The 66,316-nt window shown below is 51.2% G+C and overlaps 6 protein-coding genes, 1 long non-coding RNA gene and 2 other non-coding genes across 25 annotated transcripts; 5 read left to right on the top strand and 4 right to left on the bottom strand.

Moving 5' to 3' along the window:
- Positions 1-13,245: 13,245 nt before the first annotated feature.
- On the bottom strand, positions 13,246-30,869 carry LOC107969129 (uncharacterized). 5 transcript variants are annotated; one of them, XR_010153198.1, is made up of 6 exons: positions 30,736-30,869; positions 28,334-28,427; positions 21,115-21,251; positions 17,857-18,220; positions 13,552-15,723; positions 13,246-13,366 (listed from the first exon to the last, which is right to left on the bottom strand). It is a non-coding gene; the product is annotated as an uncharacterized LOC107969129 (long non-coding RNA). The 5 variants fall into 5 exon arrangements; XR_010153197.1 differs by having other exon boundaries at positions 13,246-15,723; positions 17,857-18,215; XR_001710736.4 differs by having other exon boundaries at positions 13,246-15,723; positions 16,399-18,215.
- Positions 14,760-29,276, top strand: ALOX12 (arachidonate 12-lipoxygenase, 12S type). The gene is made up of 14 exons (XM_016931391.3): positions 14,760-14,894; positions 15,468-15,669; positions 17,144-17,225; positions 17,344-17,466; positions 17,582-17,685; positions 17,935-18,095; positions 18,965-19,108; positions 20,234-20,443; positions 23,790-23,876; positions 24,381-24,550; positions 25,005-25,126; positions 28,285-28,385; positions 28,494-28,664; positions 28,782-29,276. Exons 1-14 carry the CDS (start codon positions 14,760-14,762, stop codon positions 28,959-28,961), a joined length of 1,992 nt encoding a protein of 663 aa, XP_016786880.2. The 3' UTR covers positions 28,962-29,276.
- Positions 30,870-31,106: 237 nt separating the features above from the next.
- RNASEK (ribonuclease K) lies at positions 31,107-33,072 on the top strand. Of its 2 annotated transcripts, none has more exons than XM_003315339.5 (3): positions 31,107-31,301; positions 32,206-32,282; positions 32,685-33,072. In XM_003315339.5, exons 1-3 carry the CDS (start codon positions 31,107-31,109, stop codon positions 32,824-32,826), a joined length of 414 nt encoding a protein of 137 aa, XP_003315387.1. In that variant the 3' UTR covers positions 32,827-33,072. The 2 variants fall into 2 exon arrangements, with proteins under 2 accessions (XP_003315387.1, XP_054526770.1); XM_054670795.2 differs by having other exon boundaries at positions 31,112-31,297.
- A 95-nt stretch (positions 33,073-33,167) lies between these two features.
- C17H17orf49 (chromosome 17 C17orf49 homolog) lies at positions 33,168-36,061 on the top strand. Of its 5 annotated transcripts, none has more exons than XM_009431709.4 (6): positions 33,168-33,418; positions 33,602-33,696; positions 34,314-34,415; positions 35,035-35,225; positions 35,450-35,554; positions 35,801-36,061. In XM_009431709.4, the coding sequence occupies exons 1-6, from the start codon at positions 33,398-33,400 to the stop codon at positions 35,803-35,805; spliced, it is 519 nt and encodes a 172-aa protein (XP_009429984.1). In that variant the 5' UTR covers positions 33,168-33,397; the 3' UTR covers positions 35,806-36,061. The 5 variants fall into 5 exon arrangements, with proteins under 5 accessions (XP_009429984.1, XP_003953015.1, XP_009429985.1 ...); XM_003952966.4 differs by having other exon boundaries at positions 33,173-33,418; positions 35,797-36,061; XM_009431710.5 differs by lacking the exon at positions 34,314-34,415 and having other exon boundaries at positions 33,271-33,418; positions 35,797-36,061.
- Positions 36,062-36,156: 95 nt separating this feature from the next.
- Positions 36,157-36,242, bottom strand: MIR195 (microRNA mir-195). The gene has a single exon (NR_035701.1). It is a non-coding gene; the product is annotated as a microRNA mir-195 (primary transcript).
- A 230-nt stretch (positions 36,243-36,472) lies between these two features.
- Positions 36,473-36,541, bottom strand: MIR497 (microRNA mir-497). Its single transcript, NR_036026.1, has one exon. It is a non-coding gene; the product is annotated as a microRNA mir-497 (primary transcript).
- A 4,198-nt stretch (positions 36,542-40,739) lies between these two features.
- Positions 40,740-48,848, top strand: BCL6B (BCL6B transcription repressor). Of its 5 annotated transcripts, none has more exons than XM_511982.9 (9): positions 40,740-41,638; positions 42,196-42,386; positions 42,618-42,839; positions 42,936-43,331; positions 43,644-43,768; positions 45,015-45,179; positions 45,263-45,393; positions 45,508-45,645; positions 46,061-48,201. In XM_511982.9, exons 2-9 carry the CDS (start codon positions 42,208-42,210, stop codon positions 46,175-46,177), a joined length of 1,473 nt encoding a protein of 490 aa, XP_511982.6. In that variant the 5' UTR covers positions 40,740-41,638; positions 42,196-42,207; the 3' UTR covers positions 46,178-48,201. The 5 variants fall into 5 exon arrangements, with proteins under 5 accessions (XP_511982.6, XP_063655601.1, XP_009429989.4 ...); XM_063799531.1 differs by lacking the exon at positions 46,061-48,201 and adding an exon at positions 48,371-48,848 and having other exon boundaries at positions 41,513-41,638; XM_009431715.5 differs by having other exon boundaries at positions 41,575-42,386; positions 42,936-43,235; positions 43,266-43,331.
- Positions 48,849-54,328: 5,480 nt separating this feature from the next.
- SLC16A13 (solute carrier family 16 member 13) lies at positions 54,329-59,223 on the top strand. 3 transcript variants are annotated; one of them, XM_063799532.1, is made up of 4 exons: positions 54,329-55,107; positions 55,224-55,367; positions 56,461-57,393; positions 58,264-59,223. In XM_063799532.1, the coding sequence occupies exons 3-4, from the start codon at positions 56,514-56,516 to the stop codon at positions 58,461-58,463; spliced, it is 1,080 nt and encodes a 359-aa protein (XP_063655602.1). In that variant the 5' UTR covers positions 54,329-55,107; positions 55,224-55,367; positions 56,461-56,513; the 3' UTR covers positions 58,464-59,223. The 3 variants fall into 3 exon arrangements, with proteins under 3 accessions (XP_063655602.1, XP_511981.3, XP_009429992.2); XM_511981.8 differs by having other exon boundaries at positions 56,656-57,393; XM_009431717.5 differs by lacking the exon at positions 55,224-55,367 and having other exon boundaries at positions 56,656-57,393.
- Positions 59,224-60,115: 892 nt separating this feature from the next.
- On the bottom strand, positions 60,116-62,589 carry SLC16A11 (solute carrier family 16 member 11). Of its 2 annotated transcripts, XM_009431718.5 has the most exons (5): positions 62,275-62,589; positions 61,812-62,019; positions 61,430-61,573; positions 60,496-61,263; positions 60,116-60,408 (listed from the first exon to the last, which is right to left on the bottom strand). In XM_009431718.5, exons 2-5 carry the CDS (start codon positions 62,011-62,013, stop codon positions 60,179-60,181), a joined length of 1,344 nt encoding a protein of 447 aa, XP_009429993.4. In that variant the 5' UTR covers positions 62,014-62,019; positions 62,275-62,589; the 3' UTR covers positions 60,116-60,178. The 2 variants fall into 2 exon arrangements, with proteins under 2 accessions (XP_009429993.4, XP_523835.3); XM_523835.8 differs by having other exon boundaries at positions 61,812-62,453.
- Positions 62,590-66,316: the final 3,727 nt, after the last annotated feature.

Consider the following 66,316-nt stretch of genomic DNA (forward strand, 5'->3'; position numbering starts at 1 on the left):
CACCATGCCCAGCTAATTATTTTTATAGTTTTTTCTTTATTTTTAATTTGCATTTATATTTGTTTATTCCTAATGTTCTTAATCTCTTACTAGGCCTAATTGATATATTAAACCTTGTCATAGAGATGTATGTACGATATAGGAAAAAACCTAGTACTGTATCCCTCAGTATGCAGGCGGAGACTGTTTCAGGACCTCCCATAGTCTAAGACAAGTCCCCCCTCTCTTGTACCAAAATCCTCAGATGCTGAATCCTCAAATGCTGTATAAAATGGTGCAGTATTTGCATTGAACTTATACACATCATCCCATACACTTTAAACCATCTCTAGATTACTTATAATACCGAATATGATGTAAATGCTATATGGAAAGTTGTAATACTATATTATTTGGGAAATAATGACAGGAAAAATTCAAAAATTTTGAATTCTGGTCAGTGCAGATGCAAATTTTTTCTAATATTTTCGATACATGGTGGGTTGGGATCTATGGGTTCTGCCCCCATGGATAAGGAGGGCTGACTGTATCTATAGATTTGGTATGTCTATGGCTTCAGGCATCCACTGGGGATCTTGGAAGTTAGAAGGTCTCCCCACTAGATAAGGGTGGCTACTGTACCAATAACTACTGAAGGTAGGGGTACACACGAGGCTGAACACAGTAGAATTGATTGAAAGTCTATATAAAGGCCAGGCGCGGTGGCTCACGCCTGTAATCCCAGCACTTTGGGAGGCCAGGGCGGGTGGATTGCCTGAGGTCAGGAGTTTGAGACCAGCCTGGCCAACATGGTGAAACCCCATCTGTACTTAAAATACAAAAAATTAGCTGGGCGTGGTGGCGAGCACCTGTAATCCCGGCTACTCGGGAGGCTGCGGAAGGAGAATTGCTTGAACCCAGGAGGCAGAGGTTGCAGTTAGCAGAGATCGCACCACTGCACTACAGCCTGGGGGACAAGAGCAAGACTTCGTCTCAAAAAAACAAACAAACAAACAAACAAACAAAAGAAAGTCCATATAAAAAGCAAATGGCCCCCATATTCCTTTATCATCCACTAAGTCAGGCAATTCTCCCTCCTCTCCAGCAGAAGACTAGAAGTTTATCATCTGATAGAGCAGAGGGGGACGCTGGACTTTGGACATCAGGTAAATGTGCCCTGTGGAACAAAAGAAAATGTAACAAAAGCAACATACTGAATGGTGACTCCCCAGTCCTCTTCAAATACTGCCAATAATGCTGATGGTTGGGCATCTACACCCCAAAAGGGAAATTAGAAGGTTGGTCTCCGAAGAAACCAAGCATCCCAATAGAAAAGACCTACAAATACTGACTGTGGGAGGAACCGTGTCAATTACCAATTGACCAGATCTCTGCTCATTACATTGAAAAACCCCACCAACGGTCCTGATTATCTTTTTTTAGTGCCTCACTCTTAAATAAAGTCAAGGATCAGGGGCCGGGAGCGGTGGCTCACGCCGGTAATCCCAGCACTTTGGGAGGCTGAGGCGGGTGGATCATTTGAGGTCAGGAGTTCGAGACCAGCCTGGCCACCATGGTGAAACCCCGTCTCTACTAAAAATACAAAATTAGCTGGGCGTGGTGGCACATGCCTGTAATCCCAGCTGAGGCAGGAGAACTGCTTGAACTCAGGAGATGGAGGTTGCAGTGAGCCGAGATCGCGACCCTGCACTCTAGCCTGGCAACAGAGCCAGTCTCAAAAAAAAAAAAAAAAACCAAGGATCAACAGATATTTAAAAAGAGGGACTCAGAGAAAATAGGAATAATGAAGAAACAGATTTTTAAAACTATATTTACTATGTTCAGAAATACTAGAGAAGATTAGCATCTTTGAAACAAAAGCAGGATGTTTTCTGAAAGCAACAATCACAGAACAAGACAGAAAATGTTCAACAGCAAAAAAAAGTTTTAATTCAATAGAAGAGGTGGAAATTTCCAAGAAAGTGGTAAAAAAAAAAAAGAGAGAGAGAGAGAGAGAGAGGTGGAGATTATTAGAGACAATGACAATATAGAAAGTCTTTTTTTTTTTTAATGGAGTCTCTTTCTGTAGCCCAGGCAGGAGTGCAGTGGCACCATCTCAGCTCACTGCAACCTCCGCCTCCCGGGTTCAAGCGATTCTCCTGCCTCAGCCTCCCAAGTAGCTGGGATTACGGGGGCCCACCACCGCGCCTGGCTAATTTTTGTAGTTTTTAGTAGAGACGGGGTTTCACCATCTTGGCCAGGCTGATCTTGAACTCCTGACCTCGTGATCCACCCGCCTTGGCCTCCCAAAGTGCTGGGATTACAGGTGTGAGCCACCAGGCCCGGCTAGTATAGAAACTATTAATCAGATGTTTAAGTCACTGTATTTGGGGGAGGTTTGTTACAGAGCTTAGCCTATACCTTTACTAACAAACATACCTTCAAAACTTTGAGAGAAGTTTATTTCCCATCCAGGATTCTAGTCTTAGGCAAATTACCAGTCAAGTTTAAGTTGAATAGAGACAGTTTCAAATATGCAAGATGTCAAAAAATGTACCTCTTAAACACTCCTTCTCAGAAAATGACTGGAACAAAGACTAATGCCACGTGCATGTGTATGTACGCTAGGTGCACAATAAACATATATGCCCAGGCACATCGGCTCACACCTATAATCCCAACACTGTGGGAGGCCAAGATAGGGGGATCACTTGAGGCCAGGAGTTCAAGACCAGCCTGAGCAACATAGGGTGAATTTGTCTCTACAAAAAATAAAAATAAAAAAATAATTAGCCTGGCATGGTGGTGAGGGCCTGTAGTGCCAGCAACTCATGAGGCTCAGGTGGGAGGATCAGGTGAGCCTAGGATTTCAAGGCCATTAGTGAAGAAACTAAAGAAGGAATAAATGAAGTGTATCCCTTCATTTATTAAAGAGATAAATAATATCTACTACTTAGGGTTTTGTGGGATTAAATTGAACACATTACTTTTCTTGCTTCCATCAAAATCATACACACACACACACACACACACACACACACACACACACAGCCCTGACTGTAGCCAATTGTTCTTGAGGGTAGGAAGGCAATGTATGAATCTTAAGAGAGTCAATCTGCATTTTTCAGTTTACAGACACTGGTGGAGAAGACAGTGAAACCAGAGAACTTGACCTTGGAAAATCATTCATTTATGTTAAGAAGTAGATGGCCCATTATTATTTACAAAATACCTTGAAGAGCCATTTTGGTTTTGGAAAGAGAGCTGGCAGAGCAGAGCTCGGAAAGGAGATGAAAAAATGAGAGATAAGTTGTTTTACATAATGAAAGAATACAGACTTTCCCCGATTATACCAAACAGAACCAAGATAAAGTAAGATTTTCCACAACAAGGCACTCAGGGATGGCGATGGAGGCACTGTGCATCAAGTCAGCCAGAGAGAAATTTCTGGGGGTTGGAACGGTTACAAAATAATGTTAAGAATATAGCCAGGTGTGATGCCACAACCCTGTGATCCCAGCTACTTGGGAGGCTGAGGCAGGAAGATGGCTTGAGGCCAGGATTTCAAGGCCAGCCTGGGCAACATACGAGATGCTGTCTCTGAAAAAAAAAAAAAAGAAAGAAAGAAAAGTATGTTAGGAAGATGATAGATGGCTAATATCAAGCTTTACAGTTGATCCTGTCCTTATTTAAAATTCTAATAGTTTGTTCATTATGGATTTCTTCCATTCATTTTGGTGTTTTAAATATTGCATTAAATTGTTATTTATTTTGAGCACTGAGTTTTTGGTGCCCCCTTAAATATGGCACTCAAGGAAAGTGCCTCGCTGGTTTCACCCTGGTCCTTGCCCTTCTAAACCTTCAGGAAAAGTCTGTGACATGGACCAGCTCTGTGTTAATGATAGCTGCCAAATAGGGATCAGCTCAGGGTGGAAAAAAGACACCATCAGCAGCAGGCAAGACATGAAAATTCTCTATCAATCAGTGACAGCGATTTGAACAATGGAGGATTACAAGGTAAACCTTAGAGCAAAGAGAAAAATAAACAGAGCATGGAATAGTGACGGGGTGTTGCTGGGGATCCCAGAGAAGGGGTGAAGTTTTGCTGCCCCTCATGCCCACTGTTGGACCCTACAGCTCAACTGTTCTTTTAGCTGAGCTTCTTCCAGATAGAATGAAAAATGCAAAATACTCTGGCTGGTCTTCCAGCTGGGTCCTGAAAGGAGAGTCCGAGGGTTGGGTGTTGTGTCCCTGAAGAATAGTCTAGCAGTGGGGGCTTGAAGGGGGGTGCCAGGATGGGCCTCCCAATCTCTTTACAGAAATGTTAGAGGCCGGGTGTGGTGGCTCACGCCTGTAATCCCAGCACTTTGGGAGGCTGAGGCAGGTGGATCACTTGAGGTGAGGAGTTCGAGACCAGCCTGGCCAACATGGTGAAATCCCGTCTCTACTAAAAATACAAAAATTAGCTGGGCATGGTTTTGCATGCCTGTACTCCCAGCTACTTAGAAGGCTGAGGCAGAAGAACCACTTGAGCCTGGGAGGCGGAGGTTGCGGTGAGCCGAGATCGCACCACTGCACTCCAGTGTGGGTGACACAGTGAGACCCTTCTCAAAAAAAAAAAAAAAAAAAAAAAAGGAAATGTCAAGTAGAGCCAGCTCCAGAATAAGTGAATGGAAGATGTTCAGAGATGCCATTCAGTGCGCAGTGTGTGTAGGAGGGCTGTTTTGACATCTTGTTTGCTTAAAATACAAATTGATAACAAATAAGAATGGTGCTCGTGTTCATACCTGCTCCACCACTGATGTCTAGGGAGATAAGAACAAGGAAGGGGCTCCTGTCAGCCTCTGCCAGGCAAAGCCTCGGGGTACCTGTTCCACCCCTTGATGTTCTGATGAGTCCAGTGTTTTATTTTTCCAGTGTCAGCAATCGAGCAGTGAGTACTACTAGAGAAATCACACCCTTGACCGGGCACAGTGGCTCATGCCTGTAATCCCAGTACTTTGGGAAGCTGAGGTGGGCAGATCACCTGAGGTCAGGAGTTTGAGACCAGCCTGACCAACATGGGGAAAACCCCATCTCTACTAAAAATACAAAATTAGCCAGGCATGGTGGCACATGCCTATAACCCCAGCTACTCGGGAGGCTGAGGCAGAAGAATCGCTTGAACCCGGGAGGTGGAGGTTGCGGTGAGCTGAGATCGCACCACTACACTCCAGCCTGGGCTCGAAACTCTGTCTCAAAAAAGAAAAAAGAAAGAAAGAAATCACACCCTTGAACAAACAGGTAAATTCATGATCACCAATTTTCACCTAGTGTCTCAGCCATGCCAAGCATTCCTATCCCAGCCCCTCATTCAGCTCTCTCTCTTATGCCCTCAGAGTCTATTCAAACTTTCTCCACTCTCCTTCTATCTCTGAAATGCCCCTACAACTTCCTTGACCCTCAGAAGCCAGATCCTTGCCAAGCACTTCACAGAGAAAATGCAATTCATCAAATGGGATATTTCCCCACACGTCATTTTCAAGTTGATTTGCTGCCAATTCCATTTGTTTTGCTTTGTTTCCTATTACAAAGGAAGAATTGTCTCTCTTACTTCAGGCCATGTTCCTCTACTTTTTTCCATCATTGCCCCCTTATGGAGCCTTTATGACTTTTTTTTTTTTTTTTTTTTTTTTTTTTTGCGACAGAGTTTCACTCTTGTTACCTGGGCTGGAGTGCAATGGCACAATCTCAGCTCACTGCAACCTCCGCCTCCCGGGTTCAAGTGATTCTCCTGCCTCAGCCTCCCGAGTAGCTGGGATTACAGGCATGCACCACCACGCCCGACTAATTTTGTATTTTTAGTAGAGACGGGGGTTTCTCCATGTTGGCCAGGCTGGTCTCAAACACCCAACCTCAGGTGATCCGCCCGCCTCAGCCTCCCAAAGTGCTGAGAATTACAGGTGTGAGCCACCACGCCTGGCCCTAAAGCATTTTTTCCTAATTGCTCCCCGCTTCTGCTACCTTGTGAAATTTTAACCCCTTAATATATGTTTGTGTACTCTGACTCTTTCGAGGGCCACGAATCATTGCAACATCTAAGATGTGGTTGCCCACTCTGAGAATGCACGATCTGTCTACGGCTATAGCACCGTGAACACATCCAATCTCATCGGATCTCAGAAGCTAAGCAGGGCCAGGCCTGGTTAGTACTCGGATGGGAAAATGCAGATGTAAGGCCAGTTCCTCCACGCATTCTCCAGATTTTATCTCCTCCCTCGGGATCTTCCCCTCATCACTTACACCCAAGGCCTCCAGCATCTTAACCTGTCCCTCTCACTAGCTCTACTGACTACCCATCTCCAGCTCTGGCCTTCTGTTTGTTACCTTCACAGCCCTATTTCTCAAAAGGCATGCTACACTCCAAAATGCACTCTGCCTCCATCTCTCCACTGAATCTATTCTCTGTAATATCACAAACACACTCTGTGTGCCCACACACACATACTCTTTCACCCAGCATTCCCTCATAAGAGCACATTAGCAGCCCTTGCCTAGGACATAGCAATACTGAATGATGTGTTTCACCAGAACTGTTTATAATCAGCCAAAGCCTTTTCCCCAACTTTACTGAGGTATGACTGACAAATAAAAGTTGGCTATTTTAGGGTGTATGACGTGATGTTTACTATATGCCTACATTTTGAAATGATTGCCACAATCAAGCTAATTCATATATTCATCACCTCACATAGTTACCTTTTTTCCATTGTGCTGAGAATACTTCAGCACATTTCCAGTATACCATACATTATTATTAACTATAGTCAATGCTATGGTTTGGATATGGTTTTTTTTTGTTTGTCCCCATCAAATGTCATGTTGAAATTTAATCCCCAACTGGTAGCGGTGGCTCATGCCTGTAATCCCAGTACTTTGGGAGGCCAAGGTGGGCAGGTTGCTTGAGTCAAGGCATTAGAGACCAGCCTCGGCAACATGGTGAGACCCTGTCTCTACAAAAAAAAAAAATTAGCCAGGCATGGTGGCACATACCTGTAGTCCCAGCTACTAGAGAGGCTGAGGTGGGAGGATCGCTTGAGCCCAGGGAAGTCCAGGCTGCAGCGACCTGAGACTGCACCACTGCACTCCAGCCTGGGCAACAGAGTGAGACCCTATCTCAAAAAAAAAAAAAAAAAAAAAGAGGAGATGTAATCCCCAGTGTAGCAGTATTGGGAGGTGGGGCCTAGTGAGAGGTGTTTGGGTCATGGGGGTGGACCCCTCATGAGTGGCTTGGTGTGCTTCTCATGGTAGTGAGTTCTCACTCTCATGAGCCTGGATTGATTCTCGGGGAAATGAATTCATTCCCATGAGTGTGCGTTGTTATAAAGCCAGGGTGCCCCTTGGGTTTGGTTCCTCCTCGCAGGTGCTCATTTCCCCTTTGACCTTTTCCACCATGTTTTAACTCATCACAAAAGCCTTCACCGGCCAGGCGCAGTGGCTCAGGCCTGTAATCCCAGCACTTTGGGAGGCCGAGGTGGGCGGATCACGAGGTGAAGAGATCGAGACCACCCTGGCCAATATGGTGAAACATGGTATCTACTAAAAATACAAAAATTAGCTGGGCGTAGTGGCGCTCGCCTGTAGTCCACCTACTTGGGAGGCTGAGGCAGGAGAATCGCTTGAACCCAGGAGGTGAAGGCTGCAGAGAGCCAAGATGGCACCACTGCACTCCAGCCTGGCGACAGAGCAAGACTCCATCTCAAAAAAAAAAAAAAAAGAAAGTGAGATAGCCTTATTACTGATATGGAGAAAGTTTTAGTGGTTCAGATAGAAGATTAAACCATCCACAACATTCCCTTAAACCAAGCCTAATCCAGAACAAGGCTTGAACTTTCTTCAAATCTGTTAAGGGTGAGAGAGATAAGGAAGCTGCAGGAAGCTAGCAGAGTTGGCTCATGAGGTTTAAGGAAAGTAGCCATCTCCGTAACATAAAAGTGCAAGGTGAAGCAGCAAGTGCTGATGGAGAAGCTGCAGCAAGTTATCCAGAAGATCCAGCTAAGATCACTGAAGAAGGTGGCAACACTAAACAACGGATTTTCATTGTAGTTTAAAGTCTTATATTGGAGGAAGATACCATCTAGGACTTTCATAGCTGGAGAGGAGAAGTCAATACCTGCCTTCAAAACTTCAAAGGAAGGCTGGACGCAGTGGCTCACACCTGTAATCCCAGCACTTTGGGAGGCTGAGGCAGGTGGATCACAAGGTCAAGAGTTCGAGATCAGCCTGGCCAACATGGTGAAACCCCATCTCTACTAAAAATACAAAAATTAGCTAGGCATGGTGGCACATGCCTGTAGTCCCAGCTGCTCGGGGGGCTGAGGCAGGAGAATCACTTGAACCTGGGAGGCGGAGGTTGCAGTCAGCCAAAATCGTGCCACTGCACTCCAGCCTGGGTGACAAAGCGAGACTCTGTCTCAAAAACAACACAAAAAAAAACTTCAAAGGGCAAGCTGACTCTCATGAGAAGCTAATGCAGCTGGTGACTTTAAGCTGAAGCCAGTGCCCATTTATCATTCTGAAAAGCCTAGGGCCCTTGAGAACTTGGCTAAATCTACTCTGCCTGTGTCTTTACATGGAACAACAAAGCCTGGATGACACATCTGCTTACATCATGATTTACTAAATATTTTAAACCCACTGTTCATACCTACTGCTCACAAAAACATTCCTTTCAAAAATGACTGTTCATGGAGAATGCACCTGGTCACCCAAGAGCTCTGATGGAGATGTACAGGGAGATTAATGCTGTTTTCGTGACTGCTAACACATCATTCATTCTGCAGCCCAAGGATCAGGAGTAATTTTGACCTATCACTGTAATTATTTTAAAAAACAGGGCCGAGGCAGGTGTATCACCTGAGGTCAGGAGTTAAGAGACCAGCCTGGCCATCATGGTGAAACCCCGTCTCTACTAAAAATACAAAACTTAGCTGGGCGTGATGGCAGGCGCCTGTAATCCCAGCTACTGGGGAGGCTGAGGCAGGAGAATCACTTGACCCCAGGAGGAGGAGGTTGCAGTGAGCCGAGATCACACCATTGCACTCCAGCCTGAGCAACAGAGCAAGACTCTGTCTAAATAAATAAATAAATAAATAAAAATAAACAGGGGCCCAGACATGGTGGCTCATTCCTGTAATCCCAGTGCTTTAGGAGGTCAAGGCAGGAGGATCACTTGAGCCCAGGTATTCAAAACAAGCTGAATAACATAATAACATAGTGCAACCTCATCTCTCTACAAAAAATTTAAAAATTAGCCAATGCAGTGGTGTGCACCTGCAGTCCTAGCTACTCACAAGGCTGAGCCAGGAGGCCCACTCGAACCAAGGAGCTCAGGGTTGCAGTGAGCTATGATCACACCACTGTACTCTAGCCTGGGCAACAGAGACTCTGGCTCTAAAATTTAAAATAATAATAATAATAATAAAGTAACAAAGAAACAAATACATTTCATAAGGCTATATAGCTGCCATAGATAGATCTGGGCAAAATGAACTGAAAACCTTCTAGAAAGGAGTCACCATTTAGATGCCATTAAGAAAATTCATGATTGAGGCCAGGCACTGTGGCTCATGCCTGTAATCCTAGCACTTTGGGAGGCTGAGGCAGGCGGATCACCTGAGGTCAGGAGTTCGAGACCAGCTTGGCCAACATGGTGAAACCCCGTCTTTTTTTTTCCTGAGACAGAGTCTCACTGAGTGGCCCAGTCTGGAGTGTAGTGGCATGATCTCGGCTCACTGCAACTTCCACTCCCGGGTTAAAGCAATTCTCCTGCCTCAGCCTCCCAAGTAGCTGGGATTACAGGCACCCACCACCACACCCAGCTAATTTTTGTATTTTTTAGTAGAGACAGGGTTTCACCACGTTGGCCTGGCTGGTCTTGAACTCCTGATCTCACATGATCCACCTGCATCAGCCTCCCAAAGTGCTGGGATTACAGGTGTGAGCCACCGCACCTGGCCTGAAACCCATCTCTACTAAAAATACAAAAATTAGCCAGGCGTGGTGGTGGGCACCTGTATTCCCAACTACTCGGGAGGCTGAGGCAGGAGAATCGCTTGAACCCAGGAGGTGGAGGTTGCGGTGAGCGGAGATTGTGCCACTGTACTCCAGCCTGGGCAACAAGAGCGAGACTCAGTCTCAGAAAAAAGAAAAAGAAAAAAGAAAATTCATGATTCAATGGAGGAAGCCAAAATATCAACATAACAGGAGTTTGGAAGAAGTTGATTCCAACCCTTATGGATGACTATGAGGGGTTCAAGACTTCTTGGAGGAACTAACTGCAGATGTGGTAGAAATTGAAAGAGAACTAGAATTAGAAGTGGAGCCTGGGACGGGCACGGTGGCTCACGCCTGTAATCTCAGTACTTTGGGAGGCCGAGGAGGGCGGATTACCTGAGGTCAGGAGTTCGAGACCAGCCTGGCCAACAAGACGAAACCCCATCTCTACTAAAAGTATAAAAATTAGCCAGGCATGGTGGCGGGTGCCTGTAATCCCAGCTACTCAGGAGGCTGAGGCAGGAGAATCACTTGAACCTGGGAGGTAGAGATTGCAGTGAGCCAAGATCATGATTCTGTCTCAAAAAAAAAAAAAAAACACACACAGAAGGTAAATTGTTCTGCAAAGAGAGGTAATGGAAATGTGGGAGTTGGCTTGGCTACTGGCACAGACAGCAGGGAATCGGGAGTCTGAAAGAAGATTTACATTTGGCATACACGTGTGCCCACGTGGCCTTTCCTACTGCAAAGGGTGCTGACAAAATCAAGCCCCTGATCCTTCCTGTGGCATACATAAGAACAAAATGGTAGTTGTTAGGGACAAATCAAAATTTAAAAATAAAATGGCCAGGTGCGGTGGCTCACCCCTGTAATCCCAGCACTTTGGGAGGGAGGCCAAGGCCAGCGGATCACTTGAGCCCAAGAGTTTGAGACCAGTTTGGGCAACATGGCAAAACCCCATCTCTACAAAAAATACAAAAATTAGTCGGGCATGTTGGCACGGGCCTGTAGTCCCAGCTACTGGGGAGGCTGAGGCAGTATAATCAATCACCTGAACCTGGGAGATCAAGGCTGCAGTGAGCCGTGATGGCGCCTTTGCACTCCAGTCTGGGTGACAGAGTGAGACCCTGTCTAAAAACAAAACAAAAGAAAAGGCTGCTAGTCAGTTTGGGCTACTATAACAAAGCACTGGCCAGGCGCCGTGGCTCACGCCTGTAATCTCAGAACTTTGGGAGGCCAACGGGGGCGGGAATCACCTGAGGTCAGGAGTTCGAGACCAGCCTGGCCAACATGGTAAAACCCCATCTCTACCAAAAATACAAAAATTAGCCAGGCATGGTGGTGCGTGCCTGTAATCCCAGCTACTCAGGAGACTGAGACAGGAGAATCGCTTGAACCTAGGATGTGGAGATTGCAGTGAGCCAAGGTAGTGCCTGCCATTGCACTCCCATCTAGGCAACAGAGCAAGACTCTATCTCAAAAAAAAAAAAAAAAATTAAAGGCTTAGTTCTCCATGTTGAAAGTAAGGGAAGAGACTTCTCCACCTTCTCTTTTCTTAGAAAATTTGCTTTAGAAAACTTGTAAAAAAAAATTTTTTTTTTGAGACAAAGTCTCACTCTTGTTGCCCAGGCTGGAGTACAGTGGCACAATCTCGGCTCACCGCAACCTCCGCCTCCCGGGTTCAAGCAATTCTCCTGCCTCAGCCTCCCGAGTAAGTGGGATTACAGGCATCCTCTACCATGCCTGGCTAATTTTTTGTATTTTTAGTAGAGATGGGGTTTCTCCATGTTGGCCAGACTGGTCTCAAACTCCTGACCTCAGGTGATCCACCCACCTCGGCCTCCCAAAGTGCTGGGATTACAGGCGTGAGCCACCGCACCCAGCCAGAAAACTTGTAAGTTATTTTCTGTGTCTTCAAAACGTGTATAAATATTTTTAGAAGCCACACAGCCTCTTGCCAGCTTTACTACCCAGGGATGTCTTTCACAAAGACCCAGGAGCCATCTCCTTGAAATGTAAACACCAAGAAAGATGGAGCCTTCATTTCCCAGTTTCTGTGGGAGGGTAGGACTAACTTAAATGGACACTTTGCTTGAGCTGCAAAACTATCTGCTGTCATAAAAATCTGAAAAGCTGGCTGGGCATGGTGGCTCACGCCTGTAATCCCAGCACTTTGGGAAGCCGAGGTGGGTGGATCATCTGAGGTCAGGAGTTTAAGACCAGCCTGGCCAACATGGCAAAACCTCATCTCTACTAAAAATACAAAAACTAGCCAGGCTTGGTGGTGCACATCTGTAATCCCAGCTACTCAGGAAGCTGAGGCAAGAGAATCGCTTGAACCTGGGAGGTGGAGGTTGCAGTGAGCCGAGATCACGCCACTGCACTCTAGCCTGGGCAACAGAGCAAGACTCTATCTCAAAAAAAAAAAGAGAAGTTTTTCTTCCGATTAAGCCAGTTAGCTAACATAGATGGTCATCACAATTGCCAGGTGTCTCTAGACCGCACTATATGTGACAAATGGTGCTATCGAGTTCTCCTAAGGATTATTTATAGTTTATCTTGAGAACACGTATGTAATGGGCTGTATCTGCTCGGCTAGATAAAAGTGAGGCTTCCTTCTGTCTTTGCAGTCTCTCAGCAAACTGCCTGTGATGTGCATCACATTCTGGTTTAATGCTTATTCAATAATAAAACTGTTTTCTTTCTTCACTACTTTCGTGGAGAGGTTTTTTCTGGGTTGGGAGAAAATTTTGCTTCTAATTATATTCTCCCAACATAGCGCATGTGCTTAAAAGGGAAACAAAAGCAGGAGGGGGAAGGGTCTAGAGTGATGAGAGCTCTAGTGAGAGGCTAGGCCTAGAGAGGGACATGGAGAAATAGCACGTGGAGAGGAACGGTAGAGGAACGGTAGAGGAGCAACGCTAACATTCAGTTGTAAATAATACAATCATAGCAGCTAATACATAGAGGGACTACACGCCAAGCACTGTTCTCACTGTTGAGCCATATTCACTCATTTAGCATGCGCAGTAGCTTGAATCTGTTTTTTCAATTATTCATTCCCTCTCTCTGCACGTGGCCGTAGAGTATACTAGAGTGGGCAGAAAATGAGTCACAAAACAGCAAAGAAACAGTGCTTTTGGAAGTAGGTATGAGACAAACTCTTTTCTAGGCAAAAGTAACCCACGAAAATGTGTGTGGAAAGGCCAGATCCTACTATTAGGCACGATGGGAATTTGAGCCATTTTATTTGGATATTACAGAATAGGGTGACCCCAGAAAACTGAAAGAACCGGGGACCAGCAAATGGCCGACCTGCAGTCCTGAGCAGAGGATGTAGGCCAGAGTGGACCTAGAAGATAAGAAAGGGAATTGAATCCAGTAAGGGACAGACACTTTATTTTTTTATTTTTATTTTTTGAGATAGAGTCTGATCTGGAGGCTGGAAGGCGGGGCTAAAACTCCCACTCACTTACCTCTACCAACAACTAGGCCACAAAGTCATTTCTGAGGACTGGCTCAAGAAAGCAGATTTACCTTACACTGGCCTAGCCCAGGCCACCAGATGCATCCACGGAGAGCCAAATGCATATAATCACTTGGATCAAGATCTAGACAGGGACGCGTGCAGCAGGCTTCATCTGACTGATTCCTGCACGGGAGAGAAAGCCTAAGCTCCGAATCATCCTTCAATGTTTACAAAGGCCCTAAATAGCAGTGGGCTAATTGCTGTTCCTGGATTTCCAGGAGACCTGAGACCCATGAAGGAGCAGGAAAGAGCTTGGGGATAAAACATTAATTTGGAACCGACTGGAGCGGAAGAGGCTGCACTCACCTGGAAAAGACAAAGTTCTTGGGAACTGGCCACGTAGGCCAGGTCCCTAGGCAATTCCATCCCGCACCCTAACACCCCGACTGGTGTTCCTGGGTCCCTAACATTGTCTGTACCCGCTTCGGAGGTTGGACAAAATGAGTTTTTCACTGCCCTGCCTCAGGCCTCTCTCAAAGGTCTGGCCCATGATATTTGGTGTACATTGGGACCCCAGCGCCCAGATATTTGAAACGGGGTGGGGAGCGGGTGTCGAGCTGCTACATTTCCAGGTTCTAGGTAGCCTGGGGAACCCCTGGTCGTTGACGGAAGTACAGCGTTCAAGGGCGGTAGAGCTCAGGTACTGGAGGACACATGGGCCGCGCCGGGTCTAGCCGCGGGACATCCCCAGACCCCAGCACGGCCTCCCAGGCCGACCTTCCAGAAGCCGGCCCACTGCCTTCCCCGGGTCCCAGCCCAGAAAAGCGGAGACCTTCCCCTCCGTTTGGAAGATGGACTCATCCCCTACTTCCTCCTGGCTCCCCAGAAGACCTGGAGACCTCGGGAAGTGTTCTCATCTATGTTCGCTCCAACCCGGGGGCTCAGGCCCACCTCGATCCCGCCTTCCCGGGAGGTCCAGGAAGGTCCCGCCGCACCCACCCCGTTGGCCTCACCCTGGCTCGGGCCCCTTTATCATCCTGCAGCTACGCTCCGACCAGGAGGCACAGCCAGTCCCCGCAGCCGGCTCTACCGCTCTGCTCGCAGGTTTGGGCTAGTCTGGGGCGGGGACTTGGGAGCGCCTAAAACTTGCGAGGAGGGCGGGGCCGCAGACCGGTCCTTTAAAGGTTGGAAGTGGCCCCGAGGCGCCGGCAGCCCTGGGCGGTCCCGGGAATCGCACAGGACCCGGCTCCCCTCGCCTAAGCTGCTGGGGGGCGCCATGGGCCGCTACCGCATCCGCGTGGCCACCGGGGCCTGGCTCTTCTCCGGGTCGTACAACCGCGTGCAGCTTTGGCTGGTCGGGGCGCGCGGGGAGGCGGAGCTGGAGCTGCAGCTGCGGCCGGCGCGGGGCGAGGTCAGCGCGGGGAGCGAGGGGAGCTGGGGCAGCGGGGACCGCGGGCCCAGGCCCGGGCCGAGCTGGGCTCGCGGCGGGAGGGCGGGAGGCTGGGGGCGAGGTGACAGCGCGACCTCGCGGACTGGGACTTCCACGAAGTTGGGACGAGGTGGGCAAGATCAGGGACAGGGTCCGCAGCTGGGATCCCCGGCTGGGCTCAACCCCATCTCCCTTTCCCGCCCCTGGTCCCGGCAGCCCCCAGCTCCTTCTCCCAGTGACCCAGAGCCAATGTAAGTATGAGGCCAGAGATCAGACGTGAAGCTCCTCCAAGCACCGGCGCGGGGAGAGCTCAGTTAATGGGACCCACGTGGGCGATGCTGCTCCAGCATCAGCTCCAGGCGCTGTGGGCCCTCGTCCTCCACCCGACTCCGGGCGTCTGAGACCCAAAGAGCAGGTTGTGCGGGGGCGGGAACGAGGCGATGCTGTCTTTGGAGGCCCTGAGAAACTAAGGTTGCGCAGGGTCGCGGCTCTGTCCTCGAAACGGCCTCAGTCGGGCCCCTCCTACTAAGTCTGGCCTGGGTCCGGCCTGCACAGGAGGAGGAGTTTGATCATGACGTTGCAGAGGACTTGGGGCTCCTGCAGTTCGTGAGGCTGCGCAAGCACCACTGGCTGGTGGACGACGCGTGGTTCTGCGACCGCATCACGGTGCAGGGCCCTGGAGCCTGCGCGGAGGTGGCCTTCCCGTGCTACCGCTGGGTGCAGGGTGAGGACATCCTGAGCCTGCCCGAGGGCACCGGTGAGCAGGCGGCGTCGGGGAAGGAGGCACAAGGTCCCGGGAACTGCTGCGGGGCTAGGAGGACAGAGTTAAGGATGGTCGGAGCAGACTTAGAGGATGTATGGGCCCAGGGCAGGTGAAACGTAGGGATCCCAGGGTGCTGGACAGAAAACGGGAAGGAGTTATGAATTCCCAAAGTTTTACACAGGCTAAGAGAGGCTGCGTGTGAGGCTGGAGGCAGGGAGTAAGTGATCTGGAGATCCCATCTTCCAAGAAGGCAAAGACAGAAAGTTGGAGTTGCAGCGATCCAGGAAAACAGAGAAGCAAAGTGAAAGTAGGAAGGAGATGTAAAGGTGACTCAGAAGTCAGGTGAGGGGACCACATGGAACAGGAGGGGGTGGGTGACCCGTGAGAGCAGACAGCTAAGGGAAGCAAACATAGGATGCTGGAGAGCTGGTTTGGTTGGAATAACACGGAAGACACCCGTGAAAGACAAGAAGCACACTGGCCCACAGGAGACGAGGAGGAATGAGGATGGCAAATAGTGAATTTTTTTTTTTTTTTTGAGACGGAGTCTTGCTCTGTTGCCCAGGCTGCAGTGCAGTGGCGCGATCTTGGCTCACTGCAACCTCCACCTCCTGGGTTCACGCCATTCTCCTGCCTCAGCCTCCCGAGTAGCTGGGACTACAGGCACCCCCCACCACGCCCGGCTAATTTTTTATATATTTTTTAATAGAGATGGAGTCTCACCGTATTAGCCAGGATGGTCTCGATCTCCTGACCTCGTGATCCGCCCTCCTTGGCCTCTCAAAGTGCTGGGATTACAGGCTTGAGCCACCACGCCCGGCCCAAATAGTGAATTTTTAACCATGGGTAACGAGTAAAAGAGAGATGAATCCAGAGATGAGTGAGGGCAGTAGGGATGGAACATCAAATCTATGACTTTGAGACAGGTGAGTGTAAATGCAGAAAAGACCCAGAATAAGTCCATAGATACAGATTATGATAGTAAATCCAGAAAGATGAGGTTTAAAAAAAAAAGCAAATGTAGAATCTTTTGAGGACAGGTGAAGGTGTGGCAGGTGAGGTTTAAGATGTGAAATTAATCAAAGCAATCTGTAGTAGACAGTAGGTGTAGGTGTATAGGTGACTAAGATTTCATCATCTTAATTAAGGTGATTTTTTCCAACCATAGATATTGATGAAGTAAGGCCAGGTAGGGGAAGATGAGTGAAGGAGCAAGGAATGGTGGCAAACAGGAGGTTTTTATCTACAGGCAAAGGATGAGGGCTGAAATAAGAGAAAGCAGGAGTGCAAAGTTGGCAAAGATGGGATAAACATGTCTGGTGGATAATCAAATGAGGCAAAGCCAGAGATAAAAGCAACAGTGCATGGCTGAAAACATGGAATACGGCTAACCACAGGGAGATGAGGACAACAGGCGGGCATAGGACCAGACAGAGCCGTGAGGCCAATTGTCCTGATGTCTCCCCAGCCCGCCTGCCAGGAGACAATGCTTTGGACGTGTTCCAGAAGCATCGAGAGAAGGAACTGAAAGACAGACAGCAGATCTACTGGTGACCACCCGCCCCTTAAACTAACCCCGCCACCACTGTCCCACCCCTTCCCTGCCCCTGCCCCTGCCCCCATCACTGACCATGACATCCTTCCTGAAGCTTTGTCCCCAACTCCTAGCTGGGCCACCTGGAAGGAAGGGTTACCCCTGACCATCGCTGCAGACCGTAAGGATGATCTACCTCCAAATATGAGATTCCATGAGGAGAAGAGGCTGGACTTTGAATGGACACTGAAGGCAGGGTGAGAAAAAGGCTAGACCTCGGAGTGAAATAAGGGCTGGGAGGGCCAAGAATGATGATAGACGGTGAGGGACTGAGGGATCAGCTGATGAGTTAAGCCTCAATACCTGTCCTAGGGCTCTGGAGATGGCCCTCAAACGTGTTTACACCCTCCTGAGCTCCTGGAACTGCCTAGAAGACTTTGATCAGATCTTCTGGGGCCAGAAGAGTGCCCTGGCTGGTCAGTGGTTCCCCCAGGTCTCCATAATCCCTTAATGGCCCCTCTGGATGACTCATCACCCTCCACAGTCCCCCGTAACTCTTTGCAAGAAGAGACCTTATCATATCTGGTCAACTCAGAGAGGCCTTGAGAATGAAAACGCAGAAGCTGGGTTCAGGGAGGGTTATATACCTGAACCCCTGGGGTAGACTTTGGAGAAGGGATATGCAGGCTGTGGTACATATATCCTCTTTTCACCGCCCACCAAAGAGAAGGTTCGCCAGTGCTGGCAGGATGATGAGTTGTTCGGCTACCAGTTCCTCAATGGTGCCAACCCCATGCTGTTGAGACGCTCGACCTCTCTGCCCTCCAGGCTAGTGCTGCCCTCGGGGATGGAAGAGCTTCGTGCTCAACTGGAGAAAGAACTTCAGGTACCTCTCCTTCCCCTGCCTGGCACTGTTCTCTCCTTAGTAGTGTGGTGAGAACGGACAGAGAGAATCCAAACTGAGTCAGAGGAAGGCTGCAGTACTGCGTTGCCCCTTGGTGCAGTCCTGTGCTGGAAAAATACAGAAATAAAATATGTAGGGGAAGAAACTGTGAGGAGCTCCCAGCAGGAAGGGGAAAATAGAATGGATCCCCAGCACACAGAGACAGGCTGGAGATGTTAGCAGGAACAGTGACATTGCCTGGCCGCAGTGTTCTGGACTCCAGTGTTCACGGGCAGGGAGAAAAGTGAGGAAGTGCCATCAGGTGGGGAGAATCGGGGAGGCTTTCTAGAAAAAGAGAGTGGGGTTTGGAAGCAATGGACTGTACTGAGGACAAGCCTAGGCAAAATGTGTGCGTATGCATGTGTGTGCTGTATCGGTGGCAGGGGTAGCTAGGGGAAGCTCTCTGGAATATTTGGCAGAGGACGTGAGATTTGAATAGGGAATGAAAGAGCATTTGCTGAGCTGATAGGAGCCAAAACCAGAGCGCAGACCATTCGGGAATGATCAGAAAGGGGCCTGGCCATTTGACAGGTGGTCAGTTTACAATGCCTGTGATGCCAACTGGATTGAGCAGGCCTGGTTCCAAACCCAGATCTGCCACCACATCCACGCACAAGACATCTACCCTCACCAGACTGTTTCTTCACTTTAAGATGAGAGGAACTGGACCAGGGGCTCTAGTTCTCCCAACAGGACTCCGGTACTGACGCAGGAGAATGGCAAGAAGCTAGACTGAATCTCTTGCCCTTTGCCCTGGCCCCCTGGGGGTAGACTTTGAACTCTAAAAACGGATACATCCCTCCTGTCCCCAGAATGGTTCCCTGTTTGAAGCTGACTTCATCCTTCTGGATGGAATTCCAGCCAACGTGATCCGAGGAGAGAAGCAATACCTGGCTGCCCCCCTCATTATGCTGAAGATGGAGCCCAATGGGAAGCTGCAGCCCATGGTCATCCAGGTAAGGGCCCCAGACCTCTCCCACAACGTTGCACTCTTTTCACCTCAACCTCTGCTCCCAGGGACCCAGCCCCCAGCTCTTGGCTCCCAAACCCCATCCTCACTCAGTGAGACTTGTCTTCATGTCACTATTTGCCTGTACCCTCATCTCCCCTGCCTTATCCAACTAGAATTACTTTTTCAAGAGTCAAAATGGCCTGTTGGAGTTCTCATCCTGTATTCAATGGTCCTCACACTTCAGTGTGCATCAGAATCACCTGAAGTGCCTGTTGAAATGCAGATTTCTGGATCCCATGACCAGACTTTCTGATTCAGTATGTCTGGGGTGGGAACTAAGAGTTTGCATTTTTATAAGTTCCAAAGTGATGCTGACACTACCAGTTCAGGACTACACTTTCAGAATCACTATCTCATCTCTCAGTGGCCTCTGGCTCTGAACCCTCACTATCTCTTGAATATCTTTTCTCACAATTTCTTTTTTTTTTTTTTTTTGAGACAGAATCTCACTCTGTCACTCAGGCTGGAGTACAGTTGTGCGATCTTGGCTCACGGCAACCTGCGCCTCCTGGGTTCAAGCAATTCTCCCACCTCAGTCCCTCCAGTAGCTGGGACCACAGGCATGTGCCACCATGTGGGCCTGGCTAATTTTTGTATTTTTTGTAGAGATGGGGTTTCGCCATATTGCCCAGGCTGGTCTTGAACTTCTGGGCTCAAGTAATCTGCCTGCCTCGGCTTCCCAAAGTGCTGGGATTACAGGTGTGAGCCACTGCACCTGGCCTTCTCTCACTATTCTTAACAGTCAGGTGACAAGAACTGTCAATAATCTTACACCTACTACTTCTCCTTCACATTCCACCACCATCTGAGCGCCGACCCCAAAGCAGCAGGTTTCTCCCACACCACTGTTAGGGCCTCCTTCTGGACCCCCTTCTTCCAGTCCCTCCTGCCTTCCACTTGACATCAGGGCACTCCAGCTAGCGAGCGGCAGGCTGGGAGGGTTCACAGTCCTCCTGCTAGACTATAACCTCCTAGAAGGCAATAATCTTAGTCATCTCTGTTTCCCCCAAGAATGCTGACTATAATGTCATATATGGAATGGGAGTTCAATAATTTCTCTTTCTCCCAGATTCAGCCTCCCAACCCCAGCTCTCCAACCCCAACACTGTTCCTGCCCTCAGACCCCCCACTTGCCTGGCTCCTGGCAAAGTCCTGGGTCCGAAATTCAGATTTCCAACTGCACGAGATCCAGTATCACTTACTGAACACTCATCTGGTGGCTGAGGTCATCGCTGTCGCCACCATGCGGTGCCTCCCAGGACTGCACCCCATCTTCAAGGTACTTATTAATCTATTAAATCACATACCCTCAGACCCCAGAGAGAGGAACAGCCCCATATCAAAAGATATTGCAGCAGCAAAAACTCTTTGTAGCAATTTGTGAGTGAAGAGGAGACTGTCTCAATATCTTGAGATGTTGATTTTAATTAAGTTTATTAAGTTTAGTCACTTAACATTATATAGGAATCCTCTGAAATTCTCAGAGATCTGACAGTCTAGCAGTGCGCTCACAGTAGGGCTTGAACACTGCTAGTAAAACAAAAGCCATATTCCTACCTTAGATCTAGTATTTAGCCAGAAAAACAAGTGATGCCCATAAGAACCAACCAGAGAACAGTATCTGGTACTAGAGTTTGAAATCACAAGGGACAGCATATAACAGTCTAGTATTGATGAAGAATGTTTCTCCCCAGCTGAGGAGTCAGCTAAGTAGAAACAGACCAAAAGGCAAGGAAGAACAGCCAGCAAGCTGCTCATACCTGCCCAACAGTAAGGTGGATAGAAATGTACGTTAGCATGGTAATGACAGGAATGAAAAGGAAAGAATCTAAAACGTAGTGAAGGGAGGAAATGGTAGCTGCAGCATGCCTGGGTGCAAGAAAGAGAAAAGCCAGAAGTCCAAGCTTCTGCCACACCTGTAAGTCCCTGGGGCAGGTGTGTTATACTGACCTAGAAATACTGTGGTTTTAAGAGCTGGGTGTGGTGGTTCACGCCTGTAATCCCAGTGCTTTGGGTGGCCAAAGCAGTATGATTGCTTAAGACCAGGAGTTCAAGACCAGCCTGGGCACCACAGCAAGTCCCGGTCTCTAAATAAAAAGAAAGAAAGAAAGAAATACTGTAATTTTATAAAACAGTGAGTTCCATATATATTGCTGGGAGAAGGCAAAATAAGACCTGTGCTTGCTTAAGAAAATGTTCTTAAAATCTTGATGATACTTTATATACAGGGAACTTGGCAGAGGGAGCACAAAAATGATACAAGCTTACAAACCAGAGTAATTGTCAGAAACAGTAAAGCTAGAAGAAACCAGAGTCGGCAAAAATGAGGTGTTTGGTTTTAGGTACATGGAGTTTGATGTATTGGCAAGATATGCAAGTAAGTCCTGGGTAAAAACAACCAAATTGTGTTTCAGCTGGGGGCCTCCACCAAGACCCCCCAAGCCTGGCCAGTATAGCTGTGCCGCCTCTGGAATTTTCCCCTTTGGTAACATAGACAAGATGGAGACCAGTCTGATGAATGGAATCTTGGATTTCATTCATCTCATGCTGTCTCCTGCTTCCCCATCCTCTGCTCCACACGAACAAGTGAAGCCTCTATTCACACTTACAATTCCTTTTCCTAGTTCAGTCCTCTCCGTGTCTCCACTCACCACAGTAATGCCATGCCCCAGCGGACAGCTGACTTGCTGGCAGATGCACACAAGGGTCAAGCCTGCAGATGTCTTAACAGTGGCCTATGCAGGCTCTGACTTTGGATTGCTGGGGTCTTAGTCCTGAACCCCAGCCTCAATAATTTCCAGATGTCCTCACATGTTCCATCGCGAGGTTATTAAAGGTTAAAATGACTTAATGGTGTGACACAAGCTAAATGCTACAAAAAACATTAGTTCTTGCAAATTTTTTTTTTTTTTTTCAGAGACAAGTTCTCACTCTGTCACCCAGGCTGGAGTCCAGTGGCGTAATCATAACTCACTGCAGCTTCAAACTCCTGGGCTGAAGCGATCCTCTAACCTCAGCCTTCAGAGTAGCTGGGACTACAGGTGTGCACCACCGTGCCTGGTTAATTTTTTTTAATTTTTGTAGAGACAAGGGTTTCGCTATGTGGCCCAAGCTAGTCTCAAATTCCTGGGCTCAAGCGATCCTCCTGCCTCAGCCTCCCAAGTAACCTGGATTGCAGGCACACGCCGCCACACCCAGCTAGTTCTTGCAATTATTATTATTAGGGACTGTTTATCCTTAGGCATCCTTTCTCCTCATGTGGACTTTGGCCTTTCCGTGACATTCGGCATCTTTCATGAATCTTCTGAAAAGCTTCAGGTTAATGTGAGCTGCTTTGGTATCTTAACACCAAAGGTGTCACTGGGGTCATTGCCAGTGTCCAGCATCAACAATTCAGACAAGCACCAAAACTGCTTGAAACCTGCATATTAACTATGTGGAAAGGAAGACAAACAGTCTAAGAGAAAAAGAAACGCATGTAAGGACCATGCCTTTTTTTAATAGCTAAGGAAAATATTTTAATATTTTTAATTTTAAATTAAAATTTTAATTTAGTATTAAAATTAAAATTTTAATTTTAATTTTAAATAAATATTTAATTAAAATTTAAATAAATTTAATTTTAATAAAATGTTTAATTAAAATTTTAATTTTAATATTAAATTAATTTAATTTAATATTAATTTAACTTAATTTAATTAATTTAATATTAAATTAAGTTTTAATATTTTTAATTTAATTTTAATTAATTTAATTTAATTTTAATTTTAATTGCTTTAATATTAAATTAAATTTTAATATTTTTATTTTAATATTAAATTAAAATTTTAATTTAATATTAATTATTTAATATTAAATTAATTTAAATTAATATTAAATTTTAATAGCTAAGGAAAATATTTTAATATTTTTAATTTTAATATTTAAAAAAGACCATGGCCTTTTTTCAAGAGCTAAGGAAAAGCAGGAGAAGAGGGGCCCAACAGTGCGTAGGTAGGGGTGGAGAAAGATTTGCTTAAACAGGTAGCTGAATACAGCTCTTCTAGTTCTGACAGAAAGTATTCTCCCCATCCATCCCCTAAAGAAACCCCCAACTGTGAAACAACTAAAAGATGGAGATGCAGCTTTGATCATCAGCAGAGAGGCTAGTTTAAGAGGATGTGAATGACAGAGGAGGTAGCAAAGAAAATCAGAAGGGGCTGATTCATAAGGCACCTATACTCAAGGTGGAAACAATGAAGCAGACAGCTACTATTCCAGGACTCTTGTGTGTAATAGACACTCTCCAACATCACTTAGGTGAGCATCACCACAGCCCCTGAGATAAGAGAGTCTATTGCTGCCCCCTGTTGACAAATGAAAAGATTGCAGATTAAAAGGTTATTAACTTGGCCAAGTCTCAAAATGAGGAGTAAAGTGTAGGTTAAAATCCTGGTCAGTTTGGCTCCAGGGCCCAACTCACAGGGAAGTTGGAGAGCACAAGAGTGAGTGATCAGAGCAGCAGGAGATCAGCCTGTCAAGGAAAGCATCAAGAGGAGAAGGCGCCATGCTGGGTGCCAGGCCCTACCAGGAAGGACCCAAGCATGGCCTCCACCAGTCACGCCCTCCAATCTCCTCCTCTCCAGTTCCTGATCCCCCATATCCACTACACCATGGAAATCAACACCCGGGCCCGGACCCAACTCATCTCAGATGGAGGAATTTTTGATAAGGTGAGGAGGGTACGGGGCATGGGACTGCCTCATCCATCTCTCCATGAGCTGCCACTTTCAGGATCCAAGATCAACTATGTGTGAATGTCGTCACTCTTAACCTATGAACCTGTCCCTTTTATACCCATGTCTTTTTTTTTTTTTTGAGACAGAGTCTAGCTCTGTCGCCCAGGTTGGAGTGCAGTGGCGCCATCTCGGCTCACTGCCATCTCCGCCTCCTGGGTTCAAGCGATTCTCCTGCCTCAGCCTCCCGAGTAGCTGGGATTACAGGCGCCCGCCACCATGCCCAGCTAATTTTTATATTTTTAGTAGAGATGGGGTTTCACTGTGTTGGCCAGACTGGTCTCGAACTCCTGACCTCATGATCCACCCACCTCAGCCTCCCAAAGTGCTGTATACCCATGTCTTAATATCTGAAAATCCCACATTTGCCCCACTTTATGGAAGATGTGTTGGTTCTCCAGCCCTGTTTCCCCCTCTAAGACCTGTGATCTCCTGTCCCAGGCAGTGAGCACAGGTGGAGGGGGCCATGTACAGTTGCTCCGTCGGGCGGCAGCTCAGCTGACCTACTGCTCCCTCTGTCCTCCTGACGACCTGGCTGACCGGGGCCTGCTGGGACTCCCAGGTGCTCTCTATGCCCGTGATGCTTTACGGCTCTGGGAGATCATTGCCAGGTGAGTAAGGAGGAGCTGAGAAATGGCAGGGGGGGGGGGGGGGCTCTGGCCTGAGGCCAGCATGGGGCAAAAGCAAGAAGGTCCAGAAAGGAGAAGCAGAGAACTCAATCCTGGGGAGAGATGAGGAAAAGTGAGGACACAGTGGGTGGCTCTGAAAATGAGGAGACTGGGATGAGGCAGAGAGAGGAGGTGAGGGGAGCTGTGGGGGGAGACTGGGGGAGGTGTCTGGAAAAATCAGGATTTTCTGAGGATGTATGACAGCAACCGTGCGAATTCCTAGAACTAAGGACCCACATCTTCCATGAGATGCTAGTGTGTTTAGAGGGCTGAGGATGTCCCAAAGGCGAGGTGTCTTCCCAGATACTGTGGAAGCATTGGGCAGATGCCACAGAAAGAGGAATAGAGGTCAGAGGCGGGGGCCTTCTGCCCTCAAGTGCCTTTTCCCCCTGGGCAGGTATGTGGAGGGGATCGTCCACCTCTTCTACCAAAGGGATGACGTAGTGAAGGGGGACCCTGAGCTGCAGGCCTGGTGTCGGGAGATCACGGAGGTGGGGCTGTGCCAGGCCCAGGACCGAGGTAAGATCCATTCTAGAGACAGAAGAAGCTCCTGGGAGACTCTGCCAGGGCGCCTTCCCAGCCCTGCCCTTCTGGGGACAGGACCCCAGCCTCTCATCACACCTCCCTTCCTCCCTCCACACGGGAAAGCATGTGTATCCCATTCCTACCTCCTCAGACTCAGGACAATTCTAGAGACCCAAGGACTGTCCTCCTCAGAGACCCTGGCCATCAACCCCTAGTCCCACTACACCCCAGTCACAGATGCCCCTGAACTGCCATATCCTGGGGCCCCCCAGGCCATAGCCACAGCTGGGAGGGGTCTGCACAGTCCCTGCTGGGCTCATATTCTCTCCTGATGGTTCCGTTTTCCTAACTGAGGATGTAAATGGGAAGATTTTCCCTCCAAAGCCCATAAGGACCCACCCTGGCTTTCCCTCCCTCTCTTCCTGCCTGCCACTGTGCAGCACGCCCAGAGGGTCCAGGAATACTGCACGCTTGCTACAGTGCAAGGTCAGCTCTTGATGCAAGCTCAATCCTATACATGCTTTGCCTCAAACCCAAACTCAGCACCCTGATCTTTGGGGCTCAGGTTTCTTTGGCTAATCCAACTCTTCCACCCTAACCACCCCTTGGCCAAAATCTAGCCACTACCTTTAGTCAACTCTCACTCCCCACATTTGAACCTCTGAGGAAGAAAAAGCCTTTGCTGAGCTCTTAGGTTTAATCACACCAGGCACCAGCCTGGACTGCTGTCACTCATCCTTCGGCCCCTCCCCCTCACACTTCAGATCTAGGCCGTGAATACCATCCTCTGCCTCTGTGAGACAACTACAGACATTTACTGGGGAGCCCTTATGGCGAATCCTGGGAATGTGGCAAACCTCCTTACCCTGGAGGGAGCCTCTCCCTGAGGAATCTGCACCACCCTACCCTTCCAGGACCAAACTCTCTCTAGTTCTTCTCAGTACAGTCCCTTAGGCTCCTAGCAGTTTGGGCTACTATAACAAAACACTAGCTGGGCACAGTGGCTCACGCCTGTAATCCCAGCACTTTGGGAGGCTCAGGTGGGTGGATCACGAGGTCAGGAGTTCGAGACCAGCCTGGCCAACATAGTGAAACCCCTGTCTCTACTAAAAATACAAAAATTAGCCAGGCGTGGTGGCACGCACCTGTAATCCCAGCTACTCGGGAGGCTGAGGCAGGAGAATCGCTTGAACTTGGGAGGCGGAGGTTGCAGTGTGCTGAGATCACACCATTGCACTCCAGCCTGGGCAACAGAGCAAAACTCCGTCTCAAAAAAAAAAAAACAAAAAAAAAACCAAAAAAAAACACCACACACCATAGACTGGGTGGCTTATAAACAACAGAAATGTATTCCTCACAGTTCTGGAGGCTGGAAGTTCAAGATGAGGTTCTGGTGAGACCCCTCTTCCAGGCTGCCCACAGCCGATTTCTCCCTGTATCCTCACACAGCAGAAAGATAGCAAGCTAGCACTCTGTCCTCTGCTCATAAAGGTATCAAACCCATTCAGGAGCGCTGCACCCTCACACCCTAATTATCATGTGGGGCTCCACCTCCAAATACCATCACAATAGGATTAGATTTCAATATAAAAATTTTTCGGAGCCAAAGACATTCAGTTCATGACACATGTTAACTTTAACCTCCACTAACCGCCCTCCCCCCTGTTCTCTTTCAGTTCTCATAGCTCACTTTTGTCTAGTTTTCCCAACAGACATTTTAGAGGCTAAAATTAAAAATGCCATGGGATTAGCAGTCAGGAACCTGAGTTCAAGGTCAGCCTCTGCCTTTTCCCAACTATGCAGTCCTGACAGTTTATTCTCTATGGGCTTTGATTTTCTTACCTATAAAATGAGAGTAATTATATTTATTCCACTTAACTGATAAGATTATTGGGTCTCCCAGCACTTTAGGAGGCCAAGGTGGGCAGATCACCTGAGGCCAGGAGTTCCAGACCAGCCTAGCCAACACGGTGAAACTCCATCTCTACTAAAAATACAAAAATTAGCTGGGCATGGTGGTGGGAGCCTGTAATCCCAGCTACTTGGGAGGCTGAGGCAGGAGAATCACTTGAACCTGAGAGGCGGAGGTTACAGTGAGCCGAGATTGTGCCACTGCACTCCAGCCTGGGCAACAGAGCAAGACTCCGTCTCAAAAAAAAAAAAAGATTATCGGGTCTCTGAGCCCCCCTATCCACTGTAAAATGAGTGGACTGAGATAACCTTTGTGGGAGCCCCTCTCAGCTGTGACACTGGAAATCCATGACTTATTCCCCACGTTATAACGCAGACACTTGTAATTCTGTCTGGGAATAGGATTACGCATTCCTAAATTATTTATTTATTTTTTAATTTTTAAATAGAGACAGGCTCTTGCTCTGTCACCTGACTACCAGCAATCCTCCTGCCTTGGCCTCCCAAAGTGCTGGGATTACAGGCATGAGTCACCGACCACGCATCCCTCAATTGGTTTTTTTTTTTTTTTTGAGACAGAGTCTCATTGTGTCGCCCAGGCTGGAGTGCAGTGGCGGGATCTCAGCTCGCTGCAAGCTCCGCCTCCCGGGTTCACGCCATTCTCCTGCCTCAGCCTCCCGAGTACCTGGGACTACAGGTGCCCGCCACCACACCTGGCTAACTTTTCGTATTTTTAGTAGAGACGGGGTTTCACCGTGTTAGCCAGGATGGTCCCGATCTCCTGACCTCGTGATCCGCCCATCTTGGCCTCCCCAAGTGCTGGGATTACAGGCGTGAGCCACCGCGCCTGGCCGCATCCCTCAATTCTTAACCACTTTTTGAGGCAAGGGATATTTGGTCACTCAGAACTTTTCAGCCCCCAATCCTTCCATAACAATAATTATTACTTACTTATTGAGCATTTATTACAGACCAGGTGATTTTGATACATCATCTCATTTATAATGTAGGTATCGTCCATATTTTACAGGTGAAAAAAACTGAGGTTCAAATAGGTTAAGCTGGCCTATGGTAACTAAGTGTAAGTGACTGAGCCAGGACTTAAACGCATGTCTGATGCAAATACGTCTAAATAAAATAAACAAATTCATCAATTCTAAAATATGGGCATCCCAAAACAACAGCCTTTGTTCCTCTCCTCTTATGCTGTAGCTTCTAACTGCTATTCCTTTCCTGCCCAGGTTTCCCTGTCTCCTTTCAGTCCCAGAGTCAACTCTGCCATTTCCTCACCATGTGCGTCTTCACGTGCACTGCCCAGCATGCCGCCATCAACCAGGGCCAGGTATGGACAGCTGAAAGCCCAGGTCCCTGAAGGCAAGGTGACCTGAGGGAGAGATGGGAGTTCAAACCCTAAGTACCAGGGTTCTAGGGTTACAGTTTCTTCCTCCAGCTGGACTGGTATGCCTGGGTCCCTAATGCTCCATGCACAATGCGGATGCCCCCACCCACCACCAAGGAAGATGTAACGATGGCCACAGTGATGGGGTCACTACCTGATGTCCGGCAGGCCTGTCTTCAAATGGCCATCTCATGGCATCTGAGTCGCCGCCAGCCAGACATGGTGAGAGGGGACTCTCGGGAGAGGGAAATGACAGTTGGAAAGGAAACATCAGAGTGAGGGGCTGGGCTCTAGGTGCGTTTGTCTTTAGAAACTGACTGATCCTTTGTTCTGTCTCAGGTGCCTCTGGGGCATCACAAAGAAAAATATTTCTCAGGCCCCAAGCCCAAAGCTGTGCTAAACCAATTCCGAACAGATTTGGAAAAGCTGGAAAAGGAGATTACAGCCCGGAATGAGCAACTTGACTGGCCCTATGAATATCTGAAGCCCAGCTGCATAGAGAACAGTGTCACCATCTGAGCCCTAGAGTGACTCTACCTGCAAGATTTCACATCAGCTTTAGGACTGACATTTCTATCTTGAATTTCATGCTTTCCTAAAGTCTCTGCTGCTAAGGCTCTATTTCCTCCCCCAGTTAAACCCCCTACATTAGTATCCCACTAGCCCAGGGGAGCAGTAAACTTTCTCTGCAAAGACTAGATCCTTTTTTACGCTTTGCAGACCGCATAGTCACTGTCTCAACTACTCAGCTCTCCTGCTGCAGCATGAAGGCAGCCACAGACAACATAGAAATGAGTGTGACTATGTTCCAATAAAACTTTATGGACACTGAGATATGAATGTTACATCACAAAGTAGTCTTCTTTTGGTTTATTCAACCATTTAAAATGCAAAAAAAATCCACAAACAAATGTGCTTTGTTTGAGACATGCACAGCCAGGCTACAGACTGGATTTGGCCCTTGAACCCTGCACTAGCCTGAGGCCCTGACCCTACTTCCAAAACATCTAAGATCATGGAGCAGGGGGATTTCTTAGAAAAATCAGCTTACCTCAGCTAACTCTCCATTTCCAGGAACTAACCTTCATGCCTGGTGGCCAATGTACAAATTCCTGACTCAGTTCTTTGGCAAATTCCTTCCACCCATATCTCTCCTATTCACCCATGTACCCCAAAAGTCCCTGAATAAGAATCATGTTTTTGGGGCAGAATACAAACCACTGCCCCAAAATGGCTTCTTTCTCCAAACAGTCCCAGATGACAGGCACATAATTCATGTCTCAAGGCTACTTTTCCAGCCCCTTTAATACTCTGGGATCTATGTGTTTCCCACATTCCAAGTTATCTTTCACAAGCCTTTTAAGAACAACATGCACAAAATAAATGGACAAGAACTACAAATTTATTCTAGCCAATGATAGTGTTTATTTGTTAGGTCCTGGGGTCTCAAGGTCAAATGATCCCTCTCAATTATTCTGAGGTCACTGTCCTCACTAGAGTGGGTACAACTTGCTCACTGCAAAACTGTGTTCTTCAAACATCCCTATTTCTTTTCTTTTCTTTTCTTTTTTTTTTTTTTAGAAGTAGTCTCTATCGCCCAGGCTGGAATGCAGTGGCGCCATCTCAGCTCACTGCAACCTTCGCCTCCCGGGTTCAAGCGATTATCCCGCCTCACCATCCCGAGTGGCTGGGATCACAAGCTCATGCCACCACATCCAGCTAATTTTTGTAATTTTTAGTAGAGACAGGGTTTCGCCATGTTGACCTGGCTGGTCTCGAACTCCCGACCTCAGGTGATCCGCCCGCCTCGACATTCCTATTTCTAAATAATTATTACAGATCTGTCACTCACCAGTTAAACATACAAACGGCTTTTTTGGAGGGGATGACCTATTTATATTTTTAAATCTTATATCCTACCTTATTCAAAAGTCCTATCAGTTTTCCTAGTTTAGAGAAGCAAAGTGACATTTTTGTGTACATTTAACAGGACTGCTTACCTTCACAACCTGCTCAGTCGGCTTTCCCTGGACTTCTCCTAACCGCCCATTTTTCCTGGATTTGGCATCGAGAGTTACAGTATTTCACGTGTGATGATAAGATGTTACTTAGGAGAAACAGTTCCAATACCAAGAAACTTCAGCAATTTTAAAGCATTTTAAAGCCACAAAACCATGCCTGATCCCCAAAAGGGGGTCCTAACTCCTTTACACTGTCAGAATCTCAATTTTAAAAGGGAGGAGTAGAGAAGAGATAGAAACGCTCTCTGTTGGTGAAAATCTGTCTTACTTACCATTTCCCCAACACAGGAGAGACTAAGGAATTTCAGGTAAAAATCAGATGGTTCCAATCCTCCGATACTAAGAGCCCATCGCCCCAGTTCCCAGGAGTTCCGCCAGTTAGACTTTTTCCCCCATGGCCTCGCTAAGGCTAGTTCCTCGTCACGTGACGTGACAGACTTGGTCACGTGACATGCCAGCTCCTTCCATTCCCGTGTGCGGGGGGAGAGGGACCAACAAACCGGAGGCCCTCGCCCTTCCAATACTCGCGCCCTAGCTACAGAGGTCAAGGAAGGTTTCCCCAGGAGCAGTTTTGGTTTCTGACGGCGCCATCTCCCGCGAAAGTCCTGAGAGGAGCCCAGCCTTTTCCGCCTGCCGCCCCCGGATGGGATGGTTGAGGCCGGGGCCACGCCCCCTCTGCCCCCCTGCGAGGGCATCCTGGGCTTTCTCCCACCGCTTTCCGAGCCCGCTTGCACCTCGGCGATCCCCGACTCCCTTCTTTATGGCGTCGCTCCTGTGCTGTGGGCCGAAGCTGGCCGCCTGCGGCATCGTCCTCAGCGCCTGGGGAGTGATCATGTTGGTGAGGGGACTCCCCGGCAAGGATCGGAGAGGGCCTGAGGGGCTCCGGGCTGGGAGGGCTGGGAGGCGAGGAAACTCTGGGCCGCAGGCAGGCCGGAGGGGCCGGGGATCTACAGGCCCCGGAGAAGGAGACAGACTGAAATTGAAAAATGGGAACTGTTCGAGACCAGCCTGACCAACATGGTGAAACCCCGTCTCTAATAAAAATACAAAAATTAGCCGGGCCTGGTGGCGCCCGCCTGTAATCCCAGCTACTCAGGAGGCTGAGGCAGGAGAATCGCTTGAACCCGGGAGGCGGAGGGTGCAGTGAGCCGAGATCGCGCCACTGCACTCCAGCCTGGGTGACAGAGCGAGACTCCGTCCCCAAAGAAAAAGAAAAAAGGGAACTGGAGCGGAGGGCCCTGGAGTGGGAGGAGCCAGGGCTGGAAAAGGTGGAGACCCCTCAAGGTAGGAGAAACAAGAGCGGGGTTCCTGAGAGATGCTTGAGTTGAATGGAGGACATGGGAGGAAAAGAGAGTGCTTGTTCCAGAAATGTGTAGCTGGGCCTTGTTTTCCCAGTAATCCACCCACCGCCACTTCAAGAAGAAATGATATGAAGAAGTGCCGGTTCTCCCTCCCCTCTTCCGCACTGTCCCGTGATGATGACGCCTCCAGAGAGGACGATAATCTGGGTTCCTGGGAGAGATGGCTTGGTCACTATTCCCACCCTTGCCTCGGCCACTTGTCTCAATGTCACCACCTCACGCCCTGTTCCAGGTGGCTGAGTCCGAATCCAGTAACCACCACCTCGTTTTGGTTAATCTCAGGCTCGGGTGTTGTAGCAACATTGGAAATGGGAGGGGTTTACGAAGTGAACATGAGGTCAGGTGCCTGAATTCAACAGTCTACCCATTCCCCTTTTCCAGATAATGCTCGGAATATTTTTCAATGTCCATTCCGCTGTGTTGATTGAGGACGTTCCCTTCACGGAGAAAGATTTTGAGTAAGTATTCGGGTGGGGGAGGCGGGCTGGGAGCAGGTGGGAGGTGGCGAGGCCTAGGGTCAGAATTACGTCTGGGAGGCCCGGTGCTTAGGGCCCCTAGGTTAGAGGACTTGGAGAGGAGAGCGGCTTTCTTGAGAATGTGGTTAGGAGCCAGGGAGTCAGACCTCAGCGGCCATCCCAAACCCACCACCTTAGGTGTGGCCTCTTTAGGTATTTTACTTTTCTGTGCTTCTCAGTCCACCTCTGCAAAATGGCTATGACAGATCTCACCCCATAGGATGGTCAAGAAGATTGAATAAAGTAATACACGTAACAGCGCCTAAACAGGTGTCGGGCACATAGTGCTCAGAAAATGTTGGCTCCTATTAATGTTTGACCCCTTTGCTTCATTCCCACCCCCAGGAATGGCCCCCAGAACATATACAACCTTTACGAGCAAGTCAGCTACAACTGTTTCATCGCTGCAGGCCTTTACCTCCTCCTCGGAGGCTTCTCTTTCTGCCAAGTTCGGCTCAATAAGCGCAAGGAATACATGGTGCGCTAGGGCCCCGGCGCGTTTCCCCGCTCCAGCCCCTCCTCTATTTAAAGACTCCCTGCACCGCGTCACCCAGGTCGCGTCCCACCCTTGCCGGCGCCCTCTGCGGGACTGGGTTTCCCGGGCGAGAGGCTGAATCCCTTCTCCCATCTCTGGCATCCGGCCCCCGTGGAGAGGGCTGAGGCTGGGGGGCTGTTCCGTCTCTCCACCCTTCGCTGTGTCCCGTATCTCAATAAAGAGAATCTGCTCTCTTAAGCCCTGTGTCTGTGCTTGAGTGGGGGCGAGCACGGGGCTGAGACTAGAGGTCGGCCTCTGCCTGGAAAGTCCCGATCCCTGAGCGGAAGTGGAGTGAAGTGTGGCGCGGAAGTGAGGCGAAGGCTTTCCCCATCGCCTGGGCGCGCCGAGCGGTCTAAGCGACTGCGTCTGATGGGGCGGGGAGCCGCCGGGTTGAGCCTATCCGCTGCGGGGAGGGCGGGACTTCCTGCGCGGGGGCCCGAGCCGCTCCGTCTCCCTGCTCTCCGTGGTCCCGGCTCGCGTGTAGCGGCGGCGGCGGCGTCTCCGTGAGGAGGCGCGCGGGGCCATGACGTCAGCGTCCACAAAGGTTCGACCTCCCTCGCGGACAGCGCTCCCTGGCGGCCACGGGAGGGCGGGCCCCCCACTTGGCTCGCGGCTCTTCCGCCCCGGGCGGGGGGCGGGCGGGAGCCGAGCCTGGGGTGGGGCTAGGGGCTCCGGGCGGGACGGGGAGGGCGGGCGCCGGCCCCCCGTGACGCTGCCCCGCCCCCAGGTCGGAGAGATCTTCTCGGCGGCCGGCGCCGCCTTCACGAAGCTCGGGGAGCTGACGATGCAGCTGCATCCCGTGGCCGACTCTTCTCCTGCGGGGTACGTGAGCCCGGACTGGGACGTGGACGCTGAGAGCGGGCGCTTGGACTCGGTCACAGACACGGACCCTCTCTAGCACAGGGACAGACATTAGTTTCCCTTTGTGCCTGGCACAGCACAGAGTAGGTGTTAATAAATGATCGTTGGATGAGGGAATGAATGACAGATAAAAATACAGACAGGCCCATAGCCCAGACTCCTATTTCACAGTTCTCCCTGCTGCGAACGGGTCGACCACAAACCACCGCCACTCCCAACCACCCCAGTTCATGGAATTCCCCCAGACGGCTGCAGGCTGTGTTGGTGGGTCTGTTTTGAAAAGCCCTTCCTGGCGAGTTGGTTTCAGTGTGCTGTGTACAGCAGCCGTTTAACGTTGATGGTGGAAAGGGATGTCTAAGGTGGAGGTGGTTGTGATTTCTCGTGATTGGGGTCCTCCCGGTTCCCGCAGGGCCTCAAGAGCTTTCCGCCTCCCCTTACGGAGGACCTCTTTATGCATCCGTGGAAGGGGTCCCAGAAATCGGAAGGAGGCGGCTGGTTGGCTGTGGGATGCATAGCCTGTGGGCGGGCTCCACACTCCCCCTCCCATTTTTGCTATCCCCCCTCTCCCCTTCTGACAGTGCGAAGTGGACGGAGACGGAAATAGAGATGCTGAGGGCTGCTGTGAAGCGATTTGGGGACGATCTTAATCACATCAGCTGTGTCATCAAGGAACGGACAGTGTGAGGGAGGGTGGCTGCCAGAAAAGGGCGGGTGGGCAGCCTTCTTCCTCCTTACCCAAGGTTCCATCGTCCTCAGAACTCCTTTCCAGCTCAGCTGCTTCCCTACTTTGTCACTAGTTTTTTAGAATCCCCTTGAGGACCGAAAGAATAGAATTGTCACAGTTGGTCAGAAGTTCCTAAAATGCTGTGGTAATCCTTCCAAGAATGTGAATTTAGGTTGCCTGGGATGCTGTTATTGTATTTGATGATGGAAGTCCCCTGGTTATTTATATAAATGTTTGAGGACCCCACTGCAGTGTTTCCAGGGATATGGTGATCCTGAACTAGTTGATCAGTAAATCTCAATCCACCTGTAAATCACCAAGCTCTACCTGATGTCTCTCCCAGAAGAGAATTAGGAGATGGGCCTTTCCCACTACTCAGTTCAGGGACTCCACTCTCCACACTCCATCCATCCTGAGTGAGTGTAAAACTTCGGGAAAGTGAGAACCCTACCAATGGGTTGGGGCCCCGACCTGGATTCTTATGAAGGGACTCCCAGAACCCCTTCCCCTCCCGTCCCCTCTTCTGTTAGTCTCTCTGATGATGCCTTTCCTAACCTCTTCTCTCTTTTCTTCAGGGCCCAGATAAAGGCCACTGTGAAACGCAAGGTATATGAAGATTCTGGCATCCCCCTTCCAGCTGAGTCACCCAAGAAAGGGCCCAAGAAGGTGGCATCTGGTGTCTTGTCACCTCCTCCAGCTGCCCCTCCTCCCAGCAGCTCCAGTGTCCCTGAGGCCGGGGGTCCCCCCATAAAGAAACAGAAGGCTGGTGAGGGCTGTGGAGTTGCTGCCTAGGGGTTAAAGGTCCCATCTGAGGTTTAGTGAGAGAATTGGGCCTGGGTCAAAGAAGGGTCAGTCTCTCTTCCTGTCCCTGTGGAGGTTCCCAGAGAGGGGCAGAGGGGAGGGGAGAGGAGGCACAAAGCTTTGGGAAGCTTGGGGCTGGGGGAGAGGCTGTCAGGGGAACCTAGAACCTAGCTTATGCCCCCTTCCCAGATGTGACACTCAGTGCTCTGAACGACTCCGATGCCAACAGTGACGTGGTGGATATTGAAGGGCTAGGAGAAACTCCTCCAGCTAAGAAACTCAACTTCGACCAGGGTAGGAGTCCTCCTCCTCCCACACAGCTGACGGGGTTGGGGAGAAAGGGCTCACCTGGATGGCAGGGCACGGTCTCCGCAGGGGCCCCTCCCTTGTATAGGGGTTTCAGAAGAGAAGGTGCTCTCATACACAGCGCAGGGCATTGGATCAGTACGTAGCAGGGTGTTTCAGGGAGGTGGGAGTGGCCTTGGAAGCACACTGGGGGCTCGCTCCATCTCGGCCCATTTTACTTCCTGTTCCAGACAGCCTGACCCTGGATTCTGGCCTTCTCATGACCTCTGCTGATCCTCCTCTCCTCTCCTGCTGAGCCTTCCACCTCTGACCTCTCACTGTTCATGCCGGACCTGTGGATCTCCTGGGACTCCGAGCAAGGCCTGCACGAGAGAGGGCTGAAAGGCTGCTGGGGCTGCCACCTCACTATTCCCGCATAAGCATCTGCCCCCCAACCCCTTTGACCTTCATCTGATGGACATTTTTATACAGAAAACAATAAAGATTTCCCTCTCAGCTTCGTGCTGTCTGCTTAACATTATTAGCAGGAGAGGCCTGTTCCCTCTTCTCTCCTCGGCCCATGGGGGCTCAGCCCCTCCTCGGTAGTTTTCACCACCCTGCCTGGAGCAGCACAGCCAATATTGGCAGACTCGCTTCCCTGTGCCAATATTTCTGTGCTGCTAGAGCCAGGGAAGCTGGGTGTGGGCAACAAAGACTCCACTTTGTTCTCTTGAGGCAGAACTTACTCCCAGGGTCTCTGGCCATCAGTATTCTTGAAACTGCCCTGGAGATTTTAGAGGGGTGCTTACATACCCCACCCTCTCCTTGCCCACCTGGCAAGAAGTTTGTCACAAGGCCCCAGATGTTTTTTGTGTCACTTCTCCAGGATGGCCTCCCAGGGCCAAGCCTCAGCGGTGCCTCCCCCACCCTCGCTCTAACACCACAGTGTGGTTTGGACGTGGCCACAGTGCCGTACAAACCACAGTGTGCTGCTGGGGCGGGAGCAGGACCGGGGTGGGTTGAAAGGAAGAGAGCACATAGCAGTGCTGGGAAGACCCCAGCACCACCTCCAGGAGCAGGGGGATAGAGAAGCCTTAAAAGGCAAACATGGCCCCCAAAAACGTTTGGGAGGAACCAGGGACGGGCTGAGCAGGCAACTGGAAGGCGACGGACCATGGGGATGAGCTCACAGTGTAGTAAGATTGGACCATCTTCCCTCTGTAGGAACTCAGCTCAGGGGATCCCTAGGGTGGGGTCAGAGGCAGAAGAAATAGGGAATGACTGGAGGGGCCAACACACTGCCTCCTGTCTCAGCAAGGGCAGGGACCCAAGGCTTCCTGTGTCCGTCCTTCCTCTCCCTGGGTCAGAACCCAAGAGAAAAGCAAGGAGAGACAGAGGGCCAAGGCCAGCAGGGTTGGGAGTTGGCAGTCCAGAGGTGGTGGGGCCGGAACATGGTTGGGAGAGGGGGGCCGGAAGTCGCCCTGGGCCCTGGGCCTGCCACAAGATGGAGGCCAAAGGCAGGAAATGGAGACCAGGGGGAAGGGGAGCAGCAGAGCCCAGGAAGAGGGCCATCTGGACCTGGGGGGCCAGGTATTCAACCCCCAGTGCTGTTCCCACTCCCCAGGGCCCCTGAGGACCCGAGCCGGCCCCCACAGCAACCTCCATCAGCCCATCCACCAGGCCAGGGCAGGCGGGCCCACCCCAGAGAGCCACGTTTAAGCTGAGACAAACATGCCTCTCCCCACCCCCAACTCCAGGCCTTCCCTCAGCCCTTTTCTCCTGTCCAGGACTTGATTTTTTAAAAACACCCCTCAGAAAGCAAAATCCAAGGGCCAAAACTCCTTTTGCAAATCAAAATATGACCCCCTAAAATCCAGAAGTTATCTTCCTATATCCCATCGCATCTTTTACCACCCCCTCTTCCGACACACCCCCCAAAACTCTTAGCAATCTGAAAGATCCAAGGTGGTGTATGTAAGCAGTCTTTTTAGGCCCCCGAAGATGCCAGACCCCTCCCGGACACCCCTATCTGTCCTCCATCAAATCTTGCCAAGGCCTCCTGCTCCTCCACCACCCTCCATAGCCCCCAAACTAACAGTTGCCCCCAGCTCCCACCTCGGCAGAGCCTTTGTGGGGGGTGAAAGAGAAATTAAACACTATCCTAACGGCTGGGGATGTTGGGGGGCTCTCTGGTCTCAGCCTTTGGTTTCCGTCTGGGGGGCTGCAGTTTAGGGGTATAAGAGAAAGCCTCTCCAATCATCCCCCCAATTCCAAGACTGACAAAGCCAACCCCACCCCAGCACGCACCTCCAAACCTCCCCCCCAACCGCCACGTCTCTCCTGAAAACAGAGGACACTTCCCTCCCCACTTACCTCAGCTACTCTCCCCTGAGATCCTGGTCCCCTATTTTGAAAAGAGCAAAATTTAGGGTGCATCCCTCACATTTGGGGTGCAGGAGAAAGGAGCCGCCCCAGTCGCATCGCTGGCCTCCTTCCTCTCGGCTGGCTCAGGGACTGGGGAGTGCCCTGGGGAGGGGGCACCCCCACAAGAGATCTCAGGAGGGGTTCCTCCACTCCCAGTCAGAATTGGGGACACCCCCCCAAAACCCGTCCCAGCCCATCCGTCTCCAACTCGGCGGGAGAGGCAGCTGCAATGCCCCAGTCAGATTCACCCAACACTACATTCCTCACCCCATCTAGAGGGGTCCCGGGGTCCCCAAAAAATCCCAAAAAAATCTAGGATGTTGGGAGGACGGTCCTGGACTAGCTCCCCAAATTTGGGGTCCTCAGATACCCCCGTTTTTTCAGGAAAATTCCGTCTTTTGCCTGCCTCCCGCCAGCCCTGCTCTGTCCCGATGCCAATTTTGGAAGTCACTCCCTCCTTCCTCCTCCCCGTCTCTCCAGGCCCCCCCCACCGCTCGGGGGCTAGGGTCCAGGACACCTGGCTTCCAGACCGGGGGGAATCACTCCTCAAAGGGCTAGGGGCCAGGAGGTCAAGCTCATTGCCCCTGTCTTAAGGAAGCAGGAAAGCCCGTTCCTCCCTTCCCCTCCCCCCTGGCTGGTCTCCGTGGTGGTTTAGGAAAGCCTGGAGGATTGGAATCTGCCATTGCTGTTGCACAGGCAGTTTTTTTTCTTGGGTTGGGGGGGTGGGCGGTGGGAGGGAGAGAGGGGAGGAGGGCCGAAGAGAGAAGGGACCCAGGCGCGAAGAGCTGGCCTGGCTTACCCTGTAGCCCCGGCTGCCGTGGGGAACCCCTCCCCCCCATCTCACCCACACTCCCAGTCCTCTGTCTGCTTTCTGTTTGGGGCTCATCCTAGAAAATCAGGGTGCAAGAATCACCTCCTTGTACCCCACCAGCACCCCTCCTTGCCACAGTTCCAACAGCACTGCCCTGGTCAGGGGTGCCCACTTGGCCAAGGGACACCCCATTTTTCTCCAACTTCCCCCAAACTAAGGGGTGCTCCCTTAAGAAATTGGGATTCAGAGTCTGAAACCGCCTTTTCTCCCTCTCGTCTCCCTCAAGCCACATAATAATAAAAGGAGATACTACACCCTTTCCAAGTTTCTCCCTTCAAATCCTGGGCTTATTTGGGGGTTCACTAAAGAAACTTCTAGAATCTGGGGTGAGAGGGCACTATAAGCAAAAGACATCCCAAACCAGGGTCCAAATTAAGTGAACTCCCAAATCAGTCTCACCTTATGATTATCCCTTAGCTTCACCAAAAGCAGCCAGAGTGACAAAACACCCCCAAAATAAGAACACCCCAGAACTTTAGTCTCCTGTCCTCGCGGCCCTCACCTTGTTTCTTCCCTGGGGAAAAAGCTTCTTGGGTATCCATGGATACACAGGAATACCCCACGTCTTTCCACTTTGTGGAACGTGAGTGTCCACAAGACTCAAATATAAAAGTTTGCTCCCCCCTCCCAGGACCCCCAATCACAGAAAGCTTCGAACTTGCTCCCAGCTTCCTATAATGTTCCACCTCAAACTAATTTTTAAAACTCCAAATTGAACTTATTCCCCAAATCTAATCTGAGCCTTGAAACTTAGATGGCACCCCAAAATAGACTGCACCCCCAAATCAGCATGAGTACTTTGGTTCTGCTGATAGTCCAAGATGACACAGGTGAGCACAATCTCCAAATTGTGGGTGTCAGAACCCCCAGAACTAATGTAGCTTCAAAGTCAGCCCCATACCTGAAACTTACCATACAGGCCTCAAAGGCTGAATGCAGCCACCGGTGCTCACAATCAAATCAACACCCCATAATAAACGGACACCCCACAACTGATCAAATAATACTCCATCCTGATGCCAAAGGGAGCCCCTAGTCTAATTCTCATCTCCAAGCTGGGCAGAGACCTAAATAACCCTCACATGTCAAAGCCACCTCATCGTCCTGAATTTCCCAGTTCCCGGTTTCTCAGCTGTTCTTTCATGCATTCAAATAAAGACACACTCCGGTCTGAAGGGGAGGGCCCCGGGCCTGATATCCAGCCCCGTGGACCATGGTCGGCCATTCCTGGCCAACTGTACACTCTCCCCAGCCCAAATCCGGGGAGCTTCTGCCTTGCAGCTGGATTCAGTTCTAGCACCCCTTCTCCAAATGAGCTTTGCCTTGCCTGCCCGCAATGTCTCCCGAAACAAAATATGAGGGTGTGATCCATGCCCATCTCTCAGATCAGGGACTTCAAATTAGGGCGGTTAAGCCCCCTCCTGCCCTCTCTCCCTCCTCCTTGTTTTCCCTTCTCGTTTACCCCACCCAATTTTAATGTTCAATTAAAAGTCACCTCCAAAGACATCTGGGTAGCAGTGTCTAGCTTAATTCGAAAAGAAAACCCGGAGTTCCCAGGCTCAGGTCCCGCTTCTTGTCCCACCCATTCCCCTGGCTCCTAAAGCCCGCGATTTCTCACCTCGGGTAGGAACCCCAGCCTGAGGGGAAAGTCCCCTCGGTCTCCTAACTCTAGCTCCCTCCGCCCAGCCCTAGTCCCCTCCTAGGAGACAGAGGTGCAAAATAAACCCGCTTAAAGGGGAGGAGGCTAAAGGTTTCAGCCGCCCAGACCAAATGGATCCTGCGCCCGGGTCTGAGCGCACCCCCGGCCGGGTGGAGACGAGGGGCGAGGCGAGGCCAGTGCTCGGCCGCCCCCTCGTGGAAGGAGCCGCACATTGCCGAGCCTTGCCTACTTGCCGCGCTGGACCCCGGCGTCCCGCCAGCCTCCAAGCGTAGCCGACGGGCGGGTGCCCGAGGCCCTCGTGAGCTGGGATTGGGGGAAAGCGAGCGGGCTTTGGGCGGGAGTCCATCTCTCTGGATCCCTACAAGGACTCAGAAGAGAGTCGGGAGCGAGAGAGGCCGGACGCCTAGGTCTCCCGAGCGTCTCTCGCCCCTCCACCCCCACCTCGGGGCTTTCCCCACCTCCTCGAGGGGAAGCAGCTGGCGGAGCCGTCCGGTCGCAGGACAATGGAAGGAAACCAACTAGAAATCATATCCGCCCTCTCCATACCCCGCCCGGCCAGAGCCCCCCTTTTTGTAGGCCCGGGTAGAGTAGCCTGTCATTCACACCACACCCCCCCCGTCTGAGACCCTACGGGAGCCCACTGTCGTCTGCCCAAACCTGCTGTCTCGTTGGGCTCCCCCTTTTCTCCCTTAACACAGTACAAGAGAGGGAGAGGGGGTTGCCGTATGCACTTTGTCCTGCAGCAAAGGTTGGCTCCTGGCAAACCCTCCCAAAAGCCAACACACCAATTTTCACTGGCCCAGGCCTTCCGACGACTCAGACTCCCGTATTTCCAAACTCGATATCCCTAACCTCCTCCCCAATTCCAATATCCCCGTCCTCGTGTCCACTTGCAGTGACCCAAGACCCCCTACGTTACGACCACCCCTTGTTTCTGAGGTCCCGCCCTCGAGACGGAGACCCCGCCCTGGGCTCGCCATCTGGAGAGCGAGGGAGGAAGGAAGGATACAGACCCAGGCGTTCACCCCACCTCCACCCCCGCCCCCGACATCCCGGCCAGATAAAGGAGCCGAGGCCAAGAGGGGAGAGAGACCCCGCCCCCCTTAAGAAGAGAAGCCGCGGCCCCTGCAGGACGGGGGTAAGAACAAGAGACTGAGGGAGCCAGACTCCTGGGTCCCCCAAGAGGGTAGGAGCTTGTGTGGAGCTTGCCATCAGCAAGCCTGAGTCCCAGAAATTGGGCTAAACTAGGGATTGGGGACTAGATAGGAGTCGCAGAATTCCGTAGTTCGGGGAAGGGAGCCTCGGCTGGGATTTGGAGGTGTGTGGACGGCAGGCCGTGAGATCTCTAGGCAGGGTTGGACACCTGAGACACAGGCGCGCAGAGGGGAGTGGCGGTGCTGGAGGGGCACTGGGGGTCGAACCCAGGGCGATGGGCGCGGGATTCCCCACGCTCGCCAACGACGCCGCGGTGTGGAACCTTCAACTGGCTCCAAGCGCTGTGGGATCTGGAAGAGGCAAGGGAGCGAGGGTGTCGTAGAGGGCAGAATGAACAAGAATTAGGAGGGAGGCTGCGTGTGCCGGGGCCAGGGGCTGGAGGTCCTGGCTCTAGTTGCACCTCGGAAGGAAAAGGCAAACAGAGGAGGGAAGGCGTCTTAGGACTGCCTGGATCCAGAGCACTTTCCACGGCCTCTACAGGCCTGTGTCGCTATGGGTTCTCCCGCCGCCCCGGAGGGAGCGCTGGGCTACGTCCGCGAGTTCACTCGCCACTCCTCCGACGTGCTGGGCAACCTCAACGAGCTGCGCCTGCGCGGGATCCTCACTGACGTCACGCTGCTGGTTGGCGGGCAACCCCTCAGAGCACACAAGGCAGTTCTCATCGCCTGCAGGTTCGAGGGGTGGGGCCTGGGGCGGGGCCAAATGGGAAAGGGGTGGGACCACAGGGCCGTTGAGAGGGAATCCGAAGCCAAGTCTTTCAGAAGCAGGAGGCGGAGCGTCCCAGAATTGGGGGCGGGGTGATAGTGAGGAGGCGGGACTTTTTAGGGGGCGGGGCTTCCTGAAGCTGCGCGTGTCTCCCTTGGTTCCCCAGCCCCCAAAGGACTTATCTGCTCTCTCTCTAGTGGCTTCTTCTATTCAATTTTCCGGGGCCGTGCGGGAGTCGGGGTGGACGTGCTCTCTCTGCCCGGGGGTCCCGAAGCGAGAGGCTTCGCCCCTCTATTGGACTTCATGTACACTTCGCGCCTGCGCCTCTCTCCAGCCACTGCACCAGCAGTCCTAGCGGCCGCCACCTATTTGCAGATGGAGCACGTGGTCCAGGCATGCCACCGCTTCATCCAGGCCAGGTGAGGGACCCTGGCTCGGCGTTCTCTGTGGGTGAGGTGTTAAGGGCAAAGGCAGAGTTTAGGAAATGGCACTAACGTTCATCACACTTTCCCCAGCTATGAACCTCTGGGCATCTCCCTGCGCCCCCTGGAAGCAGAACCCCCAACACCCCCAACGGCCCCTCCACCAGGTAGTCCCAGGCGCTCCGAAGGACACCCAGACCCACCTACTGAATCTCGAAGCTGCAGTCAAGGCCCCCCCAGTCCAGCCAGCCCTGACCCCAAGGCCTGCAACTGGAAAAAGTACAAGTACATCGTGCTAAACTCTCAGGCCTCCCAAGCAGGGAGCCTGGTCGGGGAGAGAAGTTCTGGTCAACCTTGCCCCCAAGCCAGGCTCCCCAGTGGAGATGAGGCCTCCAGCAGCAGCAGCAGCAGCAGCAGCAGCAGCAGCAGCAGCAGCAGCAGCAGCAGCAGCAGCAGCGAAGAAGGACCCATTCCTGGTCCCCAGAGCAGGTACAGAGTCTAGAACCTCAAGAATTTGTCAGAGCTGGCCTCAGCTAGAAGACAGAGTCATTGGGCCTTGATGGTCAGGAGGAAGGGAGATAGGTGGTGGGTTTCAGAGACACTAGCTCACCTTAAGGAGCTGGCCAGAGACCAGGTTTATTCAGCAGGGTGGCACTTGGGCAGTACAATGGATGTGGCTCATTGGTCAACAATATTGGCTCACCCTGAGAGGGCAGGCCTTTGGCTCCAAATTTCCCAGGAGAGAACCCCCACCCCCCAACCGTACAATCTCTTTTAACCCTTTCCTTGCCATCTGCCTAGGCTCTCTCCAACTGCTGCCACTGTGCAGTTCAAATGTGGGGCTCCAGCCAGTACCCCCTACCTCCTCACATCCCAGGCTCAAGACACCTCTGGATCACCCTCTGAATGGGCTCGTCCACTACCGGGTAAGAGCCCCTCTTTCTTGGCTTTTCTCCCGTGACTGCTCCAGGCAAGTTTGTGCCAAAAACTCTCCCAGAAAGGCCTATTCCAATGGTTCCTAAACTTTATTACAAATTAGAATCACCTAGGAAGCTTTTAAATTCCCACTGCCCAGGTCACACTCCATAGATTAAAATATCTGGACATGGGACGAGTCATCAGTATTTTTCTAAAGCTCTCCCAGTGCTTCCAATGAGCAGCAAAGTTTGAGAATTTCTGGCCTATCCCCTTTCAGAGCTGAATGGTCAGCCCAAAGCTTGTCAGGGCCTCTCTGGCAGGCTGTCATTCAGAGTGGTGCAAGTGAGGAGGAGATTTTAGCCAGGCATGGTGGCTCATGCCTGTAATGCCAGCACTTTGGGAGGCCAGTGCAGGAGGATCACTTGAATCCAAGAGCTCAAGGCCAGCCTGGGCAACATAGTCAGATGTGGTCTCTACAAAAAATAAAAATGAAAATTAGCCGGGCACGGTGGTGCGCACCTGTAGTCCCAGCTACTCAGGAGGCTAAAGTGGAAGGATCGTCTGAACCCGGGAGGTGGAGATTGCAGTGAGCCGAGATCACACCACTGCACTCCAGCATAGGCAACACAGCAAGACTCTGTCTCAAAAAAAAAAAAAAAAAAACAGGAGGAGAAACAAAACTCCTAGCAGGGGCCTCCACCTACCACCACTGCTTTTATTTTATTTATTTATTTTTTTGAGACGGAGTCTCACTCTGTGGCCAGGCTGAAGTGCAGTGCCGCAATCTCGGTTCACTACAACCTCCACATCCCAAGTTCAAGCGATTCTCCTGCCTCAGCTTCCCGAGTAGCTGGGACTACAGGCACGTGCCACCACAACCAGCTAATTTTTGTATTTTTAGTAGAGACGAGGTTTCACCATGTTGGCCAGGGTGGTCTCCATCTCTTGACCTTGTGATCCGACCGCCTCGGCCTCCCAAAGTGCTGGGATTACAGTCGTGAGCCACCGTACCTGGCCCCCACCACTGCTATTGAAGAAGAGATTAGCTGAGTACTCGAGTCAGACAGATGTGCAGTCAGATCTGGCTCATCTTAGTATCTTCTTACTTGGCCTTGAGCAAGTCAAACCAGCCCCAGAAGTCTTAACAATAAATTGGGAAAAAGAAAGCCTGCTACTGTGTGGTTTGAGGATTCAGTAGTACCTAGATAGCCCTCATTAATAACTGTGGTTGCCGTCACCCATTCCCCTTCCCAGGAAGTGAATTTTTCAGCTGCCAGAACTGTGAGGCTGTGGCAGGGTGCTCATCGGGGCTGGACTCCTTGGTTCCTGGGGACGAAGACAAACCCTATAAGTGTCAGCTGTGCCGGTCTTCGTTCCGCTACAAGGGCAACCTTGCCAGTCACCGTACAGTGCACACAGGTAGGGAAAGAGAGGGCCCTGGCCTTCAAGCCCACAGCTGTCCTAGGGCAAAGTCCCTGATCTCCCATGTTCCCTGCCTCCAGGGGAAAAGCCTTACCACTGCTCAATCTGCGGAGCCCGTTTTAACCGGCCAGCAAACCTGAAAACGCACAGCCGCATCCATTCGGGAGAGAAGCCGTACAAGTGTGAGACGTGCGGCTCGCGCTTTGTACAGGTACGGAGCCAGTCTCCAAGTGGCTTCCAAGGCAAACCTGCAAGAGGTGGGGTGGGCCAATAGGAAGGGTTCTGTTCCTCCCAGAGGCAGGACTTGAAGTCTCCTCCCTCCCAGGTGGCACATCTGCGGGCGCACGTGCTGATCCACACCGGGGAGAAGCCCTACCCTTGCCCTACCTGCGGAACCCGCTTCCGCCACCTGCAGACCCTCAAGAGCCACGTTCGCATCCACACCGGAGAGAAGCCTTACCACGTGGGTACCCAACCTGGCCTGCCCACTGCCTTAGAATTACCTCTCCTTTGCCTAGGGGTGGGCTCTGAGAGGTGCGGGCCTGGCTGTCCCTAGATCTCTTAGAAATGAGCGGTGGCCGGAAGAGTCCAAGCAAATAAGGGGTGGAGGCTGGGAGTCAGGATGGGCAGGTATAGAAGTGATGCTCCTGGGCTGAGCACTGTTTTCTCAGAGAGGAGCTAAGAAGTGGGAAAACCTTTGCTAAATAAGGCGGGGCCTATCCCCTCAGCCACCCCTGAGGATTTGGGAGGATGTGAGAGTCAAAGAGCTGATCTTCCGCTGGATAGTTCCCACCTGGGAGAGCTGGACGGCCGCCCGGCTCAACACCTGAAAGGTGATTGTGGATGGGGCAGGGCCTGACTTGGCTGTCCTCCCACAGTGCGACCCCTGTGGCCTGCATTTCCGGCACAAGAGTCAACTGCGGCTGCATCTGCGCCAGAAACACGGAGCTGCTACCAACACCAAAGTGCACTACCACATTCTCGGGGGGCCCTAGCTGAGCGCAGGCCCAGACCCCACTTGCTTCCTGCGGGTGGGAAAGCTGCAGGCCCAGGCCTTGCTTCCCTATCAGGCTTGGGCATAGGGGTGTGCTAGGCCACTTTGGTGTCAGAAATTGCCACCATCTTAATTTCTCACTGGGGAGAGCAGGGGTGGCAGATCCTGGCTAGATCTGCCTCTGTTTTGCTGGTCAAAACCTCATCCCCACAAGCCAGATTGTTTCTGAGGAGAGAGCTAGCTAGGGGCTGGGAAAGGGGAGAGATTGGAGTCCTGGTCTCCCTAAGGGAATAGCCCTCCACCTGTGGCCCCCATTGCATTCAGTTTATCTGTAAATATAATTTATTGAGGCCTTTGGGTGGCACCAGGGCCTTCATTCGATTGCATTTCCCACTCCCCTCTTCCACAAGTGTGATTAAAAGTGACCAGAAACACAGAAGGTGAGATCACAGCTCTGCTGGCAGAGATTACTAGCCCTTGGCTCTCTCGTTTGGCTTGGGTATTTTATATTATTTGTCATAACTTTTATCTTTAGAATTGTTCTTTCTCCTGTTTGTTTGCTTGTTAGTTTGTTTAAAATGGAAAAAGGGGTTCTCTGTGTTCTGCCCCTGTAATTCTAGGTCTGGAACCTTTATTTTTTCTAGGGCAGCTCTGGGAACATGCGGGATTGTGGAATTGGGTCAGGAACCCTCTCTGGTATTCTGGATGTTGTAGGTTCTCTAGTGTCTAGAAATGGATACAGACATTTCTCTGTTCTTCAAGGGTGATAGGAACCATTATGTTGAGCCCAAAATGGAAGTAATAATAAATGCCTCCTGGAGGCTGTGGGTGTGGGGGATTCTGTATCTGGATTCCGTATCACTTCACGTGGAGGCTGGCAGGTTTTTCTGCAAGATGGTCCAGAATCTAAAATGTCCCATTAATCTGGTCACTTGGGTTTGGCTCTGCTGTATCCGTCTATAGTGGTAGAGACCCACCAGGGCTCAAGTGGAGTCCATCATCCTCCCATGGGGGCCTGTTCTTAGCACTGAGTTGATCGCTCCATGGGGGAGAGATCAGACATTCCTTATCAGAGATGATGTGACCTTTTCTGACTCTGCCCAGTCTCTACGAATGTTACGGCCTAGGGAAGAATCATGAAACTCTTTAGCTTGATTAGATGGTAAACAGTGTTAACCCATCCTTTACTACAGAGGCATCTGGGTTTGAATGTTACCTGGGGTTCTCTCTATTGAGTTGAGCCCCTTCTTCCTTTGGTGGGTTTTGGACATCTTCTGGCAAGTGTCCAGATGCCAGAACCTTCTTTTCCTCTAGAAGGGATGGTGCTTGGTAACCTTACCTTTTAAAAGCTGGGTCTGTGACCTGGTCTTCCCATCACTGCATTCCTGTCTGGAACCAGTGAATGCATTAGAACCTTCCATAGGAAAAGAAAAGGGGCTGAGTTCCATTCTGGGTTTGCTGTAGTTTGGTCGGGATTATTGTTGGCATTACAGATGTAAAAGATTGACTAGCCCATAGGCCAAAGGCCTGTTCTAGTTGACCAAGTTTCAAGTAGGATTAAGAGGTTGGTTGAGGGGTGCAGTTTCTGGTGTAGGCCAGGTAGGTAGAAAGTGAGGAACAGGGTTGCCTCTTGGCTGGGTGGAGTCTCTGAAATGTTAGAAGAAGCGCTGAAGCCTTGATTGATAGTTCTGCCCCTTGTTGCCCTGGGGCCTATTTGATTATGGGACAAGGGTAGAAAGTAAGAAGCACTTTTGAATTTGTGGGGTAGAACTTCAACAATAAGTCAGTTCTAGTGGCTGTCGCCTGGGGACTAGTGAGAAAGCTACTCTTCTCCCTCTTCCCTCTTTCTCCCCATGGCCCCACTGCAGAATTAAAGAAGGAAGAAGGGAAGGCGGAGGAGTCTATAAGAAGGAATCATGATTTCTATTTAGCAGATTGGATGGGCAGGTGGAGAATGCCTGGGGGTAGAAATGTTAGATCTTGCAACATCAGATCCTTGGAATAAAGAAGCCTCTCTGTGCTGCCTGCTGTGTCCTGGGTTCTTGCTTTGGGGGACTCGGGGAGCGAGGAAGAGAGCTCTTCCCCCTGGATAACATCTTGGATTCTGTACCATTCCACTGTCCCTTCCCACCAGACATTTTAAATGGTCCTCGTTGTCCCCTTCCCTGCCCTTGCCTTCCTGCTCATTGTGTAGGAACCAGTGACTTCATGAAGTTTCTCCGGAGCCACCTGCATCCTGCTGCTCTGAAGTCACTTCCTGCCTGAGGTGTGGAGGCGGCAGGGAGAAACCAGGAAGCCACTAATAATATCAAGAGGCCGGGGCGTGCATCTGTGCTGGAGATCTTAATGCTCGGGACATGCCTCCATCACCAAGGAAAATGGATAAGACTTGGGTCCCGTAAAGACCACAGGGGCTGGAGGTGGCACTGAGAAGACTGAGTTAGAACTAACGGGCCAGCCCACCCTCCCCCAGCAAGGGTATCTTGAATCTATCCAGGGTCCAGTGCATGCATCTCTCCCACCCTTTCCCCTGTCCTGTGTGTGTGCTGGGTGCAGAGGTCACTAATTCTGATGTTACCTTCCTCTGGGCCTTAAATTCCTCATCTGTGAAAAAGTCAGTTACCATGATCTCTGCAGCTACCTCCAACATTGAAAGTTTGTAGTTGTCTTAATCCGTTTTCTGTTGCTTATTATAGAATACCTGAATCTGGGCAACTTATAAAGAAGAGGAAATTATTTCTTACAGTTACGGACACTGCAAATTTTGCCCAAGGTCAAGTGGCCACATCTGGTGGTGGTCGTCTGGTTGGTGGGGGCTCTCTGCAGCACAGGAAACATTGCCAGTGTGCAAACATTGCCAGTTCAGGTCTCTCTTCCTCTTCTTATAAAGCCACCAGTTCCCCTCCCATGATAACCCATAATCCATGAATGGCAGAACCCTCAGGATCCAATCCAATCATCTTTATTTTTTTTGAGACAGAATCTCACTCTGTCTCCCAGGCTGGAGCGCAGTGGTGCAATCTCAGCTCACTGCAAGCTCCGCCTCCCGGGTTCACACCATTCTCCTGCCTCAGCCTCCCAAGTAGCTGGGACTACAGGCACCTGCCACCACACCTGGCTAATTTTGTATTTTTAGTAGAGACACGGGGTTTCACCGTGTTAGCCAGGATGGTCTCAATCTCTTGACCTCGTGATCCGCCCACCTTGGCCTCCCAAAGTGCTGGGATTACAGGCATGAGCCACCGTGCCCAGCCCCCAATCATCTCTTAAAAGCCCCAGCTCTCAATACCGTCATGTTGAGAACTAAAAGTTTCCATATGAATTTTTGGAGGAGACATGCAAACCATAGCATTCTGTCCCTGGGCCCCCAAAACTCATGTGCTTCTCACATACAAATACATTCATTCCACTCCCATAATCCCAAAGTCTTCACTCATTGCAGCATCAAAGTCTCATCTGTGAGCTAGTTATCACTTCCAAGTTATGGAGCAAGTTATCTACTTCCAAGATATAATGGTGGGAACGAGCATAGTGTACACATTCCCATTCCAAAAGGGAGAAATAGGCAAAAAGAAACGGGTGAAACAGGCCCCAGGAAAGTCTGAAACCCAGTGAAACCCAGCAGGGCCAACATGACACCTTTTTTTTTTTTTTTTTTTTTTTGAAAGGAATCTAGCTCTGTCACTCAGGCTGGAGTGCAGTGGCGCGATCTCGCTCACGGCAACCTCCGCCTCCCAGGTTCAAGCGATTCTCCTGCCTCAGCCTCCCAAGCATCTGGGATTACAGGTGCCCACCAACACGCCCAGCTAATTTTTGTATTTTTAGTAGAGATGGGATTTCACTGTGTTGGCCAGGCTCGTCTTGAACTCCTGACCTCGTGATCTGCCCGCCTCGGCCTCCCAAAGTGCTGGGATTACAAGCGTAAGCCACCGCACCCGGCCAACATTGCGACTTAAAGGTAGAGAATAATCTTTTTTGACTACATGTGGCGCCTCCTGGACACAGGGTGGGAGTTGGATCCCCAAGGCTTCAGGCAACCCAGCCCTGTGGCTTTGGTGGGTGGGCTCGAGTCTGGTGCCTGAAGTTTCCTGGGGGGAGGGGGGCGCTGCCTGCTGCCTGTGATTCCAAAGTTCTGGGGGCCTGGTGGTCGTCCTGCTTCCACGGCTGTACTAGGCATTGCCCTACTGGGGACTGTATGCATTGGCCTTGTTCCTATGGCTCCACCAAGCCCCAGTGGGGGCTCTGCAGTGGCCTTGCTTCCACAATTCCAATAGGCATTGTCCTGGCAGGCACTCTCTGAGGCAACTTCAACATCACATTTCTGTTGGGTATTGCTCTGGTGGGGGCTCTCTGCAGTGGCTCTGCCCCTGTGACAAGTCCCTGCCTGGGCCCCTAGGCTTTCAACAACATACTTTGAAATCCATGTGGAGACTGCCAAGCCTTCACAGCTCTTACTTTCTGCAAGACTGCAGAATTAGCACCACAAGGATGCAGCAAAGGTCTATGATTTGCACCTTCTGGAGCTTCAATACAAGCAACACACACACACACACACACACACACACACACACACGCAACACCTCGGGCCACTTAAGCCACCACCAGGCTGGGGTGGCCACAGAGTGCTACACTGGGGTGTGGGGTGCAGAGTCCTGAGGTTGCCCTGGGCGGTGAGCCCATGGAGAGCACCCAGGGCCTGTCCCCTGAAACCCTCTGTCCTCCAAGGCCTCTGGGCCTGTGATGGGAGGGGCAGCCTCAAAGACCTCTGAAATGACTTCAGGGACTTTCTTCCATTTTCTTGAGGAAGAGCACCTGGCTCCTTTTTAGCCATGTTAATCTTTTTAGCAAGAAGTGGCTTGGCCACGCCCTTGGATTCATCTCCTGAAAATGCTCTTTCATTCTCTACCACATGGCCAGGCTGAGAATTTTCCAAATGTTTCCACTCTGTTTCTTTTCTCTGTGAGATCATCTTAAGCAGTTAGAAGCAACCACACAGCAGCCTCAGCATTTTGCTGCTTAGAAATTTCTTCTGCCTGTCAGATACCCTAGTTCATCACTCTCAAGTTCAGCCTTCCACAAAGCCCTTGGGCATGGATACAGTTTAGCCAAGCTCTTTGCCAGTTCGTAACAAGGATGGCCTTTACTCCAGTTTTCAATACCTTGCTCCTCAGTTCCATCTGAAAGCTCATCAGAATGGCTTTTGCTTCCATATTTCTTTCTTTTTTTTTTTTTTTTTTTTTTTTTTGAGATGGAGTCTCGCTCTTTTGCCCAGGCTGGAGTGCAGTGGCACGATCTCGGCTCACTGCAACCTCCGACTCCCTGGTTCAAGCGATTCTCCTGCCTCACCCTCCCGAGTAGCTGGGATTACAGGTGAGTGCTACCATGCCCAGCTAATTTTTGTATTTTTAGTAGAGACAGGTTTCACCATGTTGGCCAGGATGGTCTCAATCTCCTGACCTCATGATCCACCCACCTCAGCTTTCCAAAGTGCTGGGATTACAGGTGTGAGCCACCCCGCCCAGCTGCTTCCATATTTCTATCAACATTCTAGTCATAAACACTTAACCAATCTCTAAAGAATTCCAAACTTTTCATAGTCTTCTTGTCTTCTAAGGCCTCTCCAGAATCTAGGCTTTTTCTAGCCTACTCCTCCAAATGCTTCCAGCCTCTGCCCATCACCCACTTCCAAAGCCACTTCATCATTTTCTGTTATTCATTATCAGCAACACCCCACTTCTTGGTACCAATTTTCTGTCTCATTCAGTTCCTTTTCTGTTGCTTACAACAGATTATCTGAAACTGGGTAATTTATAAAGAAAATGAATTTATTTCTTATAGTATGGAGGCTGAGAAATCCAAGGTCCAGGGGCCTCACCCTCTAGTGAGGGTTTTCTTGCTGATATGGACTCTCTGTGGCACAGGGTGTCACATGGCAAAGGGGGCTAAGCATGCTAATGTTCTAGCTTGGATCTCTCTGAAAAAGCCGACAATTCCCCTCCCATGATAACCCATTAATCTATTAACCTTTTAGTCCTTTATGATGGGGTTAATCTGTTAACCTATTAATCCATTATGGTGGGCTAATTCATGGGGATTAATTAATCCATTAATCCCATCCAATCACCTTTTAAAGTTTCCACCTCTCAGTACCGCCAAGTTGGGGATTAAGTTTCAATATGAGTTTTTGGAGGTAACATTCAAACCATCGCAGTGGTCGTTTCTCAATCTTTTTAAACCCAAGACCTGGATTAGATTTTTTTTTTTAATCAAAAAACAAAAACTAGGCAGGGCATGGTGGCTCACGCCTATAATCCCAGCACTTTGGGAGGCCCAGGCAGGCAGATCACCTGAGGTCAGGAGTTCGAGACCAGCCTGACCAAAATGGTGAAACCCTGTCTCTACTAAAAATACAAAAAATTTAGCCGGGCATAGTGGCAAACACCTGTAGTCCCACCTATTCGGGAGACTGAGGCAGGAGAATCGCTTGAACCCAGGAGGTGGAGGTCGCAGTGAGCCGAGATCATGCCATTGCACTCCAGCCTGGGAGACAAGAGCAAAACTCCATCTCAAAAAAAAAAAAAAAAAAAACACTAAACTAAAACCTTCCTTCACTTCCCACTACAGCAGCTTATCCCCTGTTGAAAATAACACCAATAAGACCAGCTAAGCTAATATTACTTGGCTCCTGCTGCATGTCAGCACATAAACTAAGCATTTTTAGCGCATGGATTTTCTAACTGAACCCCTTGGGCAACGCTTAATAGTAGGTACTATTATCCCCAGTTTACAGATGGGGAAACCAACTGAGAGATTCAGCATCTTGATCGAGTTAAGTAATAAAGTCAAGATTGGAACTGGGCTAGTCACGGTGGCTCACGCCTGTAATCCCAGCACTTTGGGAGGCCAAGGCTGGTGGATCACTTGAGGTCAGGAGTTCGAGACCAGCGTGGCCAACATGGTGAGACCTCGTCTCTACTAAAAATACCAAAATTAACTGGGCGTTGTGGTGGGAGCCTGTAATCCCAGAAACTCAGGAGGCTGAGGCAAGAGAATCACTTGAACCCAGGAGGCGGAGGTTGCAGTGAGCCAAGATCATGCCACTGCACTCCAGCCTGGGCCACAGAGCAAGACTCCGTCTCAAAATAAATAAATAAATAAATAAATAAAAGACTGGAACTGTGATCTGATTCTAAAGACCCGAGTTCTTAATCACTATGTAATACAGCCACAGCAATTTCTGTATCTTTGGCATATTCCCCACCAGCCGACATTTTGACTCTTAGAAAGTATATATGTGTATTATTGATGATTACTTTTATTTCCCACATATAAAATTATTTAAGGCTCAATATGTCTTTTAAGACTACACACCTCCCTCCCTGCCTCCACTTCTTGTTTGCTGCTTTCCCCAGTAATCTGGGAGTGAACATTGAGTACCTGGTTTCAAGGTCAGGGTCCTGGGAAGTATGGCTTATAATGAAGGAACAGGAAATCCAAGCCATTGGTGTTATGGAGACTGGGAAGGACTGGGGAGTGTTTGCTAGGGGCCTGAGGACTACTTGGGGAAGAGGGGGCTGACTGCTCCAGTGGCCAGGGTCATAGTTTGTCTCTTTAGTCTACCCCACCATCAGATCAAAAAAGGTGGTTAGGAAGTGGTTGTTACTAGAGGGCAGAGGAAAAGGTTCCAGCCCCAGTGAGGAAGAGGTAGGTGGTGTTGGTGGGGCCCTGTGTGAGCTTACAGCCGCCCTTCCTCTCCTCAGTTATTTTTGGTCTCTGTGACCTGTAGGTTTCCTGTTAGTGGGAACAGAAGTGACAGGAACGAGTTCCCACTACAGAAATGAACGCCAGGAGTCCAACTCATTCCCCTTCTCTCTTCCCTTAGCCGTTGAACTTCTCAGGGATCCAGGCTTCTAGGTCTGCGTGCCTAGGGCTGCGTGTTAGTGGCTTCAGGCGCTGCGCCAAACACTTCGTTTGAGTCTCATCTCCTAACCCCTCCCCTACCCCCAATAGGGCCTTGCAATTCCTGGACCCCTCATTAAAGCAAGAGAGTCCTCTCCTCTCCAGACCCAGTTTACCCATCACTAACCCTTCCGTGTGGCTCTGGGTGCTGAAATGGGGATGACTTGGCCCGCTAGGTGAAGAGGAGACGGAAGCTTCCTGGCAGTCCCCGCGTCACGTGGGGCCCTACCTAGTCAGCCTCCTAACGCCCCTCCTTACGCATGCGCCCATTCACTGCTGGTCCCCAACAATGCCTAAATCCCGCCCTGCCCTTCTCGTTCCGCCCCTGCCCGGGAGCCCCGCGTCCTCATTGGCGAGCTCCAGGGTGGCCCGGCCCGGACACCCCAGTGATAAAATAGATCATCTACACGGAAACTAGCGCGCTCCAGGGGTGGGGCCCAAACGCAGTTCCACCCTCTGGCTCCCAGCCGAACACCGAACCGGGACCGATCCGGCCCCGGCTTGAACTAGCTCAGCTCCGAGCTCGCGGAACCACGCCCCCGGGAGACTCTGGCCCGGCCAGCGCGGGCCAGGTCTTCAGTCCTACATCGCCCCGCCTTGGGAAAAGGTGCAGGGGCCTCTCGCCGCCTCGTCGGGACCTTCCTCTCTACCTGCCTCTCCAACCCCTCTCGGCCCCGAGCCACCCGGCAGCGGGGGTGGGTGTGCAGAGGTGCGGCGTCCAGAACCCGGTTCCTGCAGAGGCTCTGGGTGGCAGCAGCCCTGTTACGGCTTAGATGGCGCGCAGGACAGAGCCCCCCGACGGGGGCTGGGGATGGGTGGTGGTGCTCTCAGCGTTCTTCCAGTCGGCGCTTGTGTTTGGGGTGCTCCGCTCCTTTGGGGTCTTCTTCGTGGAGTTTGTGGCGGCGTTTGAGGAGCAGGCAGCGCGCGTCTCCTGGATCGCCTCCATAGGAATCGCGGTGCAGCAGTTTGGGAGTGAGTGCGGCGCCTGGATCTTGCGGCGGCGACTGGGAAGTGGAAGGGCGAGGGGCGGGAGATGCTGGGGGGGAGACCCCTGAGATCTTCTCGCAGCGCCCCTTCCACTTCCTCAGGCCCGGTAGGCAGTGCCCTGAGCACGAAGTTCGGGCCCAGGCCCGTGGTGATGACTGGAGGCATCTTGGCTGCGCTGGGGATGCTGCTCGCCTCTTTTGCTACTTCCTTGACCCACCTATACCTGAGTATTGGGTTGCTGTCAGGTGAGAGCCTGCACAAGGGCAGGAGAGTCAAATGCTTAGATCGTTGGATGTTCACCTCCTTCCTGCTCCTTCCAAAGGGTTCGGGGAGAAGCTGAGGGAAAGTTTAGCTAGCACCTGTACCCAGAAGGGAATTCTTAATAGGAATGACTAAAGCGACAAACATGGTGAGGAATTAGGAAATTCAAGGATGATGAAACCTGGCCGGGCGCGGTGGCTCACGCCTGTAATCCCAGCACTTTGGGAAGCCGAGGCGGGTGGATCACGAGGTCAGGAGTTTGAGACCAGCCTGGCCAACATGGTGAAACCCCGTCTCTACAAAAATACAAAAATTAGCCGGGCCTGGTGGCGCTAATGCCAGTTACTCGGGAGGCTGAGGCAGGAGAATCGCTCGAACCCGGGAGGCGGAGGTTGCAGTGAGCCAAGATCGCACCACTGCACTCCAGCCTGGGCGACAGAGCAAGATTCTGTCTCAAAAAAAAAAAAAAAAAAAAAAAGATGAAACCAAGTATACAAGCCCAGAAGCCCAGGGCTAATGGGACTGGAGTGTAAAAGGAAGAATTACTATAAAATGGTGCTAGGGGCCAGGCACGGTGGCTCACGCCTGTAATCCCAGCACTTTGGGAGGCCGAGGCGGGCGGATCACGAGGTCAGGAGATCAAGACCATCCTGGCTAACACGGTGAAATCACGTCTCTACTAAAAACACAAAAAATTAGCTGGGCGTGGTGGCAGGTGACTGTAGTCCCAGCTACTCGGGAGGCTGAGGCAGGAGAATGGTGTGAACCCGGGAAGCAGAGCTTGCAGTGAGCCAAGATTGCACCACTGCACTCCAGCCTGGGCGACAGAGCGAGACTCCGTCTCAAAAAAAAAAAAAAGAAAAAAAAAGGTGCTAGGTACTGTGACTGTGAAATCGATATCATTATTGGATTTACAGCTGAGGAAAAGCTTTAAAGCTTATACAACTTGGCAAATGAAGGTCACACAGCTAGAAATGGTAGAGCCCAGGTCTAACTCCAAAGTTCTGTGCTAGTTACCTTACAAACTTTGTCTCTAATCTTCCACAATCCCAAAAAGTGTATTATTACCTTTTGCAGTTGAGAAGGTTGAGGCTGGGAGTGTTAAGTAAAACACACAAGGTTACACAGCTATGAAGTATCCAAGCCAAGATTGTATCCCAGGTCTGTGGGACTCCAAAGCAAGTGCTACATTCTGCTGCTGGGCAATGCGGGGATTACTGTGTGCCTTGAGCTCCCTAAGAGTTCTCAACACCACTTCTTCCTTTTTGACAGGCTCTGGCTGGGCTTTGACCTTCGCTCCGACCCTGGCCTGCCTGTCCTGTTATTTCTCTCGCCGACGATCCCTGGCCACCGGGCTGGCACTGACAGGCGTGGGCCTCTCCTCCTTCACATTTGCCCCCTTTTTCCAGTGGCTGCTCAGCCACTACGCCTGGAGGGGGTCCCTGCTGCTGGTGTCTGCCCTCTCCCTCCACCTGGTGGCCTGTGGTGCTCTCCTCCGCCCACCCTCCCTGGCTGAGGACCCTGCTGTGGGTGGTCCCAGGGCCCAACTCACCTCTCTCCTCCATCATGGCCCCTTCCTCCGTTACACTGTTGCCCTCACCCTGATCAACACTGGCTACTTCATTCCCTACCTCCACCTGGTGTCCCATCTCCAGGACCTGGATTGGGACCCACTACCTGCTGCCTTCCTACTCTCAGTTGCTGCTATTTCTGACCTCGTGGGGCGTGTGGTCTCCGGATGGCTGGGAGATGCAGTCCCAGGGCCTGTGACACGACTCCTGATGCTCTGGACCACCTTGACCGGGGTGTCACTAGCCCTGTTCCCTGTAGCTCAGGCTCCCACAGCCCTGGTGGCTCTGGCTGTGGCCTACGGCTTCACATCAGGGGCTCTGGCCCCACTGGCCTTCTCCGTGCTGCCTGAACTAATAGGGACTAGAAGGATCTACTGTGGCCTGGGACTGTTGCAGATGATAGAGAGCATCGGGGGGCTGCTGGGGCCTCCTCTCTCAGGTAAGTGGAATGGGGTTCCCAGGGGGTGAGGGCTGCCATGTTGCACAACTAGGGGAGGGTACTATTCTCATTACAGTGTATGTGAATATTGCCCTCTGGTGTAGTACAGTACACAGCCTGCGTGGCCAACCATAGCATCCCTGAAATGGATCCATGGGGCAAAGAACTTGGGGCTGGGAAAGTCTGAGTGGAAAGACAAAGAGAAGCTAAGTGGAACCCTTGGCAGGGTGCCTACGGCTTGGGTTTTCAGACGACCTGGCAGAACCTGGCCAGACACAGACGTAGCATTCCAGTGTGCACCCTTTCCTTTGGCCTACTGGGCCCCAAACCAGGTATCTGAGGCACCTGGTCAAAGTTCTGCTGGCTCAGGGTGCCAGAACTTTCAGACCTTTATCTCCTCTTACCCATTAACTGAAGCTTTAGAAAGGCCACAGTTGGCGGGTGCCTGTAGTCCCAGCTACTCAGGAGGCTGAGGCAGGAGAATGGCATGAACCCGGGAGGCGGAGCTTGCAGTGAGCTGAGATCGCGCCACTGCACTTCAGCCTGGGCGACAGAGCGAGACTCCGTCTCAAAAAAAAAAAAAGAAAGGCCACAGTTGCCAGAAAGAAAGGCACAAGTATGCCTGACTCAATCTGGATCTCCAAATCCCTGCAGGCTGGTTCGGAGGTCCTTTCTGAAGGCGGGGAGGTGGTTGAAATTAACTTTTGAGGCCCTTTTGGGAAACCAGAGTTCTTAAGTTTATCCAACTATTCCATGGGAGTTCCAACTCCTCTGAGATGATAAGTCTTCCCTCCACCCAAAAATGTATCTGAGCCCTCAGCCCCAGCAAATAGATCACTCATGTGTATTCTTTTTCTCTCTTGGACCTAGGCTACCTCCGGGATGTGACAGGCAACTACACGGCTTCTTTTGTGGTGGCTGGGGCCTTCCTTCTTTCAGGGAGTGGAATTCTCCTCACCCTGCCCCACTTCTTCTGCTTCTCAACTACTACCTCCAGGCCCCAGGACCTTGTAACAGAAGCACTAGATACTAAAGTTCCCCTACCCAAGGAGGGGCTGGAAGAGGACTGAACTCCACAGCGTCAGGCCCAGAAAGCCAAAGCTTGACAGCTCCGGGTCTTCTCTTGCCACATCTTGGTCTCCACAGAACCACAGTGCCTTAAGATTCTTGATCTGCCTCCCCCTAGAGCAGGCCTGGGGCTCCTGCAATGTGTGTGCCAACCCTTTGTATTTTGTTGAGGACTCTTATTTCTCCGTTACTCTCCTAACCTTTTCTTCTTTTTTCTTTTTCCCGAGACGGAGTCTTGCTCTGTTGCCCAGGCTGGAGTACAGTGATGTGATCTCGGCTCACTGCAACCTCCGCTTCCCGGGTTCAAGCGATTCTCCTGCCTCAGCCTCCCAAGTAGCTGGGATTACAGGCGGGAGCCACCACGCCCGGCTTTTTTTTTTTTTTTTTTTTTGTATTTTTGGTAGAGACAGGGTTTCACCATGTTGGCCAGGATGGTCTCGAACTCCTGACCTTGTGATCCACCCCCCCCCCGCCCCTCGGCCTTCCAAAGTGCTGGGATTACAGGCGTGAGCCACCACACCCAGCCTCCCCTAACCTTTTCTAAAGGACCCAGGAGTTTTGAAGGATCCGGGAGTTCCTGCTTTACTGAGCTGTGAATCAACTGTGAAAATCAAAGGCCAAGAGACTTATCATGCTTTATATAACATCTCTAGTGTTGCCTCCTGAGTTTCTTCTCTGAAGACACATGTTTGGGAAACGAAACTGTCCCTTTGAGATAAAATCAAATAAGAAAATTGGATAATAATCACAACCTCAAAATGAGCTGGGGCCCATATGCTTGGGTTGGCCGAATGGAGTCATGCCTGGAAGTGGAGGAGAGTGTCCAGGAGCTCTGATGACCCAAGGCATTTTAACCCTGGAATCTGCTCTCCAGGCTACCACCACATACCTCCCTCTTCCCCATTATCCCTGTGGCTTAGAAAAGAAATTGAGGGCTGGGCATGGTGGCTCACGTCTGTAATCCCAACACTTTGGGAGGCCGAGGCGGGTGGATCACGAGGTCGGGAGTTTGAGACCAGCCTGGCCAAGATGGTGAAACCCGTCTCTCCTAAAAATACAAAAATTAGCCGGGTGTGTTGGCGTGTGCCTGTAGTTGCAGCTACTGGGAAGGCTGAGGCAGGAGAATTGCTTGAACCCAGGAGGCGGAGGTTGCTGTGAGCCAAGATCGCGCCACTGCACTCCAGCCTGGGCGACAGAGCGAGACTCCATCTCAAATAAATAAAAATAAAAAAAAGAAGGAAAGAAAAGAAATTGAGAGAATGCTGAGGACACAGGGTATAGATGTGTGAATAGCTTTGATAGAGTTGAAGTCTGGGCCTAGGATTCTTGTATTTCCCTCAGGCCCATAGAAGGAGATTGAAATGCAGGGAAGAGTTAAGTCTGGGAGGTCTGGGAACTAGGGTAAGGGACATGAAGATGCGGCAGATAGCACCCACTAGCAACCCGCCCCAACCCCAGCAACACACTGAAACTGGCTGCCAGACAACTTCGCAAAGATTCCCTGTCACGGCCAGGACTTGGGCAAAGAGAAATGGGTTGGCTGGACAGTCACCCTTCTTCATACCCAGGGCCTTCTGGGATTCTATTCCTTTGAACCAGCCTTTCTGGCTGTCTTAAGTAGAATATTTTCAGGGTCCTAGATTGGTGAACAGTTGGAGGTTTCAGGAAAACCCGATAAAAATTCTTTATTGGGGGAGGGGCTCAAACAAGAAAATAATCAACAAGTGGTGTCCAGAGTAGAGCCAGGGCCTCCTGGGGACAGCAAGACTGCCTGGGGAGCGGGAAGCAGCTCCCCCCTCTCTGGGGGAGGCGTGGCTGGAGGGGAGGCTGGACCACAGGAGGGCAGCGCCCTGGGCAACCCTATGTAGATGAAGCTGCCGGAGAGGATCAAAGAACCAGACAGGAGGAAAGAGGCGGTGAAGTCTCCTGTCTCATCCCTTAGGAAGCCTGAGGAGATGGGTAAGGGCATTTAGAAGCCTCGAACCCCAGGGGCAGAGGATAGTTGTAGGCAGATCTGCGAGCTCAGGTCCTTACCTGACAGGGGAGGGCCCAGGAGCCCCCCGAGGCTCATCAGCATCATCACCAGCCCTGTGGCCTGCACCACACCTCCGACGCCCACCAGCCCGGGGAGTACACCGAAAACCAGCGGGGCGTAACTCCCCGCGCTCAGCCCATAGGCCACAGCCGCGGCCAGCAGTGGACCCCCCCAGCTCTCTTCGCCGCCCACCACGGGCACCAGCCCCACCACCCACAGCCCCAGCCCAGTCAGAGCCCCGAATACGGCCAGCAGCCGCGGGAGGGGCACCCAGCCTTGGTCTGCCAGCCACCCGCAGACCAGCCGGGCGCCCGCATCCCCCATCGCAGCCACGGCCACCACCAGCGCTGCTCCGTATCCCCCCAGGCCCCGGTCTAAAGCGTGGGGAGCCAAGTGCACGTAAGGAACGAAGTACCCGCCCCCAACCAGGGCTGTGCCTAGAGCAAAGATTGAGAAGGCCCGGCGTGTGAAGAGACCGAGGCCGAGGGCAGCTAGGGGACTACGCGGTGGGGCTGGGGGTTCGCCAGGAAGGACCAGGGGTAGCAGCAGGGCGCCACAGGGGGTGAGGTGGAGGGTGATCGCGCCGAGGAGGAGCAGAGCGCCCCGCCAGCCGAAAGTATCGAGGAGAAGCTGCAAGGCGGGCGCCAGGAGCAGCGAGGAGGCCCCGTTGCCGGTGAGCGCCAGCCCCACCGCCAAGACTCGACGGCGGGAGAAGTAACGCGAGAGGGTGCCTAGGGCGGGGGCGAACACCAGGGCCCAACCAAAGCCTGCGAATGAATAGGAGGGGATGGGGGCCGGCACTGGGGACGCCCGCCCCAGCATTCCCAGCCCGGCTCTCCGCACCAGGCCCCCGCCTCCTTCGCTACCCCAGATCCCAACAAGCTCCTGTCACCTCCTTCACCCTGAATGACCGGGGCATCCCACTTCCCTCACCAGCGAGGAGGCCCAGGCCGAGGTAGAGATGCAGCAGACCGCGGGCGAAAGCCGAGAAGACGAAGCCCAGCGAGGCGAGGACGCCCCCAACCATCACCACGGGGCGGGCCCCCCAGCGCGTGCTCAGGGCGCTGCCCACGGGGCCTGAAAGGGGGCGGAGTCAACGGAAGACACGCCCCCGGGCCCCCAAACTCTCTCCAACACTTCTCATTGGCTGTTTGCCTCCCTCGAACTAATGGTTCTTCTCCTTGACCTCAAGATGCACTCTTTTCTAGAGCCGGTTGCCCTTTCTCAGGTTGTCGGGTAATCAGGTGGGTCTCCCATCCCTCCACTCACGGCTCCTCCTCCCCGTTCCTGTCTCCCGCCTCAGGGCCCCCCTCACTGGCTGCCTGCTGCACGGCCAGGGCCAGGGCGCTGATCCACGCAGTGTCCTGGGCGCTTCGGTCAAAGTGCTCGGCAAGGTCAGGGAAGGCAAGGCCCAGCGAGCGCAGCAGCCCGTAGGACAGCCCGTTTATCGCGAAGGCTGCGGCCGCCACCACCCAGCCCCAGCCCCCATCCGGGGGTCCGGCGGGCTGGGGGGTCATCGCCGTCTGCGGGGTGGGGAAACATCTATGAGAGAAGCCTCCACGCCTGTGCTTCCGCTGGGGAGCCGGCATCCCTGAGATCCAGCCTCTGGCTGCTCGCCCGGGGTGGGCCCGTCACTCCGAGCGCGATGGCGCGGGGCGGAGGGAGCCGGAGCCTGGCCTAGGGCTGGAACTCCCGGGTCCGCGCGAGATACGGGGACGGGGACAGCCAGATCCCCAGGCCCGAGGTTCCCCGTCCCACGCACACTCCTTCCCCCTTACCCGACCTCTCCGGGCGGTGCGGGGAGGGGAAGGGCGAGGAAGGGCTGGGCCCGGCTTTCTCTCTGCCTCCCAGGCGGGCGGGGGCCCCGAAGGGGAGCGAGGGCAGCGATGGAGCCCAACTTGGACGGGCTCTCTCGGTAAACAGAGATCACCACAGGGGCCCGAGCCACCTGGGACGCGGGGTGTACGGAGGGCGGGGGCGAGCTGAAACAGCCAATCCGCCAAGCCGCGCGTGAGGCCAGACGCCAGTCCCACGGGGATTGAATTATGTACACACACAACCCCCAGGCCCGGCGGGGGGAGCGGCGAGAAATGAATGCGGAGGGGCCCTGCCCTACTCACGCCCATGCACCTGCCGCCTGCTGCGCGCAGGGGAGACACGTGGATTGCAAACCCCAGCGAGCCCAGGGTCCACCGCCAACGCATGGAAATAGGGATGGTCCCCAAAACCTGAGGGGATGAGTAGTTTTGTTCTCAGGAACGTTGCCGAGGACCAGGTAAATCTCGGATATCAATCAGATCACAGACCTCCACCAAGTGCCAGCTCTGTGCTTAGAATAACAGACCCCCAGGCCGGGCGCGGTGCAAGCCTGTAATCCCAGCACTTTGGGAGGCCGATGTGGGTGAATCACCTGAGGTCAGGAGTTCGAGGCCAGCCTGACCAACATGGCGAAACACCATATCTACTAAAAATACAAAAAAAATTAGCCGGGCATGGTGGCGGGCGCCTGTAGTCCCAGCTACTTGGGAGGCTGAGGCAGGGGAATCGCTTGAACCCGGGAGGCAGAAGTTGCAGTGAGCCAAGATCATGCCACTGCACTCCAGCCTGGGTGACAGAGACTCTGTCTCAAAAATAAATAAATAAACAAAAATAAAATAAATAAAATAAAATAACAGGTCCTCAAGGACAGAGGGATGAAACAGGACTCCTTCAATGTGAAGACCTGCAGTGTACCAGGCACTGTTTACACATGCTATCACTTCATCTTATGATAACCCTATGAAGAAGGTGTCGCTTTTTTTTTTTTTAGATGGAGTTTCACTCTGTAGCCCAGGCTGGAGTACAGTGGCGATATCTCGGCTCACTGCAACCTCTGCCTCCTAAGTTCAAGCCATTCTCCTGCCTCAGCCTCCTGAGTAGCTGGGATTACGGGCACCTGCCACCACTCCCAGCTAATTTTTGTATTTTTTAGTAGAGATGGGGTTTCGCCATGTTGGCCAGGCTGGTCTGGAACTCCTGACCTCAGATGATCCGCCCACCTCGGCCTCCCAAAGTGCTGGGATTACAGGAGTGAGCCACCGCGCCCAGCCGATGTCGTGCCTCTTTTATAGATGCAGTAACTGAAGCTCACAGGGAAAAAATAGTATGAATATTTGAATTTAGGTCTGTCCAACTGTGGACCTACAAGGAGAACAATCCCAGGACTGAAACAAAATCTGGCACAGTTAAGGGAAAGATCCTGGATACAGCTTGATGCAAACTGCCCTGGAAAGGGTGGAACCATTGCAGGGACAGAAAACTTATGAGTCTTAAATAAGGGGTCACTGGGAATAGAAAGGGTTCTTGAGATCAGAATCTCTAAACACTTAGGTTAGAATTTTATTTTTTATTTTTTATGTATGTATGTATGTATGTATGTGTGTATTTATTTATAGAGACAGGGTCTTGTCCAGGCTGAAGTGTAGTACTGCCATTATGGCTCACTGCAGCCTCCACCTCCCAGGCTCAAGCAATACTCCACCTCAGCCTCCCGAGTAGCTAGGACTACAGGCTCCACACCACCATGCCTGGCTAAATTTGTTCATTTTTTTTTGCAGAGAGGGGGTCACAGCATGTTGCACAGGCTGGTCTCAAGCTCCTGGACTTAAGCAATCCTTCCACCTCGGACTCCCAAAGTGCTGGGATTACAGTCTACCATGCCTGGCCAGGTTACAATTTTAAAAGCAAAGTAAAAAATCAGGTCATTGAACCCAGGTATTGATTTTTTGAAAAACTTTATAGAAAATGTCCTTTTTTGACAGGTTGACATTCTTTACCTCAGCTGTTTGAATTCAGAGATGTGTTCTTTGGTTTAATTATTAAACAATATGATAGAACATTCAGCAACTTAAGTTTGGAGCATGCATCCATTGAGCCACATGATGGCAGTGTTTCCTAATTATTGGGAAAGAATCTGCACGTAAAGACAAGAAAAACAGCTTCTTAAGGAGCAAAACTGTAAACATAAAAGACACAGCATGACTATAGGCAATGGCTCTCCATTGCCTATAGACGGGAAAAATTACATTTCTCTATTTGTACAGGCCTTTTACAATAATCAAAGGTAGACCTAGGTTACCGTTCCAAACCATCTCCCCTCTCTCCCTTTTGCCAGCCTCCCATCAGCCACTGTCTTCTCTGCTCTGTGGACATGCCTAGCTTTTTCTCACTCCTTAATTTTTGCATATGTCATGCTCTCTGCTTGAAACGTCCTGTTGTTCATGAAGGTTCTGACAGACACACCTTAGGAAAGTGGCCCCACCGGTTTCCCCAGCCTGGAGTGCTGTTATGAAAGCCACCAGGGAGGCGGAGCCAGCAGGTCCTCAGCCACCGGGGAGGGCAGGGATCCCGCTTCCTGAGAAGGCTGCTGAAGACTCTGCTCCAAGCTAAACGAATCACTGTCTCCCCATGGTGACGCAGAAATGCAGGGCAGTCAGAGCGAAGACCGGGCCCTCCGCGTCTGGGAGTTGTGCTAAGTGATGCTGCGCACCTTCGCAGGATGCTTACGAAGCCAGAAGGGCATCCCAGAGCCTGGGACTAGGGCTGTGAAAGAGCACATTCCTCTTCTACCTCAGCCTCCCTATATTCTTAGCAAAACTTGTCATCTTTTGCTCACGGAGGTAAAATAGCACAGAGATTAGGAGAATGGACTCCCAAGCTAGATTTCTTGAGGTTGAATTCCAGCTCTACTGTAGGGTCTATCCCTACGGGGCTTAGCGGGTGTTTTCCCCGTGTGCGGAGATGAGAGATTGTAACAAATAAAGACACAAGACAAAGAGATAGAAGAAAAGACGCTGGGCCCTGGGAACCACTACCATCAAGACGCGGAGACCGGTAGTGGCCCCGAACCACTGGTTGCGCTGATATTTACTGCATACAAGACAAGGGGGCAGGGTAAGGAGGGTGAAATCTTCTAAGTGATTGACAAGGTGCAGCAAGTCACGTGATCACAGGACGGGAGGGCCCTTCCCTTTTAGGTAACCGAAGTAGAGAGAGAAGGCAGCATACGTCAGCGTTTTCTTCTATGCACTGATAAGAAAGATCAAAGACTTTAAGACTTTCACTATTTCATCTACCGCTCTGTACTACGAACTTCAAAGAGGAACCAGGAGTACGGGAGGAACATGAAAGTGGACAAGGAGCGTGAGCATTGAAGCACAGCACCACAGGGAGGGGTTTAGGCCTCCGGATGACTGCGGGGAGGCCTGGATAATATCCAGCCTTCCACAAGAAGCTGCTGGAGCAGAGTATTCCCTGACTCCTCCAAGGAAAGGAGACTCCTTTTCGCGATCTGCTAAGTAACGGGTGTCTTCCCAGGCACTAGCGTTACCGCTTGACCAAGGAGCCCTCAAGCGGCCCTTATGCGAGCGTGACAGAAGGTTCACCTCTTGCCTTCTAGGTCACTTCTCACAATGTCCCTTCAGCACCTGACCCTATACCTGCCGGTTATTCCTAGGTTATATTAGTAATGCAACAAGCAGTAATATTAAAAGCTAATGATTAATAATGTCTATAATAATGATTGATAATTGTCCATGATCATCTCTATATCTAATTTGTATTATGACTATTTTTATTCTATTTTCTTTATTACACTGAAACAGTTTGTGCCTTCAGTCTCTTGCCTCGGCATCTACGTAATCTTTCGCCCACACTCTACCACTTAGTAACTATATGATTATGAGCAAGTGTGACTCAACCTCTCTGTGCCTTGGTTTCCTCATCTCTACAATGGGGGTAATAACAGCAGCTACCTGATGGGTTGTTATAAGAATTAAATGA

Source organism: Pan troglodytes, chromosome 19 (genome assembly GCF_028858775.2).
Source record: "Pan troglodytes isolate AG18354 chromosome 19, NHGRI_mPanTro3-v2.0_pri, whole genome shotgun sequence".
NCBI classification, from domain to species: Eukaryota; Metazoa; Chordata; class Mammalia; order Primates; family Hominidae; genus Pan; species Pan troglodytes.

Excerpts from the sequence above, each read along its gene's own strand:
- ALOX12 (XM_016931391.3), top strand. The coding sequence starts at position 14,760 with ATGGGCCGCTACCGCATCCGCGTGGCCACCGGGGCCTGGCTCTTCTCC. Across the intron at positions 14,895-15,467 it reads TGCGGCCGGCGCGGGGCGAG|GAGGAGGAGTTTGATCATGA; the intron begins GTCAGCGCGGGG and ends CGGCCTGCACAG. Across the intron at positions 17,226-17,343 it reads GACAGACAGCAGATCTACTG|CTGGGCCACCTGGAAGGAAG; the intron begins GTGACCACCCGC and ends CCCAACTCCTAG.
- RNASEK (XM_003315339.5), top strand. The coding sequence starts at position 31,107 with ATGGGATGGTTGAGGCCGGGGCCACGCCCCCTCTGCCCCCCTGCGAGG. Across the intron at positions 31,302-32,205 it reads CCTGGGGAGTGATCATGTTG|ATAATGCTCGGAATATTTTT; the intron begins GTGAGGGGACTC and ends CCCCTTTTCCAG. Across the intron at positions 32,283-32,684 it reads TTCACGGAGAAAGATTTTGA|GAATGGCCCCCAGAACATAT; the intron begins GTAAGTATTCGG and ends TCCCACCCCCAG.
- C17H17orf49 (XM_003952966.4), top strand. The coding sequence starts at position 33,398 with ATGACGTCAGCGTCCACAAAG. Across the intron at positions 33,419-33,601 it reads TGACGTCAGCGTCCACAAAG|GTCGGAGAGATCTTCTCGGC; the intron begins GTTCGACCTCCC and ends CCCCGCCCCCAG. Across the intron at positions 34,416-35,034 it reads GTCATCAAGGAACGGACAGT|GGCCCAGATAAAGGCCACTG; the intron begins GTGAGGGAGGGT and ends TCTTTTCTTCAG.
- BCL6B (XM_511982.9), top strand. The coding sequence starts at position 42,208 with ATGGGTTCTCCCGCCGCCCCGGAGGGAGCGCTGGGCTACGTCCGCGAG. Across the intron at positions 42,840-42,935 it reads CACCGCTTCATCCAGGCCAG|CTATGAACCTCTGGGCATCT; the intron begins GTGAGGGACCCT and ends CACTTTCCCCAG. Across the intron at positions 45,394-45,507 it reads GCGGCTCGCGCTTTGTACAG|GTGGCACATCTGCGGGCGCA; the intron begins GTACGGAGCCAG and ends CCTCCCTCCCAG.
- SLC16A13 (XM_511981.8), top strand. The coding sequence starts at position 54,909 with ATGGCGCGCAGGACAGAGCCCCCCGACGGGGGCTGGGGATGGGTGGTG. Across the intron at positions 55,368-56,655 it reads GAGTATTGGGTTGCTGTCAG|GCTCTGGCTGGGCTTTGACC; the intron begins GTGAGAGCCTGC and ends CCTTTTTGACAG. Across the intron at positions 57,394-58,263 it reads GCTGGGGCCTCCTCTCTCAG|GCTACCTCCGGGATGTGACA; the intron begins GTAAGTGGAATG and ends TCTTGGACCTAG.
- SLC16A11 (XM_523835.8), bottom strand. The coding sequence starts at position 62,085 with ATGCCGGCTCCCCAGCGGAAGCACAGGCGTGGAGGCTTCTCTCATAGA. Across the intron at positions 61,264-61,429 it reads CGGCCTGGGCCTCCTCGCTG|GCTTTGGTTGGGCCCTGGTG; the intron begins GTGAGGGAAGTG and ends ATTCATTCGCAG. Across the intron at positions 60,409-60,495 it reads CCTGGGCCCTCCCCTGTCAG|GCTTCCTAAGGGATGAGACA; the intron begins GTAAGGACCTGA and ends CCATCTCCTCAG.